A 72,089-nucleotide genomic window follows, 5' to 3' on the forward strand; every position below is an offset into this window, starting at 1 on the left:
TAAACATTTTAGTCATAAAAAAGTCAAAAAATGTTTAAATTGGAGCGTCTGCAGTCGATACGTGCTCATTTGGGAGGCCGAAACCAATATATTTCCCTTCTTGCAATGGTCGTCCTGTATAAGCCTATTAACGTATATCAATTTAGCCTAAATAAGAGTCGGACATAAGTCTTAAAAGGCGTTTAAACAGCTCTTATTATATTCTACTGGAAATCTCCGGCGTCATTTTTAACTCTGATTATCTGACACCTATATGGCCTATTTATTAGGCATCGTCAGCGCTTTTTGTGGTCATATATAGTTCGACACACCTGCACAGAGCGTGGCAGCTTTTCGGTCACATTAAAAATGTCGAGAAGCGTCCATGAGCGGAAAAACGTCGATGCTTAACAAAAAAAGAATAGCAAGAGTAACAATAATGTACAAATGTAATTCATTTTGTATTAAAATGAAAAATTGTCGTAACAAAGTTTCAAAATTTGTTCCAAACTCGCTGTGACGAACATAAATTGTTGATAAATGATAATGTTTGCATGCTATGTTAGGAGCTTTTAGGCCGTTAAATAAAAGGCTAAAAATAAAATTTTCTTTAACCCTCCTACGCGTTTCGACGCTTTTCCGATTCCTACATTGCCCACTTATTTTGGACTCGTTTCGGATTCTTAAATTATGAGCGCCGTAAGCATATTTGAGGGGTAGCTTTGTTTTGTGTTAATGTGTATTCATTCTCTTACAGTTCTGGAGTTCAATATGGGTCCGAAAAATATCAGCTTCAAAAATGTTATCACCTTAGAGCCTTTTATAACTCCAATTTGATGAAATTATGAACAAACGAAAAATATTAAAATCAGAAAACTAGGCAGCTCCGGAATAAAAACTCAGAAATTTTTCTGCGAAAATTTATTCTAAATAAATAATTAATTCAACTAATACTTATTTCATTTATATCTTATCCTCATGGAAGTTTTATCACAACAATTTTCTCCCCTATGTTTTCCGCTTCGGATATATGTCAAAAATTCTTCCTAATGGCCCTGAAGTAGTGTCATTAGAAGGCTCAAAATTAGCAGTATATGACGCCAATAAGGCTCATATATGATATCGGAAGGAGGCCTGTATAAGAATTATGTTAGAGGCAAAACATGAGCATATAGCATTCACTTTAGGTTCTTAAATGAGTTCGTAACGAGTGCAAACGATCCAAAGTTTGGACTCCTTTCAGACTAATTATTGACTCCGAGTGTTTGCTGGGTTTTTTGTTTAAAATCAAAACGAAAATTTTTTAATTTCAAATGACGTATAAATTTAATTGCTGAATTGTAATTCCAAGCAGCCTCGATTCAAATGATTTTTAATTACCCAAAAAAAGATACAAAAAAGAAATATTCCGGGTATTTTCCTGGTATTTACCCATAAAAATGGTAAATACCCAGTAGAATCCCAACCCTAGTCATACATTAAAAAATCAAATTTTGTTGGGCATCTATTATTTGAAATAAAAGCGATATTTATAGATTTATTATATTTGCAATTTTTTTGTTATATCAGCTGCTGATTTATAAGATCGCGGGTTCGAACCGAGCTCAAAGCCTAAAAATAATTATTCTAATTTCATTAAATGAAAAAAATTTTTAATTAGAATAGAAGAAAGAAAAATTTTAGACAACTGCCAAAGCTTGTTGTATAGATCCATTTCGGGAACTGCTAAATTCCTTCATCGGCAACCTTTAGGCGCTGCTGCTATAACCCAGTAGCGTAGTGAGGTTTTCTTGCGCCCCGGGTAAAATATTTTTTTGGCTAATGTTGGGTCACTTATGCAACCTTGCCCCATCTTTGATTATAAATATGTCAAAATCAGTTTTAATTTGCAGAATGAACCTTTGCAGCTAACAATTGATACTGAGATAATCAAGAGTATTTGAAGTTCCACTCGCAAGTTTGGAAAAACATATCCATACGAGATTATAAAAGTAAGAACTTCTAACGGAGTTTTAGGTTCAATTCATTTTCTATTGCGAAGTAATATTTTGTAGTCATATAATCTATAAAAAGTTCTATTCCATCGAAATCTATATTATAAATTTCCCCAAGTTCTTACAATTTCTTTCCAAGTCGTTATTATCTTTGTTTAACAAATTTCCAATGTCTAAGAGAAATCCAGATTTAAAGTTAAGGTGCTAGAGACGATCGAGAACACTTTTAATAACGCGAGACATTTCACATTCAAAGAGATTGTCTCGAATTTAGGATAGTTCAGTCAGATTTAAGATCATGATACGCTTCTCTAAAATTCATCCCCGGATCTTGTAATCTGAGCTGCACACGATCAATCCTCCTTAAGATTTCTTATCAGAAATTAACTAATGTTATGAAACTAAAATTTTGCATATTTTGCAACAGAAGTGGTGTCACTTGTGGTGTTAGTGTCCTCTTCTAATTGTTCCAAGTGTTCTACTACATTTTCTAGCCCTTCCTCTTGTATTCTGGCGCTCCATCGTGTTTCAGACTCACGTTTGACAGTTTTTGTTAAAGCATTTTTTAATAATTCCCATCGTAACGTTGAACGTGAGATAAAAAGATATATGCTTTCAATAATTCTACAACCTGTCGAAAGTGTTCCGGGTATATGTATGCATGCATTTTTGAATATAGATAATTTTTCCCAGAAATCAGTTATAATAAAAATACAAATTATCTGGAAGTTCTGCTTTGCGGACCATTTGGCGCCCCCTGTAAGTAGCACCCGGAAAAGATGGCCCCTTGCTCCCTCTCCCCTCGCTACGCCACTGCTATAACTATTCAGCATATCAAAACAATAATAAAATAATTATTGTTAGGCCTTGAGCTCGATTCGAACCCGCGATTTTATTATATTTGATTTCAAGCAAATAATCACATAAAATGAAACTGATTGAATTTACGAAGACTATATGTTAAGACCTGCAGAGCCGATCAGGGCCGGATTAACAAGTACGCGGAATGGGCAGTTGCTTTGGAGGGCCCCCGAAAAACGAAAAAGACTTCTAAAATTTTCTTACAAACAAAAAATTCTAGTGAGTGAAAGAAAAATGTAGTCAGATTGAAAATAGATTTTACTCAAATAAATAAAACTCAATTGACCGTATTCAAAAGGCGACGACCGACGAACTAGACAAGGTTGTTAAAAAGGACATTTCCGACTCATTTGACAAATTGAGCGTGTAAAGAAGTGTATCGAAGCAAAAGAGAGTATATTAAATAATAAACAAGTAAGGAAGGTTAAGTTCGGGTGTAACCGAACAATACATACTCAGTTGAGAGCTATGGTGACAACATAGGGGAAAATAACCATGTAGGAAAATGAACCGAGGGAAACCCTGGAATGTGTTTGTATGGCATGGGTATCAAATGAAAGGCATTAAAGAGTATTTTATGAGGGAGTGGGCCATAGTTCTATAGGTGGACGCCATTTAGGGATATAGCCATAAAGGTGGATCAGGGTTGACTCTAGAATGCGTTTGTATGATATGGGTATCAAATGAAAGATGGTAATGAGTATTTTAAAAGGGAGTAGTCCTTAGTTCCATAGGTGGACGCCGTTTCGAGATATCGCCATAAAGGTGGACCAGGGGTGACCCTAGAATTTGTTTGTACAATATGGGTATCAAAAGAAAGGTGCTAATGAGTATTTTAAAAGGGAGTAATCCTTAGTTCCATAGGTGGATGCCGTTTCGAGATATCGCCATAAAGGTGGACCAGGGGTGACCCTAGAATTTGTTTGTACAATATGGGTATCAAATGAAAGGTGTTAATGAGTATTTTAAAAGGGAGTAATCCTTAGTTCCATAGGTGGACGCCGTTTAGAGATATCGCCATAAAGGTGGACCAGGGGTGACCCTAGAATTTGTTTGTAAAATATGGGCATCAAACGAATGGTGTTAGTGAGTATTTTAAAAGGGAGTGGGCCTTAGTTCTATAGGTGCATGCCGTTTCGAAATATCGTCATAAAAGTGGACCAGGGGTGACTCTAAAATGTGTTTGTACGATATGGGTATCTAATTAAAGGTATTAATGATGGTTTTAAAAGGGAGTGGTGGTTGTTGTATAGGTGGTCGCCTTTTCGAGATATCGCCATAAAGGTGGACCAGGGGTGACTCTAGAATGCGTTTGCACGATATGGGTATCAAATGAAAGGTGTTAATGAGTATTTTAAAAGGGAGTAATCCTTAGTTCCATAGGTGGATGCCGTTTCGAGATATCGCCATAAAGGTGGACCAGGGGTGACCCTAGAATTTGTTTGTACAATATGGGTATCAAAAGAAAGGTGTTAAAGAGTATTTTAAAAGGGAGTAATCCTTAGTTCCATAGGTGGACGCCGTTTCGAGATATCGCCATAAAGGTGGACCAGGGGTGACCCTAGAATTTGTTTGTACAATATGGCCATCAAACGAAAGGTGTTAATGTGTATTTTAAAAGGGAGTGGGCCTTAGTTCTATAGGTGGACGCCGTTTCGAAATATCGCCACAAAGGTGGACCAGGGGTGACTCTAGAATGTGTTTGTACGATATGGGTATCAAATTAAAGGTATTAATGAGGGTTTTAAAAGAGAGTGGTGGTAGTTGAATATGTGAAGGCGTTTTCCAGATATCGACCAAAATGTGGACCAGGGTGACCCAGAACATTATCTGTGGGATACCGCTAATTTATTTATATATCTAATACCTACCAAGATTTTAAGGGTTTTTTATTTCGCCCTGCAGAACTTTTTCATTTTCTTCTACATAATATGATAGGTGTCACAACCATTTTATAAAGTTTTTTCTAAAGTTATATTTCACTTCAATAAAACAATCCAATTACCTTACCATGTTTCATCCCTTTTATCGTATTTGGTATAGAATTATGGCATTTTTTTCATTTTTCGTAATTTTCGATATCGAAAAAGTGAGCGTGGTCATAGTCGGATTTCGTTCATTTTTCATACCAAGATAAAGTGAGTTCAAGTAAGCACGTGAACTAAGTTCGTTAAAGATATGTCGATTTTTGCTCAAGTTATCGTGTTAACGGCCATGCGGAAGGACAGACGGACGACTGTGTATAAAAACTGGGCGTGGCATCAACCGATTCCGCCCATTTTCACAGAAAATATTTAACGTCATAAAGTCTATGCCCCTACCAAATTTCAAAAGGATTGGTTGATTTTTGTTCGACTTATGGCGTTAAAAGTATCCTAGACAAATTAAATGAAAAAGGGCGGAGCCACGCCCATTTTGAAATTTTCTTTCATTTTTGTATTTTGTTGCACCACATCATTACTGAAGTTGAATGTTGACATAATTTACTTATATACTGTAAAGATATTAAATTTTTTGTTAAAATTTTACTTTAAAAAAATTTTTTTTTTAAAAGTGGGCGTGGTCCTTCTCCGATTTTGCTAATTTTTATTAAGCTTACATATAGTAATGGGAGTAACGTTCCTGCCAAATTTCATCATGATATCTTCAACGGCTGCCAAATTACAGCTTGCAAAAGTTTTAAATTACCTTATTTTAAAAGTGGGCGGTGCCACGCCCATTATCCAAAATTTTACTAATTTTCTATTCTGCGTCATAAGTTCAACTCATCTACCAAGTTTAGTCGCTTTATCTGTCTTTTATAATGAATTATCGCACTTTTTCGGTTTTTCGAAATTTTCGATATCGAAAAAGTAGGCGTGGTTATAGTCCGATATCGTTCATTTTAAATAGCGATCTGGGATGAGTGCTCAGGAACCTACATACCAAATTTCATCAAGATACCTGAAAATTTACTCAAGTTATCGTGTTAACGGACGGACGGACGGACATGGCTCAATCAAATTTTTTTTCGATCCTGATTATTTTGATATATGGAAGTCTATATCTATCTCGATTCCTTTATATATGTACAACCAACCGTTATCCAATCAAACTTAATATACTCTGTGAGCTCTGCTCAACTGAGTATAAAAAGAATTATCTCAAAATTTACACTGGTTTTTATTTTGAAAATTTTCGGTTATTTTTGAAAAAGAGGGTGTAGAAGCCTTCAAGCGGAAATTTCAACTAGAATAATGAATGAGTAAATGATGGAAGAAAATGAAATGAATGTAATGTAACGAATTTGGGGATTTCCTGATATTTTTTATACGGATAGTTAGGAGAGAGTTTAGTTTCATTCCGTGAAAAGTTCAATGATTTCGAGGAAAAAAGAAAAAACAAAACAATTATTACCTGGTGTGGGTTATACAGAAATCGTAAAACGTACTCGTCGTAGAAAAAACAACCTAATGACGAAAATGCTCCAGAAGTGTAATTTTCGCCTCGCGTTGATTTTAGGACGTGCGAAAGTGTATATGGAAGTTTCAGAGAGATTTGCATTTCTCATCAACTTTTCTCTAAGTGATGGAGACCTCCACGAAGCTATAAATCATTTTTATGAGTTTAAGCGAGGATTGCCCTTATTGCTTTAAATGTATGAAAACATTTATTTGAAGCAATTTCTAATTTATTCAATAATTTAGCAAAAATTTAAACAACGTGGCATCAGGACGGACAAGGGGACAGATGTTTCGATTATACCTTGAAAATCTCTTCACAGCCTTTTCTGCCGGGAGCGGGATTTGAACCAGCACTCCTACGATGGTTGAAGTGTTACAAACGCATTCAGCCACGTCATGCCTTAGTTGTTGTAAATCTTACCCCAATTGCCTTTGCATATTTTCTTTATGCATTGTACATTAGACTAGGTCGATTTACTAACCTATGTAGCGCCATGGATTTTTCGATAGGATTTGGGCTCAGGAAGAAAAAGTTCCACTACGCATACCCAAAAAAATAATTTGTGAGCCTGCAAAATTTCAACGATTTTTTCGATTTTTTAAGCATTTTTTTCATTTTCAAGGCTCCAAATCATTTTTTATGTATTTTTTCTCGTGTCAATTGGCAAATGCAAAATTGGTAAATGCAGTTTTTTGAAAAAAATTTCTTTTATGGAGATTTAAAAGAATTTTGGTCGAAAATCGATTCTTTTTTGCAGGCTCTAAAATTATTTTTTTGGGTATGCGTTGTGGAACTGTTTTTCCTGAGCCCAAATCCTATCGAAAAATCGATGGCGCGATATAGGTTAACTTTCGTCCATATAAATCGACCGAGGTTATTGTACATACTTCGTATGTAATCATGTGGTAAAGTTATGCGTTGGTAAGGCGATTTCAAAGAAACTTGGCTTTGTTGCTTTTTGTTCTATTTTGTTCTATTTATAGAAACTACAACTTTTTTATTCTAGAGATTTGGAAGAATTTTTCATTGAAATGAAACAATGCCAAAGTTACGTCAACTCCAGATACACTGATGCACAAAAAACACATAGTCGTTTGTGTAAGATTCTAAAGAAATATCAATTAGCCGATGTATTTTCTAACACAGAAATAGCTCTTCGGATTTTTAAAAAGAAAGAAAGAGCTACAACGCGACAAGAGCGACTCGAGATGTTAGGTATACTTTGCATTGAGTCAGATTTATTGAAAAAAAATCCATATTGGTGATATAATTGATGAATTTGCCGAAAACAAATGTAGAAAACGATATCTTTAAAATGTAGGTAGCGATTTTATTGATATTATTACATTGCGACAATAAAATTTTTATGAAAGATATAAGTTTGTATTTTTTAATCGAAAAAAGAAGGGAAAGGGCGTGAAAAAGGGCCCTAAATTGATTTACGTGCATAATTTTAAAAGAACTTCAGCAGTTTCAATAGCTTCTCGCACTGCTGCCCCATTTTATCTTTACACTAGCAGACCCCGCAGACGTTGTTTTGTCCTAAATTTGGTATATCTGCATACATTTTAAGAAGCTTTTTCCTACTTAATCGCCTCTAATTCTACAGTCATCGTCATTTTCCCATTCTCTCACCCGTCAACCTTACCCTTACCCTCACTTTCATCTTCATAATCGTCTTCATCCTTGCTCTCACTCTTATGCCCACTCTAGCCCTTTTCTTCTCTGTTACGAACCCGATATGCGCTTGATTCGATAAGGCAATCTCAACCTTTCTATATATGTACGAAATTTCAAGAAACAAACTCCAAATCTGGTTCTAGCTAGTTCCCTTTATTTGGCAGCTAGGTAGGGAAGACATCCATTGAGCAGGGCGGAAGAGGTTTCGAAAGACTTGACTGGTATGATGATGTATTATGATTTGCATAGAAAATCTGCCATAGGTAACAGCAAAATCTCCCATCAATAGTCGTTCCTACTCTCTGCGAGAACTTTAAAAAATATATTCAGTTCGAAAAGCTGTGGCATAAGGAGGCGAGATTTGTCAAAAGCGCGTTAGTGTGTCAAAAGAGAATTAGTGTATAAACAATATTTGTAGACCCTTATCTAAGTGTTGGGATGTGCACACCCTACTAAGATTAATTACTGTACACTTGTTTTGTAATTAGTGCTCATCGGCGCTTATCCATCGCAAGTGAGAATAAATAGTTTTAGAAAATTACAATACACGCGTTTTCTCTACAAATTAAAAAAAAAAAAAACAATTATTGTAACTACAAATGAGAAATTATTGACCGCTAATAGTAGTAAACAGGGTAAATGTGTCAAAAATATTCAAACAAAGTTTATTTAAATTGTCTCACAAATTGTAATTCAGCTAGCGAATATGCTAACATTTTAGTTTTTTATAAGATGAAAGTAATTTACTACAAATATTTATTCTCTCAAATGTGCTGAATAAAATGTACTGTAATTCAGCTTTGAAAATAAGAGAGCAACTGCAGCAACATGCTTACAAGCAGTAAGAGACTGAAATAAAAAATTTTAGGAAGGGCTGAAGAGAAAATAAGACTTGAATTCACGTTATTACTGCACTACCGTAACAGAAGTGCAATCAGATGAGATAGCAAATTGCTACGCACACATGTATACAGCAACAAAGGAAGCAGACGACAGTACTCCCCAACATATTCACATACACACATATACATAGAAGATAACAGTGAATAAGCGCGGCAGTAAATAAGCAGCTTTCCGAGAAGACTGCTCGCGAAAAGTCTAGACCCTGAGAGAAATAGGCGTACTAGCCAACTGAGAGTATATAAGCAGTACATTCCGAGAAACAGTCAATCAGTTTGATTTTAACACGCTATAAATAAAGTACGCAAATACATTAAATTGTGAAGATCTCATACCATAGTAGTGCTATTAATGAAGACAATATGGCATACGGAACATTTGAGTTTATTTATTGGACTAATCTGTGATTAGAAAGAAAAAGTATATATTACACAGCTTTTACGTCGTAAGCCGCTCTTCCTGTTCACAGCAGTAAAGTTATCGGTTTATTGTAGCAGTGTTATTGACATGGCATACACGAGTTATCGATTTATTATTGAAGTATTAGAAATTTACAATCGTTAGCAAAGGTTATAAATAAGTTAAAAATTTTTTAGCGACAAATTATCGGTTTTCCATAGATTTATTTTCGAAAAGTTATCAATTATTTATTGAAAAGTTATCTATATGCTATGCAAAATTTATCGATATGTTATGAGAAAGCTATCGCTTTGTTTTCGAAGAGTTATAGTTTCGTTATCGAAGCATGATCGATTTTTTATAAATAAGTTTATGATATATTCTCTAAAATTTACGGATTTACTATCTAAAAACGATCGACTATTCATAGAAAAGTTATCACAAAGTTGTCGAAAAGTTGTCAATTTCTTAACAAATAAGTTTCGAAAATTTACCAAAAAGATTTTAATTTGTTACAAAAATGGTTTCGATTTTATTTGGAAAAGTTCTCGACATTTTCTGAAAAGGTTATCGATATATGAGGAAAAATTATCGATTTTTTATCGAAGCGTCATAAAATGTTTAAAAAAATATATAACAGTGTAGCGATCTCAAATCGAAAAGCTTTCGATTTTCTATCTAAAATTTACCGATTATTTATCGTAAATTTATCACCAAGTTGTCGAAAAGTTATCGATTTTTTTATCAAAAATCTTTCTAAAATTTAAGTTTTTGATTTGGTATGAAAAAGTTATCGATCTGCTATGAAAAAGGTATCGATTTGTTATCGACAAAGGCTCATTTTACTATCGCAAATTATCGATTTGCTATCAACAACTTATGCTATATGCTATCGAAAATGTGTGTTTTTAATATCGGAAATTGAGCGATTATTTATCGAAACGGTACTACAAAATTATAGATTGGTTACCAAAACACGTATTGAAAATTTTAGATTTTTTATAAAACAAGCTATCGGCATTGAAAAATTATCAATTTTTGTCGTAGTAATCGTGATACCGATAAAAAATTCAATATAAAATAGATGACAAATCTGTAACCTGCTCTTTAACAAGTCGATAAGCAATCAAAAAAACCTATGACACGGCGGTAGCAAACCGACACAAAACCGTAAACTCGACGATAATAACTGGCTAGCGATAATAAGCCGATCATAACACAATAACTTGTCGGTATCGGTTGTTATCGATTAAAAGCCGATGAAGCTCTTCCGTAAGATTACATATAATTTTACGCAGCTTAAAGGGTTAGCTTTATAAGAATTACTACAAGATTGTGTGTTATATATGACTCAAGTTGTTTCTATCGGAGTTTAAAAAAAAAAAAAATATTAAGGTTTTCTTCAGCTACTCGAACTAGAAACTGTTTTTGTTTAACACCCTGTATATATATCGAAAATGTTTCCAAGCGAGCAATAACCAGCTCAAAACTGCATTTTAAACATTTTCTGATGCGATTTGAGACCCACCTTTTGCCCACTCTAATAAAAAGTACAGCACACATATCACATATCTACAATGAATATTGGGGTGTCAAATATATCTGGGAGATGAACCCAGGACTCTCAGTGTAGTAGGTGGTGAACGCTAACACCACACAACGCCGGTGTCCGGCGAATCGCTGGTATACAGATTGTTTCTATGAAAAACAGTTTTTTGGCAAAACGAGCCAAATTGATTTCAAACCACGCCCACTTTTTATGACCAAGGCATCATTTGTCCTTCCGTTCGTCCATTAACATGATGACTAAAGCGAAAATTTAGATATATTTCACCAAATTTAGTATACGGACTTGATTGAACTCAAAATTTGAAAATGTTCGAAATCAGATAATAGCCACGCCTCCTTTTTCGATATCGAAAATTTCGCAAATTTGAAAAAATTGCATTACCAAGTACCGATCAAATTTTTTCTTCAAATTAAGGAAAATTTCAATTTGAGGATTTCTAATTTTTGTAACAACCGATACCGCCAAGTTATTATTTCTATCGGCTTATTATCGCTCATTATCGTCGAGTTATCAGTTTGTTATCGTCAAATGCTTCTTATTTGTTTCTGGTGGGTTTGCTAGCGACGTGCTACAGATCTGTCATCGATTTTATTTTGAAATATCTCTTTTATAAGAAACCACTACATCGTCATTAACAAATTGATAACACAACGATATTAAATTGATGACTTTTTGCTGACATATTGATAACTTGTTGTTAACAAATAGATAACACCGCAATAAAAACTCAAATTTCAATAAAAAATCGATAACTTTTTGGTAAAAATCTTTCTATTACTTTTCGATATCAAAACGATAACATGCCGACAAAAAATTGCTAATACTGCACTGATATGAATGTTGGAGATTCGAATTCAATACTCCGCTCCCGAGAAGCTATCTGTTTAGGCCCAATGCCTAACTTTTACCTGATTGACGGCGCCCCTCCCTAATGTTTTAATAATATTTCCAGCCAGCCACACTCACGCCTACATTTGTGTGCATGCATGCACATGCATGCGTTTCATACACATGCACGTGGGTGTGTGCAGGTTGTCAGCACCCATGCACGTATATGTGGGGGTGGTTGTATGTGTGGCCCTTTCCCTCCTTAACACCAGAGGACTTTTTCGCGGCTTAGCGGTTGTCCTCAACGGGATAACCGGCCTCTTTCTCGATTGACCGCCAAGCAGTTCACATCGCCCAGGATCATCACCGCCAGCATTTTGTACGTTAAGGTAACATTATACCTATTGTATATTTTTCTTTTCCCTTTGGAATTAAACATTATTTTATAACGAGGAATTCCTCTTTTGCGTTCTTCTTCATTTATTTCGAGCGACCCATCCATTCCGAGATCGACCCGTGTGCGCCTACCCACTGCCGGTTTCAGACACACCCAGGCCGAACATTGGTCCTTACTCCCCGAAAAAGGAACTAAAAGCACCTACAAATTACAGTCCACATATCAACCCGCACATCATATTTGCATACTAAACAACTTGTCAAAGGATTGCCGTAGCAGCCAAACACAACAGCGAGAAAAGTGGGATTATATTATACAAATACCGGAGCCACAGCACAAAGAGAAGTAAGTGTTATATTTCTTGCCATTTTTTTTAAGTGTTATTGAAGAAAAATAAAGAAAACACCTGTATTGTGCGCGAAATATTGAAATCGAGAAGAAGTGTAAAAAGTGAGATTATTTAGTGGGCACCATTTTTCCATTTTAAAAGTTAAACCACTTGATTTGTTAATTTATTTCAGTCCTTGTGATTATCTGGTCTATCCCCCCACCAGTGGTAAGGTTTTCCAGACACAACACAAGGAAGAGGGTAACCTAACCTCACTTTCCACCATACTAAATAGGTTTTGTTGTTGTTTATTTGCACATCACAAACAGGAAATCAAGTTCAATTTAATTTAATTAATCCGGTGCTCACTTCACTTTTTAAACACTTTTTTACACTTTTTTCTTGCGCTTACTTTCGTATATTGCACGCATTTTTTCACTTTCTCAAAAATACACCCATTATTTGTGGAGGTGGCGAGTGGTCCCCTTTTTGTTGTTGCCGCTGAGACAAAAAGTTTGTACAAAATATCGTTTGCTATTTTTCACTGCTGTGACAAAAAGTCCAAAAAATTAACCCTTTTACGTTGTCGCTACGCTGACAAAGTCTGAAAGAAAAGTAATAAATATAAAACGTCGAAATTCAAAGTTTTTAATTTACTGCTAGGCCAGGTATCTTAATTCAGGAGACTCTCATTATTTCTAATCGGCAATTTTCTCTTTAATAAACGTAACCAAGACCATGGAAACCTACATCAGACTGGTAGAATTAATCGCAGAGTTTGATACAGATTACAGCCTTATTCCCTATAGCCCTTGCGATACAGCAGGAAGAGTTGCGGGCCTTGTGGAAGAAGGTAAAGTCTGCGTTTGATTCGCTACTAGGATCTGAGGAGGTGTCAGGGGATGACGTTATGGCGGTAAGAAAAAAGCAAAAAGCAGCATACGCAATCTACATGCGATGCCTAGCGTCTATATCTGCTGAGGCAGAAAAATACAAGAAAGCGGACAAGAACGCCAACCCTGAGCAAGAACCTCATGCGCATAAAATTCGCCTCCCTGCTTGCGACACGGAAGTTTTTAAAGGGGATTATCTGTCTTGGCCAACTTTTCGCGACCTTTTCACGGCAATTTATATAAACAATTCCAGCTTGAAAGGGGTGGAAAAGTTATTCCATCTCAACAACAAAACGCAGGGCGAAGCAAAAGATATCGTTAAAAAATGCCCTCTCACAAATGAAGGTTTCGAGATGGCCTAGAAAAACTTGTGTGAAAGATACGAAAGCAAACGAATCTTAGTTAACACACAACTACAAATGTTATTTAACTTAAAAAAGGTAGAAAGTGTGTGTGGCAGTTCAATAAAAAAGCTGCAAAATGATATAAATAATTGTATTTCGTCCCTCAAATGCCACAAAATTGACACTTCCAATTGGGATGCAATCCTGACCTATCTATGCTCAACCAAGTTACCAGAGAGCACGCTGGCTCTTTGGGAGCAAAGTATAGACCATAAAATGGACATATCCAAGTGGGAGGATATGGATAATTTCCTGTCTAATCGGTTTCAGACACTTGAAACAGTGTCTGGTTTTACAGGGCATGCCACTTCGAAAGTGCAAAAACTAAATGCGTCGCGACAATCAACAGAACCCCCTACGAAAAGACTTGGTGCTTTTCAAACGAAAGTATCCAAGCAAACAATAAAATCAATTTGTAAAATGTGTAAATCCCCTGAACACAGATTACGCAACTGTTCACGCTTTTGCGAGTTAACCCCTCCAGAAAGGATTAAATTCATAAAATCTACAAGTGGTTGTCTGAATTGTCTATCCCCAGGACACACAGTGACCAGATGCACCAGTTCCTACAACTGCAATACGTGCCACTCTCGTCACCATACGCTCCTGCATGCGGACAGCCTACAGAAAAACACCACCTACAACCCGCCCCAACACTCCTACGATAATAGGCCCTCTACTTCTAGACAGGCATTAGCGAGACAGGAATCAGAAAAACCAGGTTCAAACGGGAACAAAAATGTGACATCCTGTCATACGAATTCCAGCACAGGTGTGCTATTAGGAACTGCTCGCGTACACATTCGCCATAATGGTACCGACTTCTCCGCACGGGCATTAATTGATTCAGGGTCTGAATGTTCCTTTATAACTGAAAGACTGAAACGCAGAATCAATTTGCCAGCGAGAAAAATGCATGCCCAAGTTTCAGGCATCACAAATGCGGTGTCAGCCCAGGTGAAAGAGGCATCCAAAATTGAATTACGTTCACCAGTGGATGCCTGCTTCAGCCTGACTACACCCGTTCTAGTCCTAGCCAAACTCACTGGGAATCTTCCATCCTGCCATATCAACGCCATGACTATGCAGGCATTCCCAGACTTGGTTTTGGCAGATAAAAGGTTCTACATCAACGAAGACGTAGACCTCATACTTGGAGGAGACATATATCCCCAAATTATACTGAGCGGTCTGAAAAAGAATGTACTAAATACACTTTTGGCCCAAGAGACAGTGTTCGGTTGGATACTAACCGGTCGCATCGAAGCACCGAGTCCAACGAAGAGCATCATGTCATTCTACAACGAGGTTGCGTTGGACAACCAATTTAAAGCTTTCTGGGAGGTAGAAAATGTTCCCAAAAACAAAATGCTGAATGAAGAAGAAAGGTATTGTGAACAATTATTTAAGGACACAACAAAACGTGATGAAAGTGGAAGATATAGAGTTTCGCTACCATTCAGGCAGGATTACCCTGAGAATATTAAATTAGGACCGTCCCTAAAGCGTGCATGTTCACAATTCTTCAGAAATGAGGGGCGATTACTGAAAAACCAAGATTTAGGGAAAGAGTATGTTCGGGTGTTGTCAGAATACGAAACACTTGGACATATGAGAAAAATCAAAAATAATGTACCATCCGACGATTCGGATAATTAAGAGAAGCCCGCTCCAAGCCATGGAGCGCCCAAGTGGAAGAGGAGCTAGATTCACCCCGAGAGCGGATAGACGACTCAATCTCGTTATATGCGTCGGACGCTGGAACGGAGACTGGACCTCTTCGTCCACCCCGAAACCGAGATGCCAGCCGAACCGGAGCGGAGACGCGGTCTCTTCGCCCGACCATACCACCTACTGCCAAATCATTTCGACCACTTCTGCAGCACGAGAGGAAGCGGCTCCAACAGGGGACAGCGACAGCACGGCGCCATACATATAACGGTCGAGCGGAGACCCGGTCTCTTCGCCGGCAACCCAGGAACCCCCAACGGAGACGACATTCATGTGACCACAGAGCGGAGACAAGGCCTCTTCGCCTGCCCCAACGACATCAGCCACAAGATCGCAGCCACGGAGGCAACACACTGCAGCTCACCACCGTGTCAGCCTTCCGGTCAGGGCTTGTAGCCCAGCATTCAGCAGCCACCGCCACCATGATACCAACGGTAGCGGTCACACCCACCGCGGTCGTGAAGATAGAAGCTGGGGGGCGGCTACACCTCGTCCGTGCCTTACTTGACGGATGCTCCCCCACCACCGTGATTGCGGATGAGCTCGCCCAGGAGCTCCAACTTCCTACCAGCAACATTGGCGGGCAAGCAGGATGTCTGCTGCGTATCCGAGGTAGACACGGACAGAACAAAAGGATTGCGACCCATGCTGTGGTCTTATCCAATTTTCGGCGCATGACACCGACGACCAGCATCGACAGCGCTATCGCAGCCCCGTACGCACATCTCCGTTTGGCGGATCCGCAGTTCCATGCATCCGCGCCGATCCGCCTCATCCTAGGAACAGATGTATATGCGGAGATAATATTACCAGGGATTCTGCCCACCACGTTTGGCCCTTTGCTGGCTCAGAGTACCATCTTCGGTTGGGTACTCTCGGGCACAACCAAGGCCTAACATCAAAATGTTCGGTAATGACCGACACAGATGAATTTTTTATACTTTGCTATTTTTATTGAATTTTTGGTGTACACAGTTGCAAAAGACTTGCATTGTGAATTCGTACCAGCGAAAAATCTTTCGATTCCTCCATTGCCATACCTGCGTGTCAAATAATAGCTGACAGGGAGAACGGCAGTCGCGAATGGCCAGATAATGGAATAAAGGTTTGTTTTTTCTTTTGCTCGCCGTTATTAAAGTGAAGTGCCATGAATTGTACATTTGTTTCAAATCAGCTTTCTTTTAAATTTGTATACCGAAAATCAGACTATATATTAATATTCATTTCTATAATCAAGTTTATAGATTAAATTTGAGCCACCAGCTATGCAGGCATTTTAAAATATGTAAATAAAGCAATATACCAGTCGTCTACAGAAAGGTTTGAAAACCACTGGTGAGCTAATGATTTAGGTAATCGAACAACGATTGAACAGGTGATCGAAGCTGTTTACTATTGTGCACATTTCTATCAAACCTTCGCCACTTGTATGAATTCACAATGGAGGTGTGCGTTTAAAATCTTGTATCATTACAATAAGTTATTTTTTATTGAATTTTCTTCATACACAATTCTATGCTTGTTCATTTCCAATGAATTTGTAATAAACGGCAAGAAATATGAACACGTATATCTTCTTACTTCTTTTCGCAATCCCTAGCTCTAGGCAAACCTGGCTCAGGCCTTGAACCATAACGCGAATGTGCCGAATGACCGAGGCATCAGCAACCAAGCTCGCACCCTGCGCAAACCATCTGGCGTGTCGCCAAGCCGGCGGACGTTATGTTAAGTTAGATATAATTAGTTATAAGTTTTTTATTTTTTCCTCTTCTTCACGGTCGGTGATCCTTGGCGGACTGTGACGTTGCGTACCGCAAGGGGGGCGGCATGTTTAGGCCCAATGCATAACTTTTACCTGATTGACGGCGCCCCTCCCTAATGTTTTAATAATATTTCCAGCTACCCACACTCACGCCTACATTTGTGTGCATGCATGCACATGCATGCGTTTCATACACATGCACGTGGGTGTGTGCAGGTTGTCAGCACCCATGCACGTATATGTGGGGGTGGTTGTATGTGTGGCCCTTCCCCTCCTTAACACCAGAGGACTTTTTCGCGGCTTAGCGGTTGTCCTCAACGGGATAACCGGCCTCTTTCTCGATTGACCGCCAAGCAGTTCACATCGCCCAGGATCATCACCGCCAGCATTTTGTACGTTAAGGTAACATTATACCTATTGTATATTTTTCTTTTCCCTTTGGAATTCAACATTATTTTATAACGAGGAATTCCTCTTTTGCGTTCTTCTTCATTTATTTCGAGCGACCCATCCATTCCGAGATCGACCCGTGTGCGCCTACCCACTGCCGGTTTCAGACGCACCCAGGCCGAACACTATCATCAGCTAGAAGTGAAATTCAGAAACATGTCCTAGTAACACTTCGATAACAAACTGATAACTCGTCTATGCCTGGTCGGTGACGCATCTGTAACAACAATTTCCTTTCCTAATATATTTCAGCTTTCATGAAATTTCTCATCAATATATCGTTTGCATACATATATTCGAAAGCCCACAACTGGGTTTATGCACAATGTGCGGTTTCGCCCAAAGTTACACTTCCTTACTTGTTATATTTGTTATTCAATCATGACTTATCGAATTTGTATGACACATGTCATACATACATACTTACATACATGCATTTTTTTTTTTTTTTTTTTGAATAGAAGCAAAAAAGGGCTGAATATTGTTCTGGAAAAAGCAGCGGACACTCTAATGTATGTATATTCAGTATGCGAAACGCATTTGAAACTATGTTGGATTGGGGAGCTATTGGCTTTGCTTTTACATATATGATTTTACTCGTTTGTATGAGTGATCTTAATAGCACTACAGTGCTTGCCCAACTGTTAAGTTAGCTCAGTGCAGCAGAAGCAGCTGTATGAGCAGCGTTTTTAAGCTTACATTCATATATATGTGTGTGTGTGTGTATAGATTACATATTTTAACATGAGTTTATTTACGTTTAAGTGCAGATATATGCATTCATAAAAATTGCTTTGCATAATATTTATTACAAAAACTAAAAATAAGCGAGAACAAATTATGCTGTAAAATAACAAAAACAAAGCGAAAGGCCTTATACGTATGTATGTGTACATATACATCTAAGCTTTTCATGAAACTCATTGCATACGCTTATGTGTAATCCTTTAAATTGTAAAAGCTCTTGAAAAGCTGCTAACGGTGAATTCCTTGAAAATTCATCAAACTAGAAATAATTAATTTGCTAAAAACATGCGCTTTATATACACACACACATACATATGTACATAAATATTCATTGCAAAAGAATAATTTTTGATTTGTCACCTCGCAGGTGGCAATCGAGTCTCAACCTAATTCCCTCGACATTATACATTACACCTGCTTCAAGTCTAACCCCAATGATTTGTTGCTCATTTTATGCTTCGACGAATGCAGCAGTGTTGCCTTCACTTACCAAGTCTGAGGGGTGATAAATGTGAATGCATTAGATGTTTTATATGCATGGATGTTTAAATATATATACACGTAGTGAATATATCTTTGAATTACATATTTATAGTATCTCACTATGTTTTTTATTTATTTTTTTTTAGATCTTTCTATATTTATATATTCATCATTTAATGTTTTTCGTTAAGCCTAAAAGTAGGCAACTATTATACAAATGCACGCTTCAGTCAGTGCTCGGACTTAAAACCTTTAACAATGTTTTCCCAAATATAGTGATAGATTCGAATAAATAATAAAAATCAGGGAAACCTGATTATCACCGTACAAAAGCGTAGTAGATGCAAGGTGTGGCAATTAAGTTCCGGGAATGTGTCAATCAAAAAAAAAAAAGAATAGAAGTTTTAGCAAAAATTTTACTATCGACCTTCACAATAGTCTCCCTCTTACTCTACACAGCGATTCCAACGTTTCTCGCAGGATTGGAAACAACCTTGGTAGTGTTCCGACGTTAGCCCGTTAAGCAACACGGTTACAGCTGCTTGGACCTCCTGTACACCACCATGATGGGTTCCCTTGGGTGAGTAAGACAACGTATGGATACTTTTTTTTTTGCCGAATTTTGCCTAACAAACGAGGAATGGGCCAATGCATTGTCGCGATGCGAAATCCAGCCATCATTGGCAAGTTCGAGTCGCACACGAAAAACACATGCCCGCAGCCATTCCAAAAAGCCAACAAAGAATTCTCCGGATCAACCGGAACGTATTCATGATGCCGTGGATAAAAAAAAAAAAACAATCAACATTGCCTTCAGATGTGATTTTTACAGCCTTGCTTTAGTTGGCGGCTCCCCACTCTTTTTTATACACTGCCTGGTTGGTTTACGCATCTCAGAGTCTTAACTTAAATACTGAAGTCTCATTTCCAGGGCTACCCGACCGATCCAGTCTCTGTCATTGCTCTAAAAGCATGATAACAGGTCCCGGAGCAGCACTTTACTTGTAATGTACGTCACACATTTTCACTGCGCCACTAAACAAGTAATTTGCAAAAAAATACGCATAAAACACAGGCCAAGCTTGCTTTCTACTTTAACTTTGAACCCTAGCTAAAAGGAAGATCTACTCTCTTGGGCAAATGATGGCGAATGAAAAAGTGTTGCCACTTTTCAAATTATAACTAAATTCCCGGAACTTGATTGCCACACCTCGTACTTCTTCCATTATTTTGGAACAAACTGTAAGACAGATGAACCTGCAAAAGCAGGAGCCCTGCAGGATGCTTGGAAGGTAGTCAAGATGCATCATCCATCCACTTATATCAATCAAAATAAACAAACATAGCAAATTCAAGGTGTTAGCGGTCTCCAACTGGGACTCCTCGAATACCTGCAAGGTAACCAAACAAACCTGGCCTAATTACGATAACAGGAGAAGGGAGGATCTACTATATTATTCAAGAAAGAAAAGAAAACTTTTGGGATCACTGCCAAACACGGGACCCTGGCCACTCAACCTGCATGCAATGTGGATAATGGGGATTCCTTTCAACATCATTTGCCTAAACTGCAGCAAGGAAGGCAGCAAAGTCCTCCTACCCGTATGGCAATTCTTTCTAATTTGATCATTTTTCTGCGATAGATTAACACCCCAATATTAATATGTTACTTGGCGGAAAATAGTATAAACCTATAGAGACGCATCAAAGGCAAACAGACAAATACACAATTTTTTGGCTTTTTATATCACAATCACAGGCGTTGCAAAAGCCATCCAAAAGGCAAATCGTTGTGCTCGATCTTAATAAACTTAATATAATGTAACACACTGTGGAGGCCTTAGATAAAGTCCACGAGATCGATAAAGAAAGTACCTTGACATATAAATCAAACTGCTGGTTGATCAACAGGAAAAAATCCGAAAGGAGAAAGGGCCTAAGGGGCTCGGGTCAATCGTAAAGTACCTGTCAAAATTATCAAACATAAAGTGGCCAAACATCGATCTCTTTTAGAGATAAATATGGGTCCTATTCAACAGGTTTCTTAACCTCTTTCTACCCACAATATGAGATGTGTCTTTCGCTGCTATGGACAGACAACTACTCATCACACAGGCGCACAACCACACAAAGAAAGTTGCGCTTATTACCGTTACAACTACAGACATTTTTCAAAGCCCTCAAAAAGGTCAAAAACTCCCTCACTTCTTCTTTATAAGTCTCTGAAATATTTCGGCTGCTAAATAGGACTTTGCTCTACCTTGCTCATTTGATGTTCAAGAAGACCTCATCTTTGATACTTTTACTTCCGGCATTCAGCTTATTAAACCAAATCTTTAAAGCCTTTCAAGAGAGTGGACTAAAATTACGGGTCTATTGCTATATGATCCATTTTTATAAAGGTAGTCTTATAAACAATTTTTATACTCAGCTGAGCAGAGCTCACAAAGTGCGATAATTCATTACCAAAGACGGATAAAGCAATGAAGCTTGGTAGGTGGGTTGACCTTATGACGCAGAATAGAAAATTATTAAAATTTGGAAAATGGGCGTGGCACCGCCCACTTTTAAAAGAAGGTAATTTAAAAGTTTTTCAAGCTGAAATTTTGCAGCTGAGTATGAGATGTTCGGTTACGCCGAAGTTAGCCTTCCTTACTTGTTCATCATCCATCTTTAATTATGTTAACCATGCTGCGCACGGTCCCAACAAGTTGAACAAATTAGTAGATATAACAACAATGGAGTTGAGTAAAGATAGAAATTCACTGTTTTTCTTTAATACTAAACATGTGCAAGGGCGTGTGCAGACTACGGGTTAAGGGGTGAGATAATCTAATCTACTTTTTGCTTTTTTTCAGGATGGCCGATGAACTTAATTGAGTTATAAAATTGAATACGGTTTCGAATTTTCTTCAGGTAGTTGCGGCGCCAACTATCACGGAATCAGCCATCTTAGTATCGCATCCCATCAAGCTAATTGTGCGAAAGATTTATGCCCACCGCGAATGGGCTGATTGAACCTTATCAGTGCGGCTTCAGACCTGATAAACTAATTCCCGAATTGAATTCATGCTTGAAACGACCACACGGAGAGGTGTAGGTCTACCTGATTTAACTTTTAGCCGAGCATAAATCATTTTGTAAATATATCCATATAAGGGGAAGGTTGAAAACTGGAACTGCCTGTACTTTGGAAATATATACGATGTACGCCACACCTTCTTCAAATGACAGCACTTTGTTCTACAGCGAACGAGGATAGAAGAGATATTCGGCAACTCATACCAGGGCGGAATCAAGGCTTACTGTGGTCTCAGGAATGGGAACACTACGCGGGCCGGGATAGGTCAGTAGTTACTGAAGGAAGGGAGTCCTACAAACCAAGAGTCTCATCACGAAATATCTCGGTCAGGGCATGAAGTACTTCCTCTCTCCTCTTACACCGGGCTGCAGAGAAAAGTTATGAAAAGCGTTTGGTTAGAGCGTGATTGATTTATTTGTGTGGCTTTTTAAGTATTAAAGTATCAAGTGTGTATTAGTTATATGTAAGCGAAATATTTTAATGGAACAGATATGGATTAAAATTTGCATGTGTTTTTAAGGCAAATTATTTGTAAATAAATAAATATTTTAGTAATGGTTTAATGCTTTTTTGGCTTCATTGGGTTAATACTTTAGCATAATGACACTTCATAGGGGTCTGAGTATATTGTGGCGAATGTTAGCAATTTCGATGCATCACTGTGCTGGTAGTAAATAAATGCACAACAACATGAAATCAAGCAACCACACATATGTGCATATAAACATCATAGTACACACATACATGCAAAGAGGGAAGCTAAGAGCGAAGAGATTATTTCACAAACACACGTGTGGTCATAACCCAAAATCAGAAGTTATTACTCAGTCATACACACGCATATAACTAGAAGACAAAAGTGAATACCAGATACATAAAAGAAAAATAAATATGCAGCTGTTTGAGAAGGTTGTTCATGAAAAGTCTAGAGCTTAGGAGAAACGGGCGAACGAAGTAACCCAATAATCAATGAGTGTGATGGACGCGAACATTGTAATTGTGAAGTACTACTGCCACCATAGAGTTGTAAATAAAGAACATACTGAATAATTGAGTTATTTATGCGACAGTTCAGCGATTCGAATGTTAACAGAGGCGGCAAAATCATTAGTAACTCCTAAAATTCGTAACAATATGTAGTTTTCGTAAGAGTACTACCATCGTAGTGGTGGTAGGTAAGTCGTTGATTAACGAGCAAGGAGTCAAAACATATGTACGTAAAAAAAGAACATCATCCTGCGATGTTGCTTCGACGCTTGCTCAGCGACTAACAAACGACAAAGAATAATGTTTGAAGAAAGCACGAAAAATCATTTCGATAGCTGCAACCTCTATTTTACACCAAAAAGCCCCCTACTCAAACTTAGCATAGGCTTGACCTGACTTGAAAACTGACACTTGGGGTTCACGCTCAGTTGTTTTAGTTTACGTTTTGGACTTGCTTTGCCACATAAAGATTACCAAAATAAATTTAATGGATTTTTCCTTAGGCAGCAAACTTTAACTTCTAATCGACACCTCGAAAGTATGTAGGCAAGGTGATAACAAAAATCATATCGAAAATTATAGGCCGATATCCACACTTACCACTGTGTCAAAGCTATTTGAGTGCATAGTTAAGAATAAAATTTTCTTCTCCGTGAAACATCTACTATATGCTCAGCAGCACGGGTTCGTTGCGGGTAGATGTACCATAACTAATCTGGCTGTTTTTGTGGAAGACTGTTTGGATTCCTTTCAAAAGGGCTACCAAATCGACGCAAGGCTTTCGATAGGGTATCGCATCGAATACTACTGGCAAGACTTGAATGCTTGGACTTTCACTCTGAGTTTTTGAAGTGGATCTCTTCTTACTTAGAGAACAGAAGTTGTGTCGTTCGTGTAGATAATGTGTCATCTTTTCCATTCGCCCCAACTTCCGGTGTTGATGATTCTTTAATCTTACAAAATGAGCTTAGAAACTTATAACATTGGTGTGTCCATAATCTTCTATTCCTAGATATTGGTAAGTGTCATTTTAGCACTTATGCTAAAGGTTCTGGTTTAGTTCCTACATCGTATAGTATCTCAGACGTTCAATCAAAAAAGTTAACCGAAGTTAAAGATCTGGGTGTGTATTTTGATACCAAGCTTACTTTTACCACTCACATAAGCTATATAGTTTCTAAAGCGTACGCGATGTTGACTTTCATCCGCCGACTCATCATTTTCCAATCTTTATACTCTCAAACTATTGTACACATCTTTATTGAGATCGAGGTTGGAGTATGCGATATTTGTTTGGAGACGTTTTCAAGCTGTTTATGTCAAGAGGTTGGAGTCTGTTCAGAGAACTTTTGTGCGCTTTGCGTTGCGGTCGATTAACTTTGTAGACCCTGTACTATCATATCACTCTCGCTGCTTACTGATAAATCTTATGTCACTAGACTCTGTTGTCAATGTGCGAACTCTGTTGTCAATGTGCGTTGTCTTTGATATCGTTTCGGGCTCAATATACTGTTCTTACCTCCTCATGAAAATTCGTTTTAATGTACCCTGTCGTATCCTTCGTAGTAACGATTTGTTTTATATGGGTGTTGCTAGAATAGTTTATGCAATGAATGGTCCCCTTAGGAGGACAATTTCTCAATTTAATGCTTATTCCTATTCCTTGGCGTTTGATTTTAGTTGTAGTAAATTTACATTTAAGAACCTGATAATCAGATACTTTTCATAAAGTTAACTATACTTTTTATATAAGCTATGTAAACTTGAAGTTTTGTATATTAACAGTCAATAAACACCTTTTTTGTTGATTAACTAAATAAATAAATAAATATTTTTATTCGGTGAAGTAGACCAGATACCGACCCACTTCAAAAAAAAAATTATTTATTTAGCGAATTTATTGAAATTTGGTACATCGGTAACATTTTGCCTAAGTTAATATTAAGGAGGCATTTTCGGGAGAATCGATAAAGGACTGACCTATTCCAAACAAGAAAATAGGCTGGTCATCAAACGCCACGGTCAACAGTCGTGTGAAGATGTCGTTTTAGTCATCATAGGTATCAAGCTCTGCAAGCAATTTACTCTTATCGTTATAGCTCAGACTTATGCGCTATTAGTACAGTTTTGGCTTCTTATTCTCCCACTCTGCATACAATTAGCAGCAGTTCGGAGGTAGCCAAAAAACCTGTAGTGCGAAACTGGTGTTTTACGTGACTATCTCCCATTTTTGCTGCTGGGATACTTCAGAACCGGATGAAAACGTGATAGGAGAGATCGTGACATTCAAGAGAGTCATGGAAATTTATGAATTTTTCGCTGACCTAGAGATCTGAAATTTTGAACAGAAGAATTATATGAAAATAACACAAGTAGCATAAAAAAAACTTGTAGATGGGGCACTTATCCAGCGATAAAGATACAGAAAGGATCAAACTTGGAATCGCTGTTTATGTACCTTCATACTGAACTACAAGCTTTAAAGGTTACAAGTAGGCTCAAGGTTCGGAGATTATTTAGTAAAAGGAGTCCGCTAGGTAGCGCACGATTCGAGATTATTAGAAAATGTATGCGAGATTTGGTATCTTGGGGACGCTTTCCAAATAATTTCTTTCGTGAACTAGAGACTTGAAAGTAAAAATTTGGTTCAAGGGTCAATAATAGTGTAATACTTTTGACAAATGGCTTCGAAAGAAACTTCGCTTTTTACTTTTCGTTTGCCTACTGCCTATTTGTTGGCATGAGCTGTGCTCCCTTCGGTTTCTAAGATGGGATTGTTTTCGTTGGTAATGCTGGTTTCTGGATAGAAAAAGCTTCACAATCTCGAACTTATATGCGTCAGCAATCAATCTATCTTGGATGACAGGCCTCCTTATCCAATCCAGAGAAGACACGTTTATATCTGCTGCTATAATTTTATCCTCCAGCGTTGTGTTAGAGAAATCGGATGTAAGGAAGTCGCCTTGTTTGAAGATTCGTTGGGCTTCGAATGGCTCGGAGATGTTCTTCCCAATCCATACGGAGCTGGGCCTGGGTGAGTTTTTCAATGTAAGCTTTTCTCTCATATAATTTGTTTCAAAAAGTGTATATTTCAGAACTCACAGTTAGAAAATCCAGGGCTTGGTGGTGTAGCTCAATCTCATTTGGCAAGCCTTATTAGGAATTTTAAATTCAGACAAAGCTACAAACTACTCCTTTTCGCGATGTCGACTAAACGATTGCGGATGTAGACTATCTTAACGTATATCTTATCCTGGATCTGGTGTATCATGAAGATCTCAATAACAAATTTACTACATCCAAACCACACTAATAGGATTCAAGAAGTTCGTTAATTTAGGCCTTCAGTTTTTCGCACAGCTTTAAGTAGACTGATTCCGCGGTAATAAGCGCAGGATGTGGAACGCCGATATATGTATATATGTATGTATTAGAGGTTTACGCCGATCACTTTATCTCGATTGCTTTATACCTGTACAACCAACCGTTATCCAATCAAAGTTAATATACTCTGTGAGCTCTGCTCAACTGAGTATAAAAAGTATTTAGGAAAGGTTTTATTTGTATGTATTTAAGGAAATCAAAGTTTTGGGCATTTCGGAAAGATCCGGGGTTTATGCTCGCACTCGTTCAAAAATTCTCAGGAGTAGCTCTTTGCGGAGGGATTGTCCCTCGTTCGCTTACTCCAGACAGGCTTCTAACCTAACCGCGGTCTGTGGAATTGGTACTGCTGCGTCTGCTGAAAAGAAATAGAGATACATAAAATGGTTACACTTTTGTCTGTATATCTCGTGCAAAGCGTAGTTTCACCTGGGGTTAACTCCTAATAATCGTCGCGAACACAATTTCTCTAAATCATTTTTTCGAGCCGCAAATCACAAAATTTGCAATCTCTCGCAAGCTTTTACATTTTTAAAAAATACAGAAATTCAGTAGTCATGAAGCCAATCTGCATTTTAAAGCGAAGTAATGCGATCTTCAAGTCAATAAATTGACAGAGCTAGGTAAATGCGAACCACTGAATCAAGAACAAACTCCAAAAGGAAAAAAAATTAACAATCTGGCAACGAACATCACAATTATAAAGCCACCACTTGAAAATATGCTATCATAAATTCGACCACCAGCTTTGAGCCGATAGCATTTCATTGCACTACCAATGTAAGCATTATAATTCTCGATTGCTTCATGACCATCGATACTTAAAGGTGCAGATTTGCTGATGCGTATACCATCTCAAAAGCATTTTCTACCGAAGTTTCGTTACAACCGACTAAAAGCCGAACAATCATCAACGGCCGTTAGAAATTATCCATCATCAGTGTTATAGCCAGCGGTGGGCACCACTACATATACACGGTTACCAAATTGAGAGTGGGTTAGTATACACGAACGCGTAGTGAGCACGAAAGCAAAATAAACTATCTAATTAGTTTGATTTAAGCGCTTGCGCAGTGAGCCGTGTTACACGCATTTTGTGCTATGCTTAAAGAGCGCGTGCGACACGTCCTTACTGTACGAGCATCAAAATCGAACTAAATGACATGTCGTTGATTTTGACGAAGTAATTGTTGTGCTCTCGCTCATCGTATACGTATATGGTCGCTTAGCAGGTGCTAAATTCACGCCCACTCCTGCTTGTAGCATACCTAAGTATGGCCCGGTACACCAATATCCCACTCTTGCACTTTCTATTGCTGTTGGATTCAAGCACTGGTATCGAACGTCAGCCCTACCGTGTCCTCCTTACCGTTCTACTGCACAACTTTTGCCCAATTGATCACGCTGCGATACTAGCAAAGAAGCTGACAGTTATAAATAAACGTTTCGTAGTGTCAGCTGCTTCCTGAATTTCTAACTTCATAAACTGTAGGTTTTCCAAAAACGCCAAGCGACTTTGAACGTTTCGCTATCCATGTGCCGCGATAACTGAGGCCAACGGAGAGTAGCAACGGAGATCAAGTCTTCTTCCACCTGCCCTCTCAACTCAGTGGAGGTCAACACTGTTTCCAAATACGATAGCGATTTTAGTATCAAAACATACATTTAACTTCTTCAAATAAATTTATATATGTTGGTAACTCTGGCATATCAGCGACTCTCTGTTTATTTCACTGATTACTCAAGCTTTCCACAACTACACTAACATTTAGGTATGTACGTTCAAATAGCTATGCATTGTATTTATTTAACCCTAGCCCTCCCACACACCACCGACAGCAAGGCCGAAGACAAATTTATTAATAACTTATTTAAGATTTTCTTGGAAGTTGTTGATCATCGTCTAGAGAAAATGCGACGTCATAATTTCAAAATTACCTTTAAATTGACACCCTCAGGTTCAAGCTGTCACTTTATTTACGACTAAGACGAACATCTGTTGATCGACCTTTAACGAATCACTCAACAAACATTTAAACGAATTAACGGCTAATTTGTGATCGCAACAAATCGCAAAAACTAAACGAGCCGAGCAATTGAGAAATATGCTCATATTCACATAAACACTGATGAATACATAGTAACATTGTATTAAATTACTAGATCTAACAGGTAATAAGATGTAAAGTAACGGTATAAGTTAAATCAGTTATACGACGCGTGCGAACGCGTAAGCATCATGCGGTTCTGGCAAATAAAGTGGTTGTAGTGGTGATCTTGTAGTGATGAAAATAATTGAGTGTGCATGCGTATGAGCTGCGAGAGAGTAAGGACTATCAAAACGGGCATTAACAAAAGAATCTTAATTGCAAACGAGTTTGTGCGAAAGAACTTTTTTTGTTAAGTATTCAGCAAATTGAAAAGTTTTAAGAAACAAATTTTAGCAAAATGTTATCCAAAATGAATGTAGATGAGGTGCGCGTTAGTCTTCAACGCTTCGGCTGGCCCGATTATGTTGTATTCGTTTTAATGTTGACCAGCTGTGCTGTTATTGGTATTTATTTTGCTTTACAAATGCGTCGTGAAGCCAGAGCGCGTAAATCCATAACTACCGAAGATGCTGTGGATGCGTACTTAGTGGGTGGCAGGAATATGAAAATTTTTCCAATTGCGATGTCGCTAATTGCGAGGTGAGTGAGATGTGGAAACTTATTATAGTGTGCTGAGAGATAAAAGGGATCAAATTCAAATTCAATTTCGAAACAAGATTCTATCCAAAACCCATTCGGAACAGCACCCGTATGACAAAGTGTTCAAATAACCTACCGGCCTTATAATCAAGTAGCTTTAGGTGTGATAAAAAGTTTAGGTAAGAAACATATCCCAACATAAGGTTGAGAAGGTACAAGAGCTAGCATACCTGGGGATATCATGTTGGGCTTTACCCAAAGCATCTGCACGTTAGTCATGCCTACCCACATTTCGACTCTTTTAGTGTCTTTCAGGCGGAAGCGTAAACCTTATAGAGAGGACATTACTGCCATGGAAACCTTTGTTTAACAGCCAGGTTGCCATAAAGGCAATACAATCAAATTTGATGAAAAGTGATATCGTGAGCAGGTGTCAAGCCGCGCTAGCGTCCAGAGGGCATCTTAAGGTCTCCGTCTATTAGGTCCCAGAACAGAGCAGTTGATTCATCACTTTCCCTGCGGATGCAACGGACTGCAAAATAGATAACGCAGATTTCTGAGCGCACCGTTTTTAGACGGTCTGTTCGAGGTAAAGAGGGTGTATCATTCGCTAATACTTAGGTTCAAAATGAAAGGCAAGCGGTTTGATGATGATTAGTTAAAATGTATTTGGTAAAGCGAATGTGCCGCCACCCGGAAATCACAAATTTTTCCCATGCTCGACCCCACCACCTGCCCTATATTTACCACCACCAACTTAACAATACCTAACCTTGCCTAAAAGTTAGCCTAGTTTTCGTGGCGCACATGAGAACTAATTAGTTTAAAAAAAAAATACATCTGTATAAACAAATAATAACAAAATAGGATTAAAAAATTATATATTTAAAAAAATAAAAAAACAAAAAATATAAAAAAGTATGTAAAACACTCGAAATATTATAACCTAAAAACAAAATTATGAAAAGAAAATATTTGAAAAAAAGTTGGACATGAAAAAAATGTTAATTAAAAAAAATATATTTAAAAAAATAAAAAAAAAATATGTAAAACACACGAAATATTATCAAATAAAAACAAAATTACAAAAAGAAAATTTTTGAAAAAAAGTTAGACCTGAAAAAAAATTTTTAAAAATTATAAAAATTAAAAAAAAATAAAAAAAATTGTTTAGATACTTTAATCAAAAACTCACAAACTATATTAAATTGAAAAATGCAAAATTGAAAATAAAATGAGTAAAACAGTAAATAAAATAAAAAATGTAAATTAAAACAAGTAAGGAAGGCTAAGTTCGGGTGTAACCGATCATTACATACTCAGCTGAGAGCTTTGGAGACAAAATAAGGGTAAATCACCATGTAGGAAAATGAAACCTAGGGTAACCCTGGAATGTGTTTGTATGACATGGGAATCAAATAGAAGGTATTAAAGAGTATTTTAAAAGGGAGTAGGTCATTATTCTATAGGTGCACGCCATTTCGGGATATAGCTATAAAGGTGGACCAGGAGTGACTCTAGATTGTGTTTGTACGATATGGGTATGAAATGAATGGTGTTAATGAGTATTTTAAAAGGGAGTGGGCCTTAGTTCTATGGGTGGGCGCCTCTAAGAGATATCTATTTTACAAAGTTTTTCTAAAGTTATATTTTGTGTCAATAAACCAATCCAATTACCATATTTCATTCTTTATTTCATACTTGGTATAGAATTATGGCATTTTTTCATTTTTCGTAATTTTCGATATCGAAAAAGCGGCGTGATCATTGTCGGATTTCGGCCATTTTTGATACCAACATATAGTTAGTTCATATAAGTACGTGAACTAAGTTTAGTAAAGATATATCGATTTTTGCTCAAGTTATCGTGTTAAGGGCCGAGCGGAAGGACAGACGGTCGACTGTGTATAAAAACTGGGCGTGGCTTCAAACCGATTTCGCCCAATTCCACGGAAAATGTTATCGTCATAGAGTCTATGCCCGTACAAAATATCTCAAGGATTGGTAAATTTTTGTTCGACTTCTGGCATTAAAAGTATTCTAGACACATTATATGAAAATGAGCGGAGCCACGCCCATTTTGAAATTTTCTTTTATTTTTGTATTTTATTGCACCATATTATTACTGGAGTTGAATGCTGACATAACTTACTTATACACTGTAAAGTTATTAAATTTTTTCTTAAAATTTTACTTTTAAAAAATATTTTTTTTTTTAAGTGGGCGTGTTCTTCATCAGATTTTGCTAATTTTTATTTAGTACTTATCTAGTAATACTAGTAACGTTCCTGCAAATTTCACCGTGATATCTTCAACGACTGCCAAATTACAGCATGCAAAACTTTAAAATTACCTTATTTTAAAAGTGGGCGGTGCCACGCCCACTATCCAAAATTTTACTAATTTTCTCTTCTGTGTTATAAGGTCAACCCACCTACCAAGTTTCATCACTTTATCCGTGTTTGGTAATGAATTATCGCATTTTTTCGGTTTTTCGAAATTTTCGATATCGAAAAAATGGGCGTGGTTAAAGTCCGATATCGCTCATTTTAAATAGCAATCTGAGATGAGTGCCCAGGAACCTACGTACATCATCAATTTCATCAAGATACCTCAAAATTTACTCAAGTTACCGTGTTAACGGACAGACGGACGGACATGGCCCAATCAAATTTTTTTTCGATACTGACTGATGATTTTGATATATGGAAGTCTATATCTATCTCGATTCCTTTATAGCTGTACAACCAAACGTTAACCAATCAAAGTTAATATACTCTGTGTGCAAAGCACGCTGAACTTATTAAGTATACAATGTTAAATTAAAAGCCAAATAACAAAATGAAAGTTTTTAAAAATGATTAATAAATATTTGAAACAGAAAGTTACCACCTGTTATAAATTAAAAAAAAAAAAATAGAAAATTTAAAATAAAAATATAAAAAAAAATAAATTTAAAAATTAAGAATAAATAAAATTAAATTAAAAATTTAAAAAAAGTTGAAAATTTCAAGAATAAAATAATGCATTGCAAAATATATAGAATATATAAAATTCCATAAAATAAAAACCAAATCATAATATGAAAAAATTAAAAATAAATATTAGTAAATATTTGAGTCAGAAACATACAAACTATTTTAAATTAAAAAACCTACAAACTGATATAACAAAATTAAAAGTACTGAAAACTAAAATGAAACAAAAAATTAAGAATAAAAATATTTAGCAATTTTTTTAATTAAAAAAAATTCAAAAGAAGTTGAAGAATTCATGAATAAAAAATGTATTGCAAAAATATATAAAACATAAAATTCCATAAATTAAAAACCAAATTTTGAAATGAAAAAAATTAATAATAACACAAGTTTACAAATTCAGGTCAACTTTTGGATCTGAGCAGATAATAACGATTCTTACCTATATTTGATATGCTGAATTCGAATCTGCATTCAGTTTTTTAAGATTGCTTCTAGTTTCCGATTTCTGGCATGATAGCACCATTGTGCTGTTATAGCAGCTTTTAAATAGTGGCACTGCTTGATAAGTCATTTCAACTGTAACTGTAAAGTAATAAAAGTGATTAGAGCAAATAAAAATGCAGAGACAGTGTTGCAAAGTTGATTCAAAGTGTTTTTGTTACGTTTGTGGTTGTTATATGATTAAAAAAAAGTGGCAAAATAATAACAAATGCGCTCAAAGATGCGTATCTGCACTACTTTGGTTTCAGAGTAGCAGACAGTCATAAGTCATGGTTACCGAAATTTTCTTATAACGCATGCAAAACAAAGCTGTATAAGTGGTCATTGGGAAAACGTGAGTACTTTTCCTTTTCAATGCCAGCGCTCTGGAGAGAAACTGAAAACCATGTAGATGATTGCTACTTTTGTTTGATGAAAGTTACGGGTAGGTAGGTTGAACTGGCCGGTCCATGAGGAGTTACGGGTATAATGCAAAAAAATTTAAAAAAATATATAAATATCCTGATGTATCATCAGTATCCAAGCCACGTTCCACGTACTGCTAATGATTCATTTTTAGTTTGTCCAAGTATAAGTGGAAACGTCCTGGAAACTTTAACTCCATCGCCCCGAGCAGTGAAAGCGACTTTGTCATTGAAGCGACACATCTAATTTCGCAAGATGAACTAAGCGATTTGATTCGTGATTTGAATTTGTCGAAACAAAGAGCAGACTTGCTAGCATCACGGTTGCAACAATGGAAATATCTAGACTCTCGAACACAAGTTACTGTATACAGAAACAGAAATCAGGCACTTCGACCGTTCTTCAAAAAAGAAGACAACATAAGTTTCTGTAACGATATTAATGGTTTATTTAATGAAATGAATATACCGTACGAAAACTTGGGTGATACGAGCGACGAACAAGGAGAGCGGCTACACCAAGGTCTAGCCAACATTGAAAGACGACACCAAGGATTTTGGGATGAAGGCATGATGAGCGACTACTGTTAGACTCTAATACGTGAAACAGATACTAAACAATACAAAAGGCAAAGTTTCACCAATCTTCATTTCTGAGTTGTTACATTTAAGATAATGAAATGAATATTATTTCACAAAAATCTTTAAAAATGAATTTTTTGACTGTATTAAAAACTAGAGTCAATCTTAAAAAACGGAATGAAGAATCGGATTCAGCGTCATAAATTGTCTTAAAAACCACTTTTAGTTGCCTAGATCCAAAACCGTGTATACTTGTGTAATTATTAGAAAATATTTGAGTCAGAAGGTTACAAACTATTTATAATTTAAAAAAATTCAAACTGATATAGCAAAATTAAAATAAATAAAATAAAGAATTAAGAATAATATACATTAAACACATTTTTTATTTTTTTATCAAAACCATTTAAAGAAAAATTAAAGAAAGAAACACAATTAAAGTTTCCAGGCGCAGGGCTAAGAATAATAGGGGGATAGAAAGAGCGCCTAGACTGATACACGACAATTCAGTTTCTGCAACCCACTTTCTCGAGATGGTCGAGCTAGTACCAGCTAAGAACCAACAACATCTATACAACTCCCAAAAAAACAACGGCCTTTGAAGATAATCTTAAAGGCCTTATCTTCTCTGTGACAGAATGATCCACCAAAACCTTGGGACATTAGGTCATATGGTTGAACAGAGCTTTCTCCCTGTGTACACACACAAAATTAAATGCCTCTATTTATTAATATATTAAATAACGGTTCACATAATATTAATATGCCGCAAGGTCTAGAAGTGTCAGTCGACACCAAAATGAGCTTGTTTGACAAGAATATAATTTGCTAAATATATCTCTGCGATATCACCCTTCTTGCAACGCTCACCTCATATTATCACGCGTGAAATGGGAATGCAATACGGGTGTGAGGAGAGCAAATATTTTTGCAAACAACTACCAATGAAATGTGCCTGAGTATGTGTATATATTTGGCACAAACATGGCCCGCATAGACAAAGGGCCGATGATGGTATGTAGCTATTGCTCGACCAGACGAGGGACTTCAACTATTCGAAGAATTTAGTCGAGTTTTCTGATGGAGTGGCACTACTTAATTGGAATCTGTATTGTTCTGGTACAAAGGGACTTGTAAGAGCTCTATTACTCCTGATTACTAGATGGCAGATATTATTTGAAAACCCTTAAAAATTCACGGCTTGTACCTACTTGAACAGATGTAAGGCGCTCAATGTATGATGAAGTCAACAATACACACGACAAACCAATTTGTTAGTCTAATGAGCGAAGGCCAGTTGATTTACGACTCACAAAATTACACTTCTTGCCACTGTATATGCGTGCGTTCGTTATAATAAAAAAAATTTCTTGAGCATTTTCTTATGATAGTGATTCCGAACTTAAGCTACCTTTGTAGATCTAAATGTAAGATTTGTTTTAAATTGAACTGATATTAACTTACCTAAAAGAAAAGAAATGGAGAATACATATAATTAATGCAATCTTGAAAAAGTTAATGTATAATAATGGCGTTTGTATGAGGCCACGGAATCAGTGGACAGGGGCAAGACGAATGGCTGCTTATTATCACTTCTTCTGTGGACGGTGGTCATCAACCAACTGCTCTGGCGATTCCATGAAAGACCCGCCAAACTGCTCCCCAGCGGATTAGGAGACTCAGAATATACCCGCGGCGGTGTACCTATCGCCAGAGACCACTAAAATACAAATTGATTCAAGGGCTTGTGTAGCGCAACCTTTCAAGGGGTCGCCCACGCAATATATAACTTCTCCAACCCAACTGCCGATACTTTGGCGACCCCAAGTTCCTCATGGATCTAGGAGGTGGGAGGGCGGTATGGCCGAGAAGGTTTCATGTGGTCATACCAAATCGTTCCCGATATGGTCCGGCTAGTCCTTGAATGGTGCTTGTTACCGGAACATAGCGGACCTATATCCGGCAAAGGGCCACCAACATCGATAACACCCCCAAGGCCTTCGGGGAGTGTCCTTATCGCTGCAACAACAACAACAACAACCCGCCAAACTTACAGCTAACGCAAAAATAGGGCTGACCACGAAGCGGGGAAGCGGGATATGGTATTGTCTATTAAGAGGTACAAGGTCCAAAATTGGGCCAGGCCTTAGCTAGGAGGAGTGACCCTGCAGGAAAAATCTTACACATAATATTTAGGAATCCATTTAGAGAGTAATTTGTCGTGACAGCTCAACTTGGACGAAAGAGTGAAGAAGGCATCGACGGTATTTTATGCATATTTAAATATATTTAATGCTCTCTCTCATTGGTTACTCACAGCTATTTTAAAGCATACTAATAAGTCCCTGTTTGGGACCTGCCTCAAAAGTTTAGAGGGGTATGCACGCTATGAACGCTTAGTTTTACAAGCCCATTCTACACATTTCACTTATAGACCTGGTGTCAAAGAACATAGCTTTAACAACTGCAACCAGGCTCAGTGCCTCGGGCAGCTTGAGAGCAGACCAAAAGGCTATAGTAGTAAAGCGTCGTTAATTACAGGACGAACAGACTACCTGATTTCGTATCTGCGCTCCGAGGGAGCTCTTAGAGCCGTAACAGAGGTGGGTGGATGGCGCAAAAGTGACCAAATAGCAGACGAGGCGATACATATGTACAGCCATCTTTCCAAAGTAATTGGAAGGAGTAGGATCTGCGGTATACTGTACTAACTAGGAAATAAGCAGATGCTACTAGCTTCCAGATCACTGCAGTGTTTTACAGACGGAAGTGGTAGCCGTAATCAAAGCAGTAAAAACACTGGAAGAAAATAGCTTAAACTTGAGCCGCGTCAACTTTTATATTGAAAGCCAAGCAACAATTAGGGCAAGTAGCCCGCATAGCATAACATGTTAGAGTGTAAGCAATCGCTGGAAAGAATCGGGAAAGGTAGAAGCGTACACCTATATTGGGTCCCAGGGCATATGGGAATAGAAAGGAATGAAAAAGCAGATGAGCTAGATAAAAAGGCATCCTTCGAAGCTTTCTTTCTCTGTAGACGTCCCATTTAGAATTTGCAAGATTAAGAGAAGACGAAAAGTGCACATGATCGCCCAAGCTGGAAAGGCGTGTGGTTGTAAAGTGTTGAAGATAATGTGTAGGTCTTACAACCTTAGATTAGCAAAGTTACTCTTATCTTAAAAAGAGAGGACTGTAGACTCAGACGGGTATTCTGACTGGACACTACCTTCTGGTGTCACATGCTGTTAAATTAGGCTTGGCCAGTAATGGCAGATATAGGATTGGCAGGTTGGAGGAGGAATATTTCGAGCACTTTTTGTATTCGTGCTCTGCGTTTGCCGGGCTAAGACTTCAGCTGTTAAGAGGAATACAGCTGTGAGATCTAAAAGCAGCACGTAGAATAGGTCCTTAAAAGCTTATAATAGTTGCTAAGGAGGACGGAGCTATTTTATAACATAGGTCCTGGTTTCTGATAGGGTTTTTCAGTCTGGTTTTTGAGCATACTTCTGGCAACACTCATTCAGTCTATATGAGGTCCCCGCGTGCAAACCAGTTCAGGCCAACCTATATATTGATTACATAAAAAAATAAAAAACGTTTCTGTTTGTAAGAATCAGGTTTGCGAGCACGATATATAGCAGGATCCACGCATCTTCCAGCTTGACCTTCTTCCTATGAATTACTACATCCGTCCCTGCAAACAGCGATCATCATGATTGCAGAAAATCAAGCTGAGTTCTTCGCACAGTAAAATATCACAACGAATGATATTCGCAATCAAAGCACTGTAGCCCAGTTACACTAAATCGTGCGCATATCATATTCAAATGAGCGCAAATTTTCAGCAAAAATAACAGAAATAAAATTAAAGAAAAAAAAACTTTTTTAAAAATAAGCTTTTATTATTTTGGTTAAGAAAATTAACTAAAAAGTAAACAATAAATTGACTCTAAAGAAATATAACACTTTATAAGTCCATTGTAAGCTTAAACGATAATTAGGCTTTTTCGTCTGCGACAAAAAAATTCTATATCGTACATAATTATATATTTTTAACATTAAAACTTTACACCTAAATTATTAAAGCTTACAGTTTATATCAAAGTCCAAATTGTTCTAATAAAAAACGTGTTAAATTTTGATGGTATAATTAAGAACATTTAGGATCTCATTTTCTTGCTATCGCAATGTAACACGCTTTTATTACAACAATTAGGACTGTGATATAAACTGTAAGATTTAATAATTTAGGTGTAAAGTTTTAATGTTAAAAATATATAATTATGTACGATATAGAATTTTTTTGTCGCAGACGAAAAAGCCTAATTATCGTTTAAGCTTACAATGGACTTATAAAGTGTTATATTTCTTTAGAGTCAATTTATTGTTTACTTTTTAGTTAATTTTCTAAACCAAAATAATAAAAGCTTATTTTTAAAAAAGTTTTTTTTTCTTTAATTTTATTTTTTATTTTTAGTTCGTTTTATTAACAAGTAATAGAAGCTTGTTCTTAGAAAAGCCTTTTTCTTAAATTTAATTAAAATATGAATTTTTTTTTTTAATTTTTAGTAGAGTAAAATATTGTTTAAGTTAGTTACGTAAACTTTACTTAGTTATTTGTAACGTTTCTCATTCTATCCATTTCTTTTAATGCATCAACATTACAGGGTTTATTCGAAGTCAACTTTGAACAGTCAAGTTCTTCGATTCGAATACCTGCTAAAGACCTAACTCGGATTTTGACAGAGAGCACATATAAAATTGTGTCAAACAGTGTTAACTAACTTAAAATCATATTTTATTGTGACTTGGCCTATGTGGTGTTCAGTTTACAACTACTCATTGCAGATCTCTGCTCTGTGTGTTAAATCTGTTTTAAAATAATAGCCGTATATTTTTTTTTTACACGTAAACGTCTATACGCTTATAATTTATATGGACTGCTAAGCGCCAAACTTTAAATACACCTCTGAAGTTGCTGCGCATAAAATGTGTACTAATAAATCCCAATACGCATTATACGCAGATGTAACTGAAATATGTGTTTTTGTTTAACCCCCTACACTAATTCTATGTATTCTATGTGTGTCCACAATTCATCGCAACTGCTTTAGCTATATGTTATACACAGGCATACAACAGAGGGTCGTGTCTCCGCTTTTCGGTACACGCTGTAGCTGTAGCTAGTTGTTTAACCACTGCCGCTAGATGGGTCTCCTAAGCATTATGTAAGCGAGGATAGGCGTTTTTTTCACGCGCAAACGTAAACCTATACGCGTGTATAAAAAAACACGGCTAATATTCCAACTTTCGCTTAGCTAAAATTCCATCGCCAAAAATCTGTAAAACAAAATCAAGTGCGCAGAAAAGTATGCAACACTTACCGATAAGAGCCTAACCGCGTTAGCGTTATACACAGAAATACAACAGAGGGTTGTGTCTCCGCTTTTCGCAACCGTTGAGATTTACCACGCGTGACACGCGTGATTCACCACGTCCAAAAATCACAATCCACGGATAGGTAACGGCGGGTTTGTATGGGACTTAGGCTGTTATGCCAAAGTAAATACAAATCTTTACCGATAACTGTGTTATCGATTAATTTATCGAATTCTAACAAAGTAATATTGCATTGTCATCGGAGTTATACATGTGTGCAAAATTTCAGCTCAATCGGACACCGCCAAGTGTATCAAATTTAACTTGCAAGATTCCATTACAGACAACGAAAGTGAAACTAAATAAAAGCTTATAATTATAATAAAAGCTTATAATAAAAAGCTGAGATTTTTTTATTTCTTACAATAAGAAAGTTTACATAAAGGAATTTTGCCATTGTGTATTAAATCAAACAACGCATTCGTAAACGAATATAACAACGTAAATATAACGAACCGGGGTTTATACTCCACACTGCCAGTGGATCTCGTTTGACAATTGACCTACGCGTCATTTATAAAATCATATACAAAGCTTCCATAAATCACTTATACTATGTTCAAACAGAAAAATAAATTGAGGAAATTTCGATTTGAATTGAGTGCTGTTCATACAACTCGATTTAGCTTACACAATAGTAATTTGATAGCTGGTTGGCTCATCTCTACAGCAAGAACATACCTTTGTTCATACTGTCAAAATGTGCGTGTTGGTATAGGGCGAATGAAATGGAATGAAAACATAAAACTTTAAAATTTTTGTGTGTTGTAAGAAAACGTGTTCAATGTTTTGGTTTCATTTTGAGTTTGCCATCTTCCTTTGGCAATCCCTACTCCAGTGAAATGAAGGACATAAAATCAGCTGATGAGATGAGCCAACCATATAGTTCAGCCATGCGTAATTGACGTTTAAATATACTCAATAAACACACTTTGCATTGTTGCATTTGCAGTTTGAAACAATTTATTACGCAATTTTTTTTAAATTGGCAATTTATTATTACAATTTATTATATGACAAATTGCGTAATAAATTGCCCAAATAGTATAAATTGCCAATTTGGTGTGTGTTTGAACCTAGTATTATATTCTGCTGCTAATTGAATGATGAACTATGTGTGCTGATGGTTATGATTTAACTCGCTACTGGCTGTTAGGTTGACTGGCTTGGCGTGGAATGAAGCTCTGCACTGGATGCCAAGTATCAGACGGATGTTTCTGGGTGGGTGTCTGAGTGTGCGTTGAAGTGAAACGAGCGAAAAAAACTTAATAAATTGACACTAAATGATAAATTTGCTAATTGAAAATTTGCTAAAAATAAACCGAGTCAAGTACTTAAGTGTTCATGTATGTAAAGGAGAGATGCAAGAGAGTAAAAGCCCAGCCGGTAAAATAGTGAAAGTTTTCTTTGATGAACATAAGTAAACTTTCCGGACCCGTGCGCATCTTGCGCAATAAATATAAAAGTCTCATATCAAATATCAAGAAATCAGCTGTTCTATTAATCATTCATCTATCAATAAAAACTTGCATGCGCTTGCGCCGCCATCTGGCGAATGTTAGCAACTGCCGGTAATGCAGTGTTAGTTCTAATCAAATATTCACAATAGTGCCATAGTACAAATAGATTTCTTTGTGTGCTAACAATCGTTTATTTTTAATAAATTATTTTAATAAAATATGGGTAAACAAACGCACTACGACCAATAATGCCCAAAGCTCGCTAATAGCACGAATCTCGATATTTACATCCAAAACTTTATTTATAGATTTGGATTCCAAATAAGACCGAAAAACAGCAATTAGAAATAATATATAAGATACATATGATTGAATTTTAAGGGCGTAGGGACCATGAAGAGATCAATTACTCCACATAATTCCGCTCTTTGACGAAACCAGGATATTCTCTAAACATGATCAGCTAACGTTTTTAACTTGCTCTGATACATTCATGAAGTCCCTTGGATTTTTTCATGATTTCAATGATACCTAGTACTTCATCCTGCTTACATACTTTGAGCTCAGTATACAAGATCACGAGCTCCTGATTCTCATGTGTCAGTCCAATGCCACCTTGGTGTATATTTAAGAAATCTGATCGGTGGTTATTACACTGGCAGGTTTTATGCACTATTAGGGTCACATAGATTTATCAATGTAAGCCAATACAACGTAGCCTCCCAACTCTCAAGTACCAAAATTCCCACCAATGCAGCACTAGTTTCGAGCTACTCAACAGCTCTCACTCTTAGAATGAACCTGTTCCCGACCATCCCAATATTCTATACCTACATACTTGAAAACCAGTAGGTGGCATAGCAAGCTATAGGGTTTCTATACATTTTGTTGAAGAAATGTTATACGCTGCAGGAAAGACAATCGAATATGCACGGGATAAGTGTTCTATATAACGTCTGTAAATATTATCCTATACTTATAAGGCTTGGATTCAGCCGATACGTAACATTTGTCATACATGCCAAGTCCGTCGGCGGGTGGGGCCGTCTTTTATAGTCCATGTGAGTGAGGAAAACTTCTTACCAGGATATGGTCAGTGTGATTCTCTTGCATGTAGCTCACTACTAACGTTCGCTTGCGGCCAAGTATCCTCTAACTTATGTTTGGTGGAGAGTTCGTGTGAGAAGGCAACAACCTGGTTAGGCTACTCTGACATAATCGGTTTAAGCGCTAGCTGGCAGCATGTGATCACCATAAGCTGTGGCTACAGCGGTTCTGTACAAACGTGTATCGAAATACCTCATATCCGCGGAGCGTGTTGTGCGTTCGGCATGGGATCCGCTACTTAAAACACAATCCAATTCCAAACAACATTTCAACAAAGCCTATTAGAGGACGGCACACACAATACCGTCCCATTGCTGTGACAACAAACAAATAAATATCCCAAAGAGGTGCAGGTGGACAAATTGCATGGAACAGGGAAGACAAGGAATCTCCGTCTTCACGGACTGTTCTAAACTGAGCAACAGAGTTGGCAGTGTAATACTCCCAAGGAGGCTTAATATAAATAACTTACGCGTAACAGACCAATGCAATGTTTTTCAAGCTGAGCTTATATACATATAGCAGAAGATGCTCTCTATTGAATTAACCTTGTCGGTGACTAACTCTATTTCCATTTTTCCGGCAGCCAAGCTACCATAACACACCTGCATTGTAGTGATACATCGTCACTAGTGACGTTAAATTGCAGGGAAGTTCTAAACAAGCTAGCCGATAAGTGCAACCTGAGGATAGTATTGGTCCCAGTTATATATCGGCAAAGTGTGCTGCTTATGAGCTAGCAAGTGAAGGCAACAGATTGCAAACAATCAACTGTGCTGGCTAGGCGAATCCTCCTCTAAATACATGCAAGCCTGGCTGCGATCTCAGAACAACCTAACGCAATATGGACCATGGAACCAAATTGCAAATTGTCCAGGCAAATGTGGCCCAAACTGGACAAAAAGATATCGCCATCGGTAAAACTTCTGAATCTCCACTCTATAAGCCCATTAGTGGGTATTCTAATGGGTCACTGCCTTATGGACGCTCATGGTGCTTATATGGACCGCAATTGACTTCTGCCGCTGCTGTAGGTAGGAGGAAGGGATAGAAAGCGTAAAGCATTATCTATAGCAGCGGGGCCCTGTCTAAGACCAGGTAGCGAGTCGTAGGTAAGCAAGTCGAACATAGATCCTATTGGTTTAGGGGAATTATAAGTTGTTACTTTTTCCACATGATGACAACAATCCATAAATGGAAAGGCGCCGCTGTAGTGAAAATAGGTGGGGGATGAAAAATCAGCCAAAACAGCCTGGAGAAACGTTAACGCGCGTTACTGGGTATCAAAAGCAATTATCATTATCCATTTCGTGATCATCAAGATATAGGGTGGATCATTCCACACAGAGTTCTTTGAGTTTAGTTACGTAAGATCAGCTGTAGCAATATGAAAGCATTAGCTGGGTCATAGGGAAAGTACTTCTTGAGACCAAGCACATCGCTACTGTGGAAAGAGATTGATCTTGTGATTTTCAGGTTAGCACTTGAAATCATTTAAGTGTTCTCTTTTTTATTTTGGGCTGCATTTCCAGTGTCTTCGAAAAATTTAGTCTGTCACAAAAAGAAGTAAGCGCATCTCTAATGTGGAATCTCTTAAATATTTTTCGATCCGACACGTGCTTCTCTAAAGAAGATCTGAACTTTATCTTAAAGGCGAATCTCCTTACTAGGAGGAGTTCCTTATCCAGTTTTTTCTCCATTGTTTCTAATAACCGAGCTATATAGTATCCCCAAATTCATCACTTTCGAAAAAAATTTGATTCTATAAATCTTTAAAGAATTATATTTGGTCATACGATCTTCAGCGCCCTTTTCGTTCTAAGTACTTTAGAAAACTATTTTAAACTTTCAAATTTGTTCATCCCTACAGTTTCATATCCGGCATAACACTATTGGGCACATCCACAGAGGTATATCTCTTTGGCATACAATATCTTTATATCATGGGATCACTGATTATAATGGGCTTTGTGTTGTACTACTTTTTCTTGCCGGTATTTCATGATCTCAAACTTATATCCACATATCAGGTAAGTAGGGCTATTTTTACTTGAAAAAATTACTTAATCTCTTAAATCTTTTCTTCTCCAGTACTTGGAGTCGCGTTAAGACAGACGCATACGACTTTTCGGCTCGGTGCTCTTCATGTTCGGATCGGTGAGTTTTTGAAAAACGAAGAATTTTGCTTTATGTATGGAATGTTCTCATTAAATTTAGTCAGCACGATCTCACTTCGCACAGTTTTCTCTCTCTCTCTCCGTACGCAGTTATTGTGGCTTCCCATTGTTATTTATGTGCCCGCTCTAGCCTTCAATCAGGCCACTGGTATTAATATACATCTGGTAACGCCGATTGTGTGTTTGGTGTGCATTTTCTATACTTGTGTGGTGAGTAAGATTTTGAGCTTTTGAAAGCATGCACACGCAATTCGAATCTCTCTAATATCATTATGGCACTCTTTAGGGTGGCCTTAAAGCTGTCGTTTGGACTGATGTCGTGCAGACGATCATTATGTTCGGCACTATGCTGCTCATCATAGTCAAAGGTACAATTGATGTGGGTGGCTTTGGTGCCGTTTATCAGAAAGCCAAAGAGAGTGGACGCATCGAATCGCCAAGGTAAGTTACTGCTACTCAAATACTAACTAATTTTGCGTATATAACTAACTGCACTGCTCACTCACAGCTTCACCCTCGATCTCACCGAACGCTATACAGTCTACTCACTTTTCATTGGCGGCGTTGCTCATTGGTTAAAGTCGAATGCGATTAGTCAGAATATGATACAACGTTATCTCTCCTTACCAAATATGAAGTCGGCACGTAATGCGGTTTGTATCTTCATTGTGGGTGTGCTGACTTTTATATGCCTTTGTGGCTATAGTGGGCTTTTAATCTATGCTACTTATCATGACTGCGATCCGCTGCAAACAAAGGTCAGTTAATGCAAATTTTTAAGTTTATTTAATATCTCCCTCTCAATCTGTTCCCAGCTTGCCAAACGCAACGATCAGCTGCTACCTTTACTCGTCATGGAAATACTAGGCGACTATCCTGGCTTGCCCGGTCTCTTTGTTGCAGGCGTTTTCAGCGCAGCGCTCTCTTCACTCTCTACTGGTTTAAATTCTATGTCAGCCGTTATGCTAGAAGACTTTTTCAAATCTTTCGCCAAGAAGCCACTCACCGAGCGTCAAACTGCTTTGATTATGCGTTTTGTTGTTATAATATTTGGCGCCATCTGTGTGAGTTTGGTCTTTGTTGTTGAGAAATTAGGTACAGTACTGCAGTTGACTATAACTTTGTCATCTGTAGCGAATGGACCGTTATTGGGCATATTTACCGCAGGCGTTATGCTACCGTGGACAGAATCGAGAGTATGGACTATAATATGCACTAGATCTGCTATATCGACTGATTTCTTTTTATTTATAGGGTGCATTGATTGGTGGTTTTAGCAGCCTCCTTTTCATGGCTTGGATGTGCATACGTGCTCAAGCTGATTTGGCTAGTGGCGCCGTGAGCTATTTAAGAAAACCACACACAATTGCTGGTTGCAATTACACGTTCGTGGATTTCGCTTCGATGAGTATGGTGGTGGAAAATATAACGGAGCATACCTCATCAACAAATATAAGGTAAGCGATCAAGAAACGAGGTAGGCCGAAATATAAATAATTAATCGCTTATAGTAGTTGCTCAGATTTAGGAGAAAATAGTGTAACGAACTCTGGGGAAATTCCGCTTATTCTAAACCTTCTTCTAATGTTCGAACCGCTAGACTCTTGAATAATTCACTCCAATATTCAGTATTGCAATATGGTCTTTATTTAGTCTACTTGGAAGTAATACAATTATATTTCAGCATCACGTACTTCACAACAGCGTGTTTAAATCAAACTGATTACTGATTTTTCAGCTTGCATTGCTTTTATACTCTCTGTGTTTCGTTCGCTTACTTAGTGAGGATAGTTGAGCTCCACACTTCCTTCCCTTGAACTGGATGGTCGGTGAGAGATTGAATTAATCAATAGTGTCAGCAAGTCCCAAGGCCATCTAATGGCTTCAATGGGTCTGAGTTCCAGATAAAGCAGACGCCGACCCTGGATAAATAGTCCGAAGATGCGGTATAACCGGACCGAAGTATTTCCGCGTTCATCTTGAAACGGCACGGTATCTGAGCTTAAAGCGAGTAGGTTGTCCTAACTTGGTACTTAGTATCCCGAACGAAGAGGTTATCACAGCTTTTTGTCAAATATAGTCCCGAGATAGAGATATACAAATCTAATTAAGGGTGCGATAAAATCAGGTATGTATTTTGCACCTCCTCATGAAAAAAAAACTAGTTAAGTTTTGTGGTGCTTAACAGCTGGTCCTCATGCTTTACACCATAACACCTCTACTATATCGGATATCGCTCAATAATCTCACGCAGGGTACTATGCAAAAAGTTCTAGCCTTATAAATTCTGACAATAAGGGAGTCCAAAGAATCAAAGCCATTAAACTATGTTTTCATCTAGAATCTCGGGCATATGCAGAGGAAAATATCCGTGGGCCGTAATGTATCCTCAATAGCCGTAGTTTTCTTAAAGAAGTCTTGGGTACTCAAGGTTACATATCAACGTTTGAGGACTTTAAATTCCTTCCACCCCTCCGAAGGAATAGTAGTTCTTCAAAATCAGCTAGTTTATGTGAAATATATCATGTTAAAGCCTAACAGCTTACGAAATGATCCTATATTTATTTCAGTAGTCAAACCCCGTCGGTATTTCGGATGGTTTAACGACAGTTGTCAAGATATATTCGTCATATATCTTGGCAGCTGTCACACCGGACTATCTCTATGGTTGGGTGTTCTAATTTTATTATGAGCTCCTTTTATGCTGTCTCAGGGACAATCTGTCTTTATATGCCGACAAGTAAAAATAAAAATGCCAGGACGAGTGTTGTATACGGTTTAAGCAGCTCACTATTTTCAGTTTCTTACAACCAAGTATCCTCTGGGTAGCCTCTGAATATCTGTGAGATTACCGTAAGGTGCATCTGCAACCGATCATCTGTCTTGGCTCAAATGACTTGCTTTGCAAATCTGTATCGTAATACATTCATCTTCGCTGGCGAAGTTTGCCCTGGATGTGGGACCCGCGATCTTAAACCACATTTCAATGAAAAAACAAACAAGCCTCGGATAATAAGAACCGCCTGTTTAGGCCACAATTTTGTAAGTAAGTAATGGTGAAACGTTGAAACTCCTTGCTTATAAAAAATAGCAAAAAAGACCGCAAATGACTGTAATGATATCGAAGGACCCCGAGGCCTTCAGCATGCGGAAATTGCTTTCATAGTACATATATATGTAGTTGTGGCCCCTGGAAGGAAATATCTCATAACGTCCGATTTGATCGAACAATCTAACAACAGGCGTCAACCTCCTTTTTTACCTTTTACCAGATTCACTTCAAGGATGACTGGTCAGATATGTCTTGGCATTATTAAGAACAACACTCTGTCCTTTGGATGGGCTAGCTGTGAGCCTGCCTGTGGAAGTAATAATAGGTAACAGTATTATAGGGGATACCTGGAGAATGTATAGGACTCCCTCCAAAAGATATCTCTAAAACTTTAAACTATAGAGTTTATACCATTAGTATACAAATTGATCATTGGCAAAATATCCTATATTCTCAGAAATCTATAACGCCTTACTCTTTTATATTCCAAGAAGATGAACCGAGGCAAATATAGTATTCATACCCAAAAGAGGTCCTGTTTGTGAAGATCATGCCCAGTAACTTCAGGCCTATAAGCCCTCGAAATACTGCGGGATGTGCACATAAAGAATAAGGTGCACATAGGAAACCTTCCCAATTCTCAACACGCGTACTCCAAAGACAAATCCGTCTAGTCAGCTCTCTACGCTAACACCACAAAAATAGAGAAAGGGATTGGGTTCAAGCACTTCACTCTAGGTATATTTCTCGACATAGAGAGAGCATTTAGCAGCGTTTAACCGCGAGCCACTGGTAAATTCCTACGTGATATAATACGCGTCCGGGGAGCACGACACAAGGAAATTCTATCCCTTCTACTATGAAACCTAACGTTAAACAGCTCGTTGTTGAAGTTGGAAAGGACTGGTTACCATGTTATCGCTTACACTCTAACAGCAACCAGAAATTGCCACTCACACTCTAGGCCAGCTACTGCAGACTGCATCTATCTTCGTAGAGTGCTGGTCTCTTGCAAGCGCCCTTAAATTAAACGGGATAAAACTTGAACTAACTCGAGATGTAAAATGCCACGAAATTAGTTTTCGTAGCAAATTGAACTGGTGCCTGTACTCCGCGGTTAAATGTAACGGAGTTATTTTAGACGTTCATTAGACACATCTTATTCTATAGCATAACGGTTTGATGGCTTGCAGTCGAATGAAACAGCACCGTCAGCAGAATGACTAGATTGTAGCCGTACGCCGCAATGTTTTTATCCCTAATATTATTAATTCAAACTCTCAAGAGGTAATGTGTTTAGACTGAATGCAGTCCTGCCCTAGAGCGACATCAGCTTTGGCCATAACACCGTCCTGGAAAACTTCCCCTGGACAACACATTTTTTATAAGAATTGACATGAATGTGATGATATCTCCATTCTGTATTCAAAATCCACAGCAGCCTTGGAAGACGGCAGTGCTACGCGTCACCCATATGGTCGCCAAGCCTAAAAACCACTCACTGGAAGAAACTACAGGCCTGCCAAAAATACTGCTCTCAGAATCGCCACGGGCTGTCTTCTTATGTCCCCAGAACATCATCTGCATAATGAGGCGAGAATACTCCCCATCAGGGAGAGAAATGATATGCTGACCAAACAGTTTCTGTTGAATACCCAGAAACCTGGGCATCCCAACAGACATCTGATTGACGAACCAGCACCGCCTAGGGGCCTAAGGAGTCATCTCCGTAAGCATTTTGAGGAAATACGGCACCTGAGAACCCAGCCGTATGAAGCGGAAAAACACAAGCAGGTCCTTGGTGAACTCCATAGACAGGCGTCGGACCTTTATGTCGGGAATTGCCCGGTGAATCCAGTACTTGAAGAAAAATATCCAGAATTTGCAGAAGAGGAACGCATACTCCCCAGGGAAACGCGTGTCACTCTTGCTCAACTTCGTTCTGGATACTGTAACAGGTTAAACTCTTACCTATCCAGAATCAACCCCGACATACAAAATGTATGCCCTGCTTGCAATGTGTCCCCACATGACACCAACCATCTCTTTAATTGTAATGTGGAACCAACGCCTCTAACAGCCCTTTCCTTATGGTCCACCCCTGTTGAAACGGCAAGTTTCCTCGGACTCCCGTTAGAGGATATTGATGACAATTTGTGATCGGTCGCGGCTATTAGGTGGGGCGAGCATTGCTACAACAACAACAACAAGACGGCAGTTTTAGAAAGGCAAATTTGTCCAAATTACAACATATTTAAAGAGAAAGATGCAGTGATATCACAATGGCCCAACGGCCTAGGTCTGCCTCACGGTCTTGCTGGGGGGGGGGGGGGGGGGGGGGCAAACACTGTAACACAAACTAACTTAATATCAGCAGCCCTACATATATTAGCTTGCCTCTGTGCGTTGAGCAATGTGCTGCATCCCTATTCTAATATCCGCAAGAGCAGTAGGTTGCGCAATGATCCCGCAGAGTTTCAAAATGTGTTTTCATTAATGTTCTCTTTCTTATTTTTTTCTTAGTGACGACACATTCCATATCTACAACATCTCCTATCTGTTCTATACAATGTTCGGCTCAATGATAACATTAGTAATTGCTACAATCACAAGCTTCGCATCGGGCACAAATAAGCTAGAAAATATGGACACAAAATTATTGTCACCCTGTGTACGACGTTGGGTTGATCGGTATGTTGCGAGAAAAGCTTTAGCAGCGAATAATCAACCAGAAGCGAAGATCACAAAAGAAATGGAATTAAATAATCTCAAGTTAGCGAAGCACTCGATGATGCCATCTTAAGAAGGGAAGGGAGTTTTGAAACAAGCGGCAAGTGCATTAATCAAATTGCAAATACAGCTGCAAGTTCATTTCAAGCTTTAAGCATTGTAGATTAGGCTTTTTGAAAAAAAAAATTGCGCCTAAAATTTTACTAAACTGACTTATCAGTATTTGATCAATATTGTGCGGAGTTTACTTTTAGGCGCTAATTTTTCTGTATGATTCGTTAAGCTAGTATGTTCGTAAAATACTCATATTACATTATTATTTGTAAATTAATATATGAAAAGTGAGAGTATTATTATTATTTAGAGCATAGTATTATATTTGTAAAATTTTAAGCAATAAAAATGAAAGAGAGCATTAATGTTCCTATAAATAATTATACAAAATTTAATCAAAAAAAGTTGTGTTCTTTGTTTTTGTTACTGCTGCACTTATTCAGGTGTAGTGACCGAGAACTAAAGCCAACATCACGCCTTCTTACCAAAGTTTCCCACCGTTTTCTACTCTTTCAATTAAAGTTTGTAAGTTCACCATTTCAGCCTGCTAAGAGCAGAGCATTCTTCTCTACTATTACATTTCAATAACGGATTACCGCTTATTTTGTGCCAAATCTCTAACTATGAACTATTTATTTCATACTCAGTCCTATCCTAAACTACCACTATCGCCTTTTCTATTTGTTAAACCTTTTCTGTGTACTTTAAAATTTTTCCTTCATCTCGTTTTGCCCGTCTTTTCATATTTGCCTACTTTCAGGCGTAGTTTGAGCCCAAAAATGTCTCTTTTCGTATTTTTAGTTATTGTGTTTTTGAAAGTTAATTGAGAATGTTGTTCCTCACTGACCAACAACCAAATAAGTTGTTGTTATTACATTTAATTACTTAAATTTAGTTTATTATACTCAGTTGAGCAAAGCTCACAGAGTATATTAAGTTTGATTGGATAACGGTTGGTTGTACATATATAAAGGAATCGAGATAGATATAGACTTCCATATATCAAAATAATCAGGATCGAAAAAAAATTTGATTGAGCCATGTCCGTCCGTCCGTCCGTCCGTCCGTCCGTTAACACGATAACTTGAGTAAATTTTGAGGTATCTTGATGAAATTTGGTATGTAGGTTCCTGAGCACTCTTCTCAGATCGCTATTTAAAATGAACGATATCGGACTATAACCACGCCCACTTTTTCGATATCGAAAATTTCGAAAAACAGAAAAAGTGCGATAATTCATTACAAAAGACCGATAAAGCGACGAAACTTGGTAGATGAGTTGAACTTATGACGCAAAATATAAAATTAGTAAAATTTTGGACAATGGGCGTGGCACCGCCCACTTTTTAAAGAAGGTAATTTAAAACTTTTGCAAGCTGTAATTTGGCAGTCGTTGAAGATATCATGATGAAATTCGGCAGGAACGTTACTCTTATTACTGCATGTACGTAAAAATTAGCAAAATCGGAGAAGGACCACGCCCACTTTTAAAAAAAAATCTTTACAGTATATAAGTAAATTATGTCAAGATTCAACTCCAGTAATGATATGGTGCAACAAAATACAAAAATAAAAGAAAATTTAAAAATGGGCGTGGCTCCGCCCTTTTTCATTTAATTTGTCTAGGATACTTTTAATGCCATAAATCGAACAAAAATTAACCAATCCTTTTGAAATTTGGTAGGGACATAGATTTTATGGCGTTAACTGTTTTCTGTGAAAATGGGCGAAATCGGTTGATGCCACGCCCAGTTTTTATACACAGTCGTCCGTCTGTCCTTCAGCATGGCCGTTAACACGATAACTTGAGCAAAAATCGATATATCTTTACTAAACTCAGTTCACGTATTTATCTGAACCCACTTTACCTTGGTATGAAAAATGAACGAAATCCGACTATGGCCACGCCCACTTTTTCGATATCGAAAATTGCGAAAAATGAAAAAAATGCCATAATTCTATACCAAATACGGAAAAAGGGATGAAACATGTTAAGGTAATTGGATTGTTTTATTGACGCGAAATATATCTTTAGAAAAAACTTTATAAAATGGTTCTGACACCTACCATATTAAGTAGAAGAAAATGAAAAAGTTCTGCAGGGCGAAATAAAACACCCTTAAAATCTTGCCAGGTATTACATATATAAATAAATTAGCGGTATCCAACCGATAATGTTCTGGGTCACCCTAGTCCACATTTTGGTCGATATCTGGAAAACGCCTTCACATATACAACTACCACCACTCCCTTTTAAAACTCTCATTAATACCTTTAATTTGATACCCATATCGTAAAAACTCATTCTAGAGTCACCCCTGGTCCACCTTTATGGCGATATCTCCAAACGGCGTCCACCTATGGAACTAAGGATTACTCCCTTTTAAAATACTCATTAACACCTTTCATTTGATACCCATATCGTACAAACGCATTCTAGAGCCACCCCTGGTCCACCTTTATGACGGTATCTCGAAACGGCGTCCACCTATAGAACTAAGGCCCACTCCCTTTTAAAATACTCATTAACACCTTTCGTTTGATGCCCATATTGTGCAAACGCATTCTAGAGTCACCCCTGGTCCATCTTTACGGCGATATCTCGAAAAGGCGTCCACCTATAGAACTAAGCCCCACACCCTTTTAAAATACTCATTAACACCTTTCTTTTGATACCCATATTGTACAAACAAATTCTAGGGTCACCCCTGCTCCACCTTTATGGCGATATCTCCAAACGGCGTCCACCTATGGAACTAAGGATTACTCCCTTTTAAAATACTCATTAACACCTTTCATTTGATACCCATATCATACAAACGCATTCTAGAGCCACCCCTGGTCCACCTTTATGACGGTATCTCGAAACGGCGTCCACCTATAGAACTAAGGCCCACTCCCTTTTAAAATACTCATTAACACCTTTCGTTTGATGCCCATATTGTGCAAACGCATTCTAGAGTCACCCCTGGTCCATCTTTACGGCGATATCTCGAAAAGGCGTCCATCTATAGAACTTAGGTCCACGCCCTTTTAAAATACTCATTAATACCTTTCATTTGATACCCATATCGTACAAACGCATTCTAGGGTCAACCCTGATCCACCTTTATGGCTATATCCCTAAATGGCGTCCACCTATAGAACTATGGCGCACATGTCATACAAACACATTCCAGGGTTTCCCTCGGTTCATTTTCCAACATGGTTATTTTCCCTTATGTTGTCACCATAGCTCTCAACTGAGTATGTAATGTCCGGTTACACCCGAACTTAGCCTTCCTTACTTGTTTTTCTTTAACCTTACGTATTTATGGTTTTGTCCTTTGTTTGTAATCCAAACATTTAAAATTTTATTTAATTGAATAAAAGTTAATGATTTCAAAAGCAGATGATTCTATGCATAAAGAAGATTTTAATTTTGAACAACCTCATTGAGTAGTTAAGGGGCTTTAGGCTGAGGGCTCCAGAAATAAGAGACTGAACTGTGACCTCTGCCAAGAGCCCTGCCCCCAAATACCAGACATCGCTTCCGCCAAAACTCCATCGCCAAAAACATATTGTTACGAATATTAGCAAAACTAAGCGGTGCTGCTATCTCTAAGCCGATGCTAAACAGTGATATCATGCACATCCATAGATCAATCACTACGTATCTACACAAACGAAACAATAATTGCGTCTACACATATGTACCATGTACGTGTACGAGCAGCTGAGAAGGAAGGCACAACTACATGCATATATCTGAGAAACTCCTGAAAGTATGCAATGAGAGAAGCTATAAAATCGTGCAATTGTAGTTACAGCTGAGAAATTTGAGAGCTCATGGACCACTAGTAGATTCTGGAAATGGAAGCGCATAGAAGATGTGAACGTTGAAATCAGAGAGTATAAAAGGCAGCAAATGTAGAGGCGCTGGAATTCAGTTTGATTTGAGCTATCAAGCAGTTATTGATTAACCCTTAATTAGTCGCGTGGGGTCAAGACCATTTCAAATTAAAAAAACAATGTGATGTAATGCTTGCAGAGCGCTCGCTCTCTTTCTAGCTTTCTAACTCTTTGTTGTGAGTACAAATTAGTATAGATCAAAACATCGACGCGTGTACACCTGTCGCTACTGTTTTATGCTCTGACCCCACGCGACTTACTTACTTACTTAATTGGCGCTTAACCGTCTAAACGGTTATGGCCGTCCAACAAGGCGCGCCAGTCGCTCCTTCGCTCCGCCAACCGGCGCCAATTGGTCACACCAAGGGAGTTTAAATCGTTTTCCACCTGGTCCTTCCAACGGAGTGGGGGCCGCCCTCTACCTCTGCTTCCATAGGCGGGTTCCGATAGAAACACTTTCTTGGCCGGAGCATCATCTTTCATTCGCATAACATGGCCTAGCCAGCGCAGCTGCTGCGTTTTAATTCGCTGGACTATGTTGATGTCTGCGTATAGCTCGTACAGCTCATCATTAAATCTTCTTCGGTACTCGCCATCGCCAACGCGTAGAGGTCCATAAATCTTTCGAAGAACTTTTCTCTCGAACACTCCCAAAGCCGCTTCATCTGCTGTTGTCATGGTCCATGCTTCTGCCCCATATAGCAGGACGGGTACGATAAGTGACTTGTAGAGTATGATTTTCGTTCGCCGAGAGAGGACTTTACTTTTCAATTGCCTACCTAGTCCAAAGTAGCATTTATTGGCAAGATTGATTCTTCGCTGGATTTCAGTGCTGATGTTGTTGCTAATGTTGATGCTGGTTCCCACGCGACTAGTTACGTAAAATTTTCGTTCGGAGGTGAGTTGTTGTGTTTCGGGTTTTTCTTAGTAAATATATTTGTTTTTGTCTGTAGCTATGTTTTGTTAGAATGAGTATTCTATTTTCGTTATTATTTCGATAGATTTTCCCTGATTTTCTTTAAATTTGCTATTTTGATATGGATAAAGAAAGGCAAATACTGCAATGGCTGGATGAGTTGTCGGATATTGAGGAAGATGTTGGTGGTTCTTCGTCCGAAAGCGAATTTGCAAATTTCGCTATTGAAGAAAGTTCTCATGATTCGGAAAGCGAAATTTCAGATACCGGAGAGAGCGAAAATACTGAATTATCTTTTGGTAACTATTATTTATCCAGGCATAATCCAAAAAATGCATCAAAAGTGAAATGGTATAAAGCACCGCCATCAAGTGCAGTTAGGACGCGAGCCCACAACATAATTCTTCATTTACCGGGAGTTAAACAACATGCAAAAAATGCTAAATCTGCCCTAGAATGCTTCCGACTCTTTTTTGACAATGAAGTTATTGAACTTCTGGTCGTAAACACTAATTTATATATCTCGAAATTAAAAGATAAGTTCAAACGAGATCGTGATGCGCTTCCAACTGATACTTTGGAAATAAACGCATTTTTGGGTTTATTGATTATGGCTGGAGTCCTAAGAGCTTCTCACTTGAATTTTTTAGATTTGTGGGCACAAGATGGATCTGGTATAGATATATTTCGGCTTACGATGTCTCATAGACGTAGTATACATAATACCTCAGATCGAGAAGAAAGACAAAAAATTGACAATTTAGCAGGTATAAGAAATCTGTGTAAAATTTTAGAAAACAAGTTTTTAGCAGCTTATTCCGCCAGTGAGAATTTGATTATAGATAAGCAATTGATTGGTTTTCGAAGTCGTTTTAAAGGTAAAGTTTACATGCCTAATAAACCTAGTAAGTAGGGCATAAAAGTGCAAGCCATGGTTGATTCGAAAACATATTATTTGTACAAGTTTGAAGTATACTCGGGTAAGCAGCCAGATGGAGAGTATCAGGTGTCTAATTCTCCAGATGAGATAGTGAAACGCCTAGTTCAGCCAGTGAAAGGCAGTGGTCGCAATATAACGACTGACAATTGGTATACCAGCGTTAAACTGGCTAAGGAGTTGCTAACTCCAGAATACAAATTGACACTTATTGGTACATTGAATAAACGAAAGCCTGATATCCCTTGTGAATTCCTACCAAGCAAAAACAGAGAACAATTTAGCTCACTATTTGGATTTCGTAATCAAATTACGATGGTATCTTATGTTCCTAAGCCAAAGAAAGCCGTAATTCTCCTTTCAACAATGCATAATGATAATGCCATTGATGAAGCAACAGCCAGCGCTCAGAAACCAGAAATAGTTATATATTATAATGGTACCAAAGGTGGTGTTGATTGTAGTGACCAACTTTGTGCACTTACAACGTTGGGAGGAGAACGAGAAGGTGGCCGATGGCTGTATTTTTTCATCTGATAAACATATCTGGCATTAACGCATTTTTTGTACATAAAGCAAATACTGATAAGAGCGACACACACATAAGGCGCATTTTTTTTGAAAAAATTAGCTAAAACACTTGTCGAGGACCAAATGAAATGTTTTAAGATGAACTTGAAATTAATTATTTTTTAATTTAAGTTAAAAGTGAAAGTTACCTTTTAGTTTTTTGAAATACTTAATAATAAAGTATGTTTATGTTTATGAAAATTCTAAATCGTTTTATTTAGTTTTATAATTATTTCTCTAAGTTTTGTTTGGGGTCACCAGAGACCCCACGCGACTATTTGTGTGATTTTCTTCATGCGACTAATTAAGGGTTAAGCACGCAATATGTCGGACAATAGTAGAGTTTCATTTGAGCTATCAATCAGTTTGGTTGTTAAGCAAGCTAGTTGCAAAGTATAAGTGTTATTGTGAAGTACTTTAATAAAGGCCATTTTTCCATTATTCAATATTGGAGTTATTTATTCAACAATTTAGCGATACGAACGTTAGCAGAAGATTGCAAATAAGGGGAATTGCAGTAAATTCGTTACAATATAAAACAGTATCAAATGTGCAGAAAAGTATGCAGCATTAAGTACCTTATGGCCACATGGCCTTACTCCCATAATTTTACATAGTACTTAGACGGATATTTGGTATAACCAAATGTTGCATGCTGTTCTGCGATACTGCTTTAAATGTTTTTGGCGCTGGAATATTAATTATTTTCCTGGCGAGTGGAAAGGCCCGTGGCTTTACTCAGTACCTCGATTAAAAAAAAAAAAAGCTTCTTTTTTTCCAAAGCGGAAGAAATTTCTTTCGTATCGACCTACAAAATAAGGCCCAGTACTGAGGCCGTATTAATCATGAGAGGGACTTGAAATTGAAGGAAAAGTATAGAATAAGTACGCTGTTAGAGTTACATAAATAATGTAGCGAATATTAGCAGTTTCGATACGTCACTATGTCGCTAGTAATAAATGCTGGATAACATTAACAACAAGGCATATATACACACTCACATAGAAGTCAACAGATAATATTTTGCACACATGTAAACAGCAGTTAATAGGGCAGAAAATATTTCACGCATATATACACGGCAATAAAGAGCACTTATGACCTTATATAAACTACATATATACACGCATGTAACCAACGGCAATATGAGATGCAGAAAGCGGAAATAAATAAGTAACTCTGAGGTACAGAAACGAGAAATAAATAAGCAAATATTCGAGACGGCTATTCGCGAAAATTATATATCCTGTGAGAAATAGTCGAACGAGGCAAAGTGAGAGTATAAAAGCTGCACAGTTTACTACCATAGTAGTGTTGTAAATAAACAACATTTTTCTTTACTGAATATTTGAGTTATTTATTCGACAGTTTAGCATTTCCAACGATAATAGAAGGTGAAGAATTTTCAAGAATTTTCTGAAGCATATTAGTTATTGTTAATCAGAATTAGCCAATGAGTGAAAAAAAGCCAAGATTATTGCGTGGCCAAGCTCACAATAGTCCTGAAACTCCTTCAACTCATTGACTAATTTGAACTACATGAGAAAACTGCTTTTATCCGCGTGTCATACGAAAAATTACACATGCAAATTTTTTTACAAAGAGATAATATCATGAAAAGCGTTTGATTTCCGATCGAAATATCTGATTATCCACCAAAACCAAACCCTTTTTTGTGTTCTTAATGAAAATTCGTTTTCCCTAAAATCTGACACAATTATCTCTTAAATTATATTCCAGCGGAATCGAGGGGCGTAAGAACCTTCTACGTGGCAACGAAGTCAATAGCTGATCAACGCTGAGCATTCTTATCAGCAATGCCATTCTTTTGATTGTGATGTCGTCATTGCAATATTCCGCTAGACCTAGACTTGCTAGAAAGGAGAGAGTATCCCAAAGACTGTCATTGAGCAGATGTATTCCGCTTATTTTTTATAACGAGCTGTACTTGTACACAGGGTATTATAACCTTGATTGGATAACGGTTGGTTGTACAGTTATAAAGGAATCGAGATAGATATAGACTTCCATATATCAAAATCATCAGTATCGAAAACAAGATTGATTAAACCATGTCCGTTCGTCCCTCTGTCCGTCCGTTAACACAATAACTTGAGCAAATATTGAGGTGTCTTCACTAAATTCGGTGTGCGGGCTTATCTGTACCGCGAATAGATTGGTTAGGAAATGAGTGAAATTGGACAATAACCCGCCCACTTTTTCTATATCGAAAATTTATAAAAATGGAAAAAATTGGATAATTCAAAATGGAATACCGCTAAGCTAATTAAATTTGGTAAGCGGATTGGCTTTATGACGTAAAACATAAATTCCAAAAAGTTTTGGAGTATGGGCCCGGCACCACCCACATTTAGAAGAAGAAAATTTGGAAGTTTAACAAGCTATTACATTGAAATTTGGCAGATGCACTATCCTTGTCAAATTATATAGACTGAGTGAAGACAATGAAAAGTAGTAAAGGCGAGGTCTAACCTTAACAAAGTTTGCAATAAGTCTACAGTATTTAACTACATTTGACTGATATTCTACCTCAGTAGTGGTATAGTTGAGCTAAGAACAAAACTTAAACACATTTTGAAAATGGACGTGACCCCCTCTTTTTTTGTTACTCCATTTCCCTGTGATTACGATAAAAAAGTTGGATAAATTTTTCCTAGCGTTATAGTTCACTTTGATCGTGTTAGACAAAAGCTCAATGTACCACAAATTTTCCCTTCTAAGTTTCTACTTCTTGTAACAAATATAAATTAGTCAGGTTAAATCCTGTCTTTTCCTAACAAGTGATGCCAGCTATCTCAGTTTTGCTACATCTGATGCAAAATTGGGGACACCAAGGGAGGGCAAGCCCTCCTGCAAGCGCCTTCTCCAGCTCATTGTAGGTCTCCTCCTCCGTCTGCTCTCAAATTATGATGTCAATCGGATTACTTTATAGCATAAGATTATCTAACCTGCGACAATATAAAAAAACTGGAATTTACAACACCTCGAAGCACTGACGCCGCGCCATGTTTATATATATCGAATACTAAATAATAACTAAATTTCCATATTAGCTTTTTTCTCCGATAAAAAGCCTTACTATCTTTAAGACCGAGAGATTGTTGTCGGGTTTCATCTTCAATAATTTCTAGGGATGGGACTTATTGTATTTCCAACATGGTCTTACTGCCCTTTGTCGCATAAGCTTCTCAAAAACCCATATATTTGCTTTCATCTCCTTGATATGCTGGGCATTATAATAAAATCTAACGCCTTTGTGATATGACATCAAGTCGCGCATTCGAAATCAACTAACAAAGCGATGTGATAGTATTAACGAGGGTACATTGTATTGCAATTATGCACTATTTTCAAATTATTCAATTACTCCTACTACTGCGTATGTAAATAATTATTTTCAACTATGGCCATATAATGTTGTTGACATGAGAAAAGCGAAAAAAACTCAAAACAAACCGAAATTTTACATAAATATAGCACTTCTTACCCTCAAACATCCTTGGAAAAAAAATCAGATAATACAATGCTCGCATTATAGGCAACATCATTCCATTAACACTGTCAACTCTTTTACGCCACCAGTTTTGGAACAAAATCTTGCACGATAGGGATGACGACCCCGGATCACAGCCTTTTTTATTGGACTTCAATCCCGTAATCATTGAGAGTAGCATATTAGTATCCATTTGAGTAATTTAAAACTTTTCCAAAAAAACCCGGTTTTGGCGCTGTGCCATCTTCAGTGTAATATTTTCTTCTGAAAAGGTGTGATATGTATGTACTTATGTATTGCAGTTTTCATCCAAAACCCATAAAGAATGCATACCGGCCAAATTTCGGGATCCCGCTATTGAACTTTCAGATCCCGAAAATCCTCAGCGGAAAAAATCCCGAAAATCGTCATCCCTAGTGCGCGATTACAAAGTGTGCTTAAATCCCCCCCCCCCCCCCCCCCAAAAAAAAAAAAAAAAAGAACACAAAACAACTTATAAACGAAATGGCATGAATATCAAATTTTTGATTTTTACTACTATTATTTTGTTGTAAAATATTTTTTAGTCATATTACTTCTTGGAAGTGCGTTGCGGTTGGATGAAATTATAATTAAAATTGTTGTAAAATTGCACATAAATGGCAACCGAAACACATACATATACATACGTGATGCCCCTGCAGACAAAAAGCCCTGTAGGAATACTCAGGTTTAAAGGCCTGGTTTTACATAAAAATTTTTGTTAATTTATATGAGTTATAAAAACCTCCGCTTCTGTGTTATTTATCTGAGTCCGCTATTTAATAGCCTATTACGTTATCTAAAAAGCTTTGATTGGCAAGGATACAAGACTTATGGTCATTCGCTGGGTGGTATCCATGCTTCAGAGGAGACAAATCGGTCTTAAGACTGATGTACTCTCTCCTTTCTTGTGAACCCTAGTCATAGATCATCTTCTTAGTCCGGAAAATTACACCAATATAATAAAGACCATCACGGGAACTATTTTGTATGACTACGTTGAACCCTCTAGGTCATTCAACCTTGCCTACCGTCAGGGGTCGCCAGAATTTAGCCTGCTTAATAAACAGTATTTGCCACGGGTTGGTAAGGTTTACAATTTGTTTGGAGAGGATCCTTGAAGGACGACGCATATGTAACTTGCCTTTATAAATACACGGCCTGAAGCCTGCAGTATCAACTCTTCGTGTTGTCACCAAACATGGAGATTTTGCGCGCATGCAAAGGTTTTGCCGATTCGGATAGGTACAAAATCCGAAAACCGATTCATAGGTTTAATACTATCAAAGCCACGGATCACTGATATTGGGTCCGTCGAACTGGGCTCTAGTTGAAAGTGGGGTCATAATCTGTGTTCACAACCGTGGTCCCGGAGCTGAACGTGTCTTGCCGATACGTACCTTAACTTTTGGCCAAAATTAGCGGGATACTTAGTTATACACTCATCGGATTACGGCGACAGAATGATAGATATTAAGCGTCAGTTTAACTCCGGGGTTGAGTTAATTAACACCGTCGAACTTCCTGAAAACGTCGCTACGACATGGATGCACACATACATATTTTGGAATATACTGTTGTAGTATGTCGGGGTTGTGGCTTATAAATTCGGACTCAAAATATGCAACAAATACCCTTCGCAATGGAGAACTTGTTTTTGATAAGGTTTACGCTGACAGCAAAAACATGCTCGGATGGTTGATTGAGTCTTGCCTCTGTCAACACACGACATAGTTTTTTTAGGCATCGTAACATATTAGGCAAGGCGAAGAAATTCAGCGCTTAATGTCGTAAGAAAAGATAAGAAAATCTTTGCACTTATATGGCTCATAGCCTAGCAAGTGGTAGACTCTCAGTCGCTATACTGCAGTTCTTACTTGCTGCTTCTAAAGTTTAAGTCGCGCATAAATTTATCTGTATCTTCTCGGGAGTTGAGCTTTTGAGTTTTAACTCTTTTTTTCACTATGTAAGACATCCTTTACCAACTTCTGCTACCCTCAGTTGTTTCTGAGTTGCCACAATGTATACCGCGTAATCTTATATGAGTATACAGCAACCACCTACGTCTATTACATCCATAGCAATAAAGAAACTCCGTCTCTTCTCTTTTTTACCTTCTCTGTCTTATTGGCATGAGAAGCTTCCGATCTACAATTCTATCAAGCCACGTGTTTCTAAGTTTAGGTCTAGCTTATGAATATCGTGTTTTTTTGCTGGAGTGGGGGTACCGGGAGTACTTTTATTTAGTCGTGCATTGCGTAAGTGCCACCAGTCATTCACAAAACCTCTCTCGTAACCGCCTTCAGGCTTTGAAACATTTCGTATCTAAGTTATCGGAACAATTGAAGTACGAGGACATATTGGATACAGGGTACTTAATTACAAAAATAATACTTCTAAAACGATCCAAACTTCCTGATTCTTAGTTATTCGATCCAAAGAATATCTTCAGCAGTTTCCCTTTTCCTGCAGGGTATGCACTAACGAACACTTTTACAAACACTCGCGTGCCTTCTATAATAGAAATTATAGTTGCTGGTTGCTGCAGTTGTCACCATAGATGAAGTTGTCACTGCTGTTGTTGTTGTTGTGTGTAGTGCACATCTTTTCCCCATTGATTCGCTCTTTGATGTGCACTAGCACCGCTGGGCAAATTCACTTAAAGGCGGGTGTGCTTAAAGCTCATTCATTGCCAGGCGCTTTCTGATGCTTCGTTGTTGCTATACGCTCGCTTAAAGCCCGCTTTTAGGCGTTTTTTGGTAATTTTCTTAATGTGCCGGCGCAACTACTTCGCTTTTGTGTTAATGATAAAATTTTAATTATAAAATTTTTATTTCATTATTTTATTGTGGTTGACATTACCTTTGGGTACATTACAACATATTAACCCTGCCGTCACCATTGCTTCATGTTTTCAGTAGCTGGATATAAATGGGAAATCCTTTTATGATGTGTATTTTTGTTTTGTTTTTTATGAAGAGTCTGTGTAAGGACTGTGAGGGAAGTACAAATACTTAAATTGGCGCAGGCAGTCAGGAACGGACTGTTGCTACAATTGAGATTTATTTCCTGAGCATACAGTTCTGGAAAATTATTTCCCATGTTGTTGTTGTTGTGCTTCGCCCCATCCAATAGGTGCGACCAGTCATAAATTGTCATCAATGTTCTCTAACGGGAGTCCAAGGAAACTTGCTGTTTCAACAGGGGTGGACCATAATGAGAGGGGTGTTAGTGGCGTTGGTTCCACAATAGAGTAGAAGAGATGGTTGGTGTCATGTGGGGACACATTGCAAGCAGGACATACATTTTGTATGCCGGGGTTGACTCTGGATAGATAAGAGTTTAACCTGTTACAGTATCCAGATCGAAGCTGAGCTAGAGTGACGCGATTTCCCTAGGGAGAATGCGTTCCTCCTCTGCTAGTTCTGGGTGTTTTTCTTTAAGTACCGGGTTCGCCGGGCAATTCCTGGCATGGAATTCCGACGTCTGCTTGTGGATATCACTGAGGGCCAGCTGGTATTTTTTTTTTACTTCATACGGCTGTGTTCTCAGGTGCCGTATTTCCTCATAATGCTTACGGAGATGACTCCTTAAGCCCCTGGTTGGCACAGCCTCATCAATCGGATCAATTGTGTAGATGGTGTTCTGGGGACATAAAAAGACAGGCCGTAGAAGTTCCGAAGGCAGTATTTCGGTAGGCCTGTATTTCCCATTGTTACCCAAAATAAAAGAAGATGCTTCCGAAAGTTTGTTATATAGTAGGAGAGCTCTACGTAGCTACAGGTAGGACAGAAGCGAAGCTCATCATACTTGCAGAAAGAATTGGTTGCTCAAAAGTTGGGCCTCAACCGAATTTCTCTTCGGCAGTGTGCTCGCGATCATCGCGCAGGATTTCGAAGGATTTCTTCCTCTTTGGCAGTGTGCTCGGGGTCATCGCGCAGTAGGTCCGCCATCGATTTTACTTCCAAGAGCGATTTCAGCTGCTAGCTAATACTTTTAGTTTTAACCTCTTCGGGGCTGTCTGGATATCAACTGCCTTCATTTCTTACCAGTTTAGTCCAAATCCCACTGCCCTAAAGCGAACGAAAGTCAATTAATATTATTTCTCTTTCGGGTACGGAGTTAATGTCATTAACTTCAATTCTCTCTCCCAAGAGAACTAATTTCAATTGACGTTAGTTCCAGTGACACTATCACACGTCACCTGCGGTGAATATTTGAATATAAATCGAGACTTTGTCCGCATCCCCTGGACCGAATGAGATTTGGTGGCAACCTTAGACTCTCAATGGTCCCCAAACTTTTCCCCTTTAAGCTTATTGCTTTTTTTATTTTGTGTGAATTTTTCACGAACGCACTAAAACTGCATACAGTTATTCAGTCAGGCAGTACTCTTGGTACATAACCATAACACGCAGACTAATAAAAAAATCGTAAAAAATGTTTTTGACAAAAAGGAAAGCAATAAAATGGAGGTGGGAAGAAACAATTTTGAACAAATTTCATATAAACTACCTTTCACAGTTTCGTGCATCTGCTTGCTCGTTTGAAATGGTAGGTAGTGATGTGAGGGTAGTTTCAAATACCACTTCGCATAGGCAACCCCAAAAAAAAAGTAGTAAAGCAAATTTGCTTCAAATCGCATCAACTACTAAAATAAACTTATAAATGTTAATTCTTGTTGCATACTTTTAGGCCAAACGTGCTTAATGCATTATTAGAATGCATTACCTCAAAGCAATAATAGCGGTATGAAATTCAGTGGTCGTTTGTTTTTTTTTTTTTTTTTCGTTTGTGGTGAAATGAATACAAAGATAAAAGTTTGTAGAAGAATTTCCTTGAGTTTTTTTTGCGAGATATTTAAAACCACGCATTATTTTACAGGTTGCTACATGCACATATAGGCTCACCCAAAACTTAGCTACTTCAAAGAATCTTAACTGGTCCTTAGTATGCAATATACAATGAAAAAAACTTTTTTCGAATGTATGAACTGCAATCACATAAATTCGTATGTATGTATGTCAATATAATTTAAAAAAAGGTACAGAAACATGATACTATTGAGGTAAAAGGGCGACACTTATAAAAAAAGAGCACTTTTTAAGAACCGGTTACTTTTTTAGAGCCGTGTACTTTTCGGGTTTGAGCACTTTTTAGAATCGGGCACTTCTTTAAAACCGCTTGCCTTTACTCCGCCAAAACTTTTTATGTACGGAATAATTTTTCCGACTCGGGTGCTTTTTTAGACCCGGGTATTTTTTTAAAACTGGGTACTTGTTTGAATTGGATACTTTTCTAGAACTGGGAACTTTTTTGAACCGGAGCCGCTTTAGGCGCCGGCTAATTTTTTTAAGCCGTGTACTTTTTATGTTCCGTGTACCTTTTTAGATACGAATACTTTTTAAGAACCTGTTACTTTTTGAAGCCGACTACTTTTTTGATTTGAGCACTTTTTAGAATCGGGAACTTCTTTAAAACCGCTTGCCTTTTTCAGCCAAAGCTTTTTCAGAACCGTATAATTTTTCAAAAACTATGTACTTGTTTGAATCGGACACTTTTCTAGAACCGGGAACTTGTTTGAACTGGCTTTTGGCACTGGCTAATTTTTTTAAACCGGATACTTTTTAAGTTCCGTATACTCTTTCACAAAATGATATATTTTTAGAACCGAGTGATTTGACCTATATTATTTGTTAGAATAGGGTACTTTTACAGAATCAGGTACTTTTTCGAGCCAGGTACTTTTTTAAATAGCGTAGGTACATTTTAGAACCGAGTATTTTTTTGCTGTGTATTTTTTAAAACGGGTACTGTTTTCAGATAGGTTACTTTTATGGGAGCCGGATAATTTTTCACTCTGAGTACTTTTTTTGGAGCAAGGTAGCTTTTTGAAACGTGTACTGCTTAGAGCTGGATACTTTTTCAACCAGGAACTCTTTTAAACGAGGTACTTTTTGAGCTGGGTACTTTTTAAGGCCGAGTATTTTTCAGAGCCGTGAACTTTTTTGAAGCGAGTATTTTTTGAACCCGAAATTTGTTTCGGAGTCGGGTACTTTTTCTAGTATAGGTACTTTTTTAGAATCGCGTACATTGAAACGGATATTTTCTTAAAACAGGAATTTCTTTTAGAGTCCGCTTTTCTTTTACAAACTGGGTACTTTTTCAGAAGCGGGTATTTTTTTAGAGCCAGATAAACCACTCGTTAAACGGAAGCACTTGATACGGTGGAATATATTAACAGTACTAAGCAACTATTTTTTAATCCAAAGGAGATTGGGTTTAGTTAAATTGAACTGGCCGATCCGTGAGAAACTCACATAGACTGAATGGGTTCATAGTACTACCAGAAATTTACTCAATGACGAAACTGCAAAACCCTATCGGAAACCGGGGCCGTCTTCTTGGCCACTAATATAAGCCTACGCTACTTACTGGTTCTAAATCTCATTACTGTGCCACTCATAGTAGCCTTAGCCTTTCGAACGCAGGGCACTAGCACAAAGTATTCGATCGTTCTCTAATCCAGCTCGCACTGACTTAACCTTATAAGCATGTGATACCAGAAGGATTTGCCTTATAAGAATACCCATCAAGAGCCTAAAAACCACTCTCTTCAATAATAATTGTCTCTCCTACTTGATAACTTTAAGCTTTGTTATCTAAGTTTGTAAAACCTGCACATGATTTTCAATTCAGACATCTACGGTACAAGCTCTAAGGAATGCATCCTGTTTACCTAGCTCTACCGCTTTTTTTCATTTATTTCCATGAGGACGCTTTACTACTACAGGTGTATGGTCTGTGCTCAGGCTGCCTCGAGCCATAATGTCTTGTTGAAGTTGTTAACGCTATGTTCTTGGCCACCAGTTCCACAGGTGGTATGTGCTGAATGGCATAAAATTCAGTTTTCGGGATTGTTTTCAGGGCTCCCTTAATGTTAAGCATTGATAGCCTGCATACCCTTTTTAATTTTTCGTGGAAGGTTCATGTTTGAGCGGTCGTCCATCAAAAAATTACTCAATTGTATAGGATTGGTTTTACAATCGTTGTGAATATCCAATGAGAGAGAGATAGCAGGCGATTGACCTCAAGTACACCACAGCATCCTTTTATATGCATAACATGCCGTCGAGGCATTCTTAACTCTCTCTTCCCAGTTGTGCTTCCACGACAGCTTAGACTCTCGAATGATTCTTTGACATTTTGTACAAGGTTTTCCTGAAGGGTCACCTCTCGTAGCTAAGGCCTAGTCCAATTCAGGTAAACAAGATCATATCCATATTCTCCGCGTTGGCGCTCAATCTGACATTAGCTGCCCAGGTATAATAGGTTGTTTAGCGTGGAAATTCCAAAAAAAGAAGAAGAAAAAGCCCGAATGAACAAACTAATTTTCTTATTTTTCCCAGTGTACTGCCAGGCCAACGATTATAAATAGACACCACAAAGTATGCAACATGTACCTTCTTGGCTTGTAATTGCAAAGGCCTATCTATTCATCTTTCGGCATGCAAAAGCATTTTTTGCTAACACAAGTCAACAACAACAACAATATAAACGAGTCTTACAACAAGGAAACAAAAAATTTAAAAAACAGAAGCTGGTGTGGAATAAAATTAAGTTTGTTAGCAATTAGAACACCACTAAAGACACCACGAGATATAACAAGACACAAGTATAAATAACAACAAAAACAACCAAAAATAAGAAGAGAAACTACAACATCCGAAAGTTGAGTAATAAGAAAGACAACTTACCTGAGTAGTTGATGGTTAGAAAACTTCCGGTTTGTGGTGTCCACTACCAAACTAGGAGAATTTATAAAACAAAAAACAGAAGGTGGACACTGAGTAGGAAAAGGTGTACGCTAAGACACGTCAAATGATTGCAAGCAAGATGAGTACTGTAGTGTGTGAGTGAGCTAGGAACACGGCAGGACACTTAAGACCGCTAAGTACCAGCTAAGAACAACACAACAACAGCAATTAAAGAACTTCTACGACAACCCTGGACAAAAGCGTCAAACAACAAAAATGCGCAAGCAAGCAAGAATAAGAGCAGTCATCAAGTGATGGGCGGAAGGAGTGAGGGGAAAAAATTCTGGCGAAGGGACAGCAGATAGAAGAAAAGGACTGGTGGTTGGTGTAAAAACTTTGAAATGAATTAGAATAGCCTCAAATTGTACAACAAAACAAAAACCACGCGGAGCAAAGATGATGTAGGGAAGTATAAAAAGGCGGGTTTCGCGTGGGAGGTAGCGTTATTCATATACCATGCTGTGATTTGCATAACATCCTACGTATTTGGTAAATTTCTTTGAAAAAGATGCCACACCTGTTCTTATTGATAGCATTTTCCTTGTTCTAAGGGTTTGGTCTCTCTGGCCTTGGCTTCTTAAATTAGAGTTCGGTTAAGCTTAAGTTAAAGTACTAGGACTTCGCTGAGATAGTTGCATGAGTCTAATCAGCATTAACTCGTAGTCCTTGAACGTCCCTCTTGGTAGCCAGAAACGTAGGTTGATCTCATTGTCAAAGCACCGTTACCTTAAACAAATAAGAGATTAGTTGGAGCTCTTTTCAGAATGACTTTGATACCATTCTACAAAAAACAAAAATCACTCGAGACCTACATCGACATCAGTTCGTGTATACGTTATACACCGATAAATTTACAATAACAAAGTGATATTTTATCGATGACAAAACGAAAGTCGCTCTTAAAAAATCGATAAGTTTTCGATAAAACATCGATAACTCCTCTAAAGGTCTAAAACACGAAAATAACCTGTCAGAAAAACCGATAAATCATCGGTAAAAAACTTAAATTTATAACACTTCGATAAAAATATCGCCAACTCGTCCGTACTTCATCGATAACAAAGGTGTGCCAAACCGAAAACTTTTCAACCCTAATGTTGAGCCAATGTCTCTAACGTCAATGTGGCTATGGTCCAATTCTGTTGAAATTGCAAGTTCACTTGGATTACTATTAGAAGTACGGGTGAACCTCTTATCATTAGCATCATTAATTGGCGCTTTACCGCCTAACCGATTTTGGCTTTTCGCAACAAGTCACATCAGGTATCCCTGTTGCGCTTTAACTGACACCAATTGAGAGCATCAGGAGAAGTCAAGCCTTCCTCCACTTCCCTAGTCCAACTCAGGAGAAGGTCTGTCCCTTACTTTGCTTCCAAACCGCGGTGTGGACTGAAGTTCTTTCTTGGCCGGAGCGTTTTTGCCCATTCACACACCTCGACAAAGCCGGCAATGAATTTGGGCTTGTCTTCGCTGCACTATCTTCATATTTGCGTAAAGCTCTTACAGCTAATCATTACATCCGCTTCCACACTCGCTGCTAGCATAACGTACGGGACCAAAAATCTTCTGGAGAACCCAAGAACCATCTCATCTTCTCTTGACACCGTTCATAATTCCCAGCCATACACCAGGACGGTTATGAGGAGCGACTTGTAGAGCGCGATTTTTATTCGACGATAGAGGGCTTTACTCGCTAATTGGATACACAGTCTAAAACAGCACCTGTTGACAAGTGGTTATTCTCGGTTTGAGCTGGCACTGTTGTTATTGTTAATTTTGGTTCTAGTTCCCAAGTACACGAAGTCCTTTACAGTTTCGAATTTGTATGCGTCAACAATGACCTCGTTGCCACAGCGCGAATGGGCCGACTCTTTCTTCTTGAATTTCCCCAGGGCCAGCGGGTTCAAACCATTGCAAATCTTCAACGACAGTACTTCAAGGAAACACTACTTCACTGAGTGACAGTCATACCGTACTCATAGTCCTTGAATTCATGGAAAACGTAAACACCATTACGCACTAAAATTCAGGTAGCTTGGGTTCTAGGTAGATGGGAATAAACAAACTAGTTCATCAGTGTATTCATTAGGGCAGCGGCTGAAGAGCTCCCAGCACATGAGTCCACATAAGTCGTACGGCTCCATATCAAAAACTAGGAGCTTAGAAAGTTAGATATCGAAATGAAGAAATTACTGTGGCATCAAACGAACGAAATACGTGTAGTCGAATCAATCGCCAAGTGACAGTAATCAACTTAGCCAAGAACATCCTTGGGTTCATCACAAGATTGCTCACAGGTCACTACTTTGATTGATCAAACGGCTACTGCATCTGGGTGTAAAACCACGTGAGTGGAGTTAATGTAAAGTCTAAGCGAGACAAAGTTTTCGCAAGTAACTAAACCCGAACACTGCAGGCTCATTGCATTGCCGGGATTTTTGTGTGGCGCTACTTAAGCGTAAATAGTTAGTAGCTATCTCGTTGAAGAATGTGCAGTAAGTCCAGCGTTATTTTGGTAGTTAGTAAACGGTATTTGTTTTTTTTTTTTTTTTTTTTTGTTCTATAATTTTTTATTGTACTTAAATATCTTTTGTAGGTGTCGTCGTCGTACGACTACTGATCCACTCAATGTTTTTCCCATGCATCCCAAAAGTATGGAAAAGTTTTTGTTACTTGAGTAATGTAAAAGTTTTGGCAATTGACCTGTGGAAAGGCTCAAGTCTTTGACACTACTCTGCTTAGCGTGTTTGAAAGATGTTTTAAGTATGTCCTTATTTTGGGTTTATTTGTTGCAATTTGTGTTTTTTTTTTGCTGCGTGTGGGATGCATTTTAATAGCGCTATGCAATGGTCGTCTTGGGAGTCATACAAAAATTTTGAAGTATAATTTAAGACGTATGAAGTATGCTTTTGTTCTAAATACCAAGTGATGCAGAAATTTTTTAAAATTAATGCATAAGGTAAGTAATTTTAATATAAGAATATAAAAAAAAAACGCCCAGTAAGGCAGTGGGATCTGGTTTATAGTAGTTTTGGCATTAAAAGTCTGCCTAAGTTATGAAATTGGCTTGATTTGGCGAAAATTCACAGCTTAGTTTTTTTAGCATACATATTTCTTAATTTACAAAGTTTTAACTTATTCGGAACTGGTTCTTGTCTATGAATTTCGCAAAATGGTGCTCACAAATTTCTTTTAAAAAACTTCAACTAGACAGCCTAAAAGAAGGCTATATTTAGAACTGACCCATGCTGCCACAATTATGTGATTATATATGACACTATGGCATTAAATCAGGAACGAAAATAGTTGTCTCGAGACCAGGGAAGTACCTTGTACACTGAAATGATCATTTGTGATATCACATTGCTGTAACGATGAGACCCTTCAGTTCGAACTATACCCCAACCGAACAATGCTCGGCTTGTTGGTAAAATTTAGTGCAGTGAAATACGAAGGGTTGATAATTTTTCTTGGGGTGTCAGGCGTCAGGCGTCACGAAGCTAGAGAACTCGCCGAAGAACATTAGGTATCAGCACGTATAGAGGGGCCACTCCTATAGCACAGCTCCACTAGATAGAGAGCCCAAAAAGTTATCGCTGCCCACAGCTGGTCATGCAAGAGCACTGCCAAATGCTCTGGAAAGCTGGGCATCAAGTGCCAAGGCACCCATGCCACCCCATCGCGATAGAACAGCTTGTCAGGTATGTGCTGAGTGGGGTTAGGTTGGGCATTATCTTACCTGACTATCCAGCTACGATCTGGTCTTCGGAAAAACTGATATCAATACTGGGAGAAGTGGTGAGAAAGTATTTTAGTGCAGCAAAGCCTCTCGTTGACGAAGGAGAGGATATTTATCGAGGAAAAAATAGGTAGAGGATGACTTGTTCTCTCTTGGTTATTGTGGTTGTTGCCGTTAGAGAAAAACTTCCCTGAATTTAGATGTGAGTAGTGGGTTGTAGGATATATCGAGGTCGCTCAAATACTTAACTCCTTTTAGTATAAGCCCCAAAACTGCGAGAACGATCTTTTTGACCGTTCAAACCTTCCGTTCTGTAAATCTAATCAGCTGCTACGACAGGCGTGCCTTACCGTGGAAGTTCTCTAAGCCTGTCAACCCGCAAAAATTACTTGGCTGAACTAAGGATCAACTGTACTAACAAGTTCTGCAAATCACCTGGAAAACACTGAGGTCGGTTCCGTTGTTGTTGTAACCAAATTTTACTCTACCTAGTCAGCACGTTCATTTTTGCTCCATAAGGCTAGACAACATTAGGTATATATGGAGATAGTTACGTTGATTTCATGGAACAAATGTAGCATTTGGGAATCTTCACATTTGGCATTAGAAAAGGCATGTCAGCATTTAGAATGAATAGCTGAGAATTTTGTGAACTAAACTAATCGTAGGTTGTGCCAGATTCCGCGGGTCGCGATGTATATAACAAGGCTCACAAAAGTTTCACCAAGATCTGATCAAGCAGAAAATTTGTTGATTGAATTTCCCTTTTTCTACTACAAGCATTTCCGCATGATGTCCCGACTCGATATTGCGATCCCTTAAAATGCGCAGATCAGGACCTCCGCCTGCCGTCGATGGATTAAGCTTCACGTTATATTATCTTAGTCAACCGACCACAATGGGCTCAAATAATGTACATCATGTGGGCAAAGCCTTTCGACTGCAGTGCCAAATACTTCTTCTTAAAATTACAAATTTTGAGGACAAGCCGTGCCACGGCCTTATTTATATTCTAGTTTATATCAAGAGGAGAATTTATCCATGTCTTCTTTCACTTCTGAAAGAGCATAGCCAGGTAGAATAGGCAAATCATCGATAACACTCCACAAAACCTTCGGGGAGTGACTTTATTGAGACACCAACAACAACATTAGGTTCATGATTCGAGGCTAGTACGGGATTTTTTAGAAGAGTTTTGTAGGCTTTT

At 37.9% G+C, this 72,089-nt stretch overlaps 1 pseudogene; it reads left to right on the forward strand.

The window, feature by feature from the left end:
- Nucleotides 1-28,473: 28,473 nt before the first annotated feature.
- Nucleotides 28,474-49,894, forward strand: LOC137247833 (sodium-coupled monocarboxylate transporter 1-like; annotated as a pseudogene).
- The last annotated feature ends 22,195 nt before the right edge of the window (nt 49,895-72,089 follow it).

This window comes from Eurosta solidaginis, chromosome 4 (assembly GCF_040869045.1).
Source record: "Eurosta solidaginis isolate ZX-2024a chromosome 4, ASM4086904v1, whole genome shotgun sequence".
NCBI classification, from domain to species: Eukaryota; Metazoa; Arthropoda; class Insecta; order Diptera; family Tephritidae; genus Eurosta; species Eurosta solidaginis.